The sequence below is a fragment of the Nilaparvata lugens genome, chromosome 2 (genome assembly GCF_014356525.2).
Source record: "Nilaparvata lugens isolate BPH chromosome 2, ASM1435652v1, whole genome shotgun sequence".
In the NCBI taxonomy this organism is placed as follows: Eukaryota; Metazoa; Arthropoda; class Insecta; order Hemiptera; family Delphacidae; genus Nilaparvata; species Nilaparvata lugens.
In genome coordinates this window covers 57230343-57302431 of record NC_052505.1, presented here as the reverse complement: position 1 = coordinate 57302431, position 72089 = coordinate 57230343, and the positions used below count along the sequence as shown (strand labels likewise).

Below are 72089 nucleotides of genomic sequence, written 5' to 3'. Positions count from 1 at the left end.
TTTGAGAGATGATGCACACCGTAGTACTATGTATGAGCGAGGGGTAAGGAGTTCAGGTATCCGGATGTACAACTTATTGCCATCTCACATAAAAGAGAAGTCAGGTAAAGCTTTCAGATTTTTATTGAAAAAAGAGCTGCTATCCATATGTGCCTACTCAGTGGAGGAATACAAAGATTTTTACAAACCTCAAGATGGAGGTTTGAGAAGATAGAAAACATGTTACTGTTTGATTAATGACAAATTGACATATCCTTATACCCCTTTTACAGGTGGTCAGTGGATGAAATAATACTAATACTAATACTAATTGAATACCTTAAATCAATTTGGTTTAGATAGATAGATAGATAGATATATTTCTCGATCCATGAAACATCTATAGATGCATGAGATCACATCAAAATATTAGAACACATACATAATAGAGTACTAGTCAAATTATTATGCCTTTATGGTTTCAATGGTTTTTATAGCATTACAGGTCTATGCTGGATTCAGGCAGCTGAAAAAACTCATCAACATGATAGAAGGGGTTAGCGCAGAGCCACGTATGTAGAGTTTTTTTTGAACTCTATGGTTCTCATGTCTCTGAACTTGAGGGGTAATTTATTAAATAAACGTCTACCCATTATCAGATGGCTGGACCTTAGCCTTTCCAGACAGGCAAAAGGAATGTTGATGTCATGACTATGTCGAGTATTGATCCCATGAACGTTCGATCTAAATTGGAGCGTTTCTCTACACTTATGAGTGTGAACAAGGCTACTGAATATATACAGATCCACTACCGTAAGAATGCCAAGCTCAACAAAAAGTGGCTTACAGTGGGCTATTCTATCGGCTCTACTCATTATTCTGATAGCTCTCTTCTGCATTATTAATACCTCTCCAATCCTGGTAGCATTACCCCAGAACACCAGACCATACCACAGAACCGACTGGAACAGAGCAAAATATGAAGATTTTACATATTCAAAAGGCACATATGACATCAAACGCAGTAAGAGGAAGTTCACTCGAGACAACCTATCTAAAACCGTATCAATATGAGGAGCCCAAGACAGAGTTCTTACTTTTCTTTGATCTTAGAGTGTTGGAAAATCGTCTTGTACTTGAATGCCTTTTAGGACATGCAATGTCAAAATTATACATCAAAGTACTGAAAAACTTATAAAAAACCGCAGAAGATGGTAAACTATGACTGGAGCTCATATAATCCTCATCCAGACCCAATTCCAAATTCCAATCAATCCTGGATATGCAGTACTTGAAATTTTCAACATTACCAGCCGAAATACACCTGAAAGTTTTGACTGAGGCATCCCCCTTTGCACCTGGTTCCGAGGTCTCCACCATGTCATGCAGTTCAAATTTGACAGCATCATGATCTGAGTAGAGGAAAGGGAGTATGTCAGATCTAGCATCACCCAAACAAGCGTTGGAGAAAACATTGTCCAGGCATGCCAGGTTACGAGTGGGTTTTGAATTACAACAATAGAAATCAAACTGACGAAGCAAATTGACGAAATCCCTAGAAGTCTTTTGATTTCTCAAAATGTCAAAATGAGCATTCAAGTCACCTCCAAGAACAATCCTGTACTTACACCACCCAGAGAGAAAAAATCGTAGTATATCTTCCAGCTTTTCCAAAAACAGGCCAGGATCACTGTCAGGAGTGCGGTACAAAGAGACCACTATCAACTTATGTGACTGAACACGCACTGCACATGCCTCTATGTGCCTTTCAACAAAGTTACCATTGACACGAGGCGTACCACAAGGCTCCATTTTAGGCCCATTACTCTTCATATTATATATAAATGATATTCAATTCAATGTTCCTGTCACTGATAAAATTACTCTCTATGCCGATGATTGTACCTTGCTATTTAAGAGATCAGATATCATAGACTTGGAGATTGAGGCAAATAACATGGGAAATGAGGTTGTGCAGTTTTTTAATGATTCAGACCCCATTATAAATTCAAACAAAAGTCATGTCATCAGCTTTGATTATAAGTATCGTCCTTTTCACCCCACCATAACACTTGGTGAAACGAACATTGAAAGTTGTACTGTTGTGAACATGTTAGGTTTGTAGATGGATTTCAAGCTTAATTGGGGGGATCATGTGAAGAAGATATCATTGAGTAGGTCACTTTTTGCATTTAGAAATATTGTTAAACGAGTGCCTAAAACAACAGCAAAAAGTGTCTACTATGCACTGATTGAATCCCACATTGCTTATGGCATTGAATTATGGGGGAGTACCTCGAAGCAAAACATTCAAAGAATTTTTGTTTTGCAAAAGTCCGCAATAAGATACCTGGAGGGGCTCAAATTTCCACAGACATGTCGGGAGTCTTTCAGTAGCCTAAGTATTTTAACTGTTCCATCATTGTACATTTTCAAATCAATATTACATGTGAAGGATAGGTTGAATTCATTCCAAGTTAACTCAGATATTCATGGCTATAATACTAGGGGAAGGAATAACATTTCAGTTGAGAGACATAAGGCTGAGTGTATTTGAGAAAACACCTACTTATAGGGGACAAAAGTTTTTCGAGAAACTTCCGGCTGATTTGAGAAGTATTGTTGAAGAAAAACAACTCAAAACAAAACTATATTCTTTTCTCAGTGAGAAGGCTTTCTATGAGGTTGACGAATTCTTGTTAGAGTGAAAAAAATTATTATCTAAATTTTGCAAATTTAATGAATTGTTAAATGTTAGTAGAGTTTTATTTTAAGATTGATATTTTATGTTATTATGTTATTTATCTGTGACGTTTTTCAACTGTATTACATTGTTTTTGTTATACTATTGTTGAGAATAAAATATTATTATATTATTATTAAACTGTCCGAAAGTCCTCAGTTACTCTCACAGCTGCCATTTTATTATTTTAACTTACAATTTGTTTTCTAAATAATAGCTGCACGTACGGAAGTGGAACTTAGCACAATGATTTGTGACTATCGTGAGGTCCACGTCATAATGGCAGTATTTGATTAACTTTGATGTTGCTATATTTGTCTATCATTCCACAAAGTAGGTAGTACTATCCTTTTCTAGCTCGGCAACGTTGCCAAATCTATTTTTGACAATGTAGAAAAAAAATTAATCAAGACAGAGAATCGGTAAAGCTGTTCTCCTATCTTTATCCACTGCCATTATAGCGTGAACCTCACTATAGATAGATCTACAAAAGAATTATGACAATTTTTCGAATTCATAACACACAATGACGCCCGTTTAAAATTGTATTTATTCTGACCGACCTACAACTGAATAACGTGTGCAGGAAGTTGATAGACTAGTTAGAGAATAAAAAAATTCCCAGATCTACAAGTTTATTGCAGCTAAGGTTTATTGCATTTCGACATCACAATCACAATATTGTTTGGAATTCATCTTTGCCAAACACCGCCTATTATTTGAATTTATTCCAAGCTTCAATCCATATCTATCGTATAGTATATATGGCAATGATGAATGATATGCACAAGAAAGTATACTGAACTTGAATTGAAACGTTGAATGCTACAAACTGTTACACTACATTCTATAATGAACATTTTCCAACAGCCTTATGACAGTTCCTCATATAATACTTTATTCTAATTCAAATTACTAGAATATTATTGAATTATATGGAATATGAATTGATATGTACAAGGAGTATTCATCCAGTTAGGTGTATACTCAATGACAAAAATATACAAAATAAATGTTAATTACTCAAGAACTGTATCATATAAGATATACCTGATAGGTATGAAGAAACTCGTCAAAAATATGATCACAAGCTCAGAAAAGCTAAAATATCATTGAAAAATAATTTTTTAACAAAGCTAAAATGAGAACTCAAAAATCAGTTGAATGTCTAGGTCGGAAGGTTGTATATTATTTTATTTTGATTTCAAACTAACAAAAAAATGGAGAATTTTTTATAACTTTGTTAGTTCTGAACAGATTGATTTGAAACTTCATGGGTGTGTTAATTGTATGAAGGGAAACGTTCATGGATTTTTGTAGAATTTTCCAACGTTCCCTTCTCCCTCCTAATCCGAAAACTTATGCTAGTTCTGATGGTATATGCGAGAGGATTCAAAAGTCGCGCTTTTGAGTAGACCAATAGTGTTGTTCCGCGGGCGATTTAGTCCTATCCTGTTCCTTGCCGCGAAGCACAGAGGAAGCTCAGAATAGCGCGACTTTTGAATCTTGAAGTAGCATCAGCATAGCATATAGCATCAGAACTACCATATGTTTTTTTCAATTTAGGAGGGAGAAGGGGACGTGGAGAATTCTACAAAAAATCATGAACATTTCCCTTCATACAATTAACACACCCATGGAGTTTCAAATCAATCTGTTCAAAACTAACAAAGTTATGAAAATATATCTAATTTGTTGTTAGTTTGAAATCAAAATTAAATAATATCCAACCATCCGACCTGAACATTCAACAGATTTTTGGGTTCTCAATCTATTTTTGTTTAAAAATGATTATTCAATGATATTTTAGCTTTTCACAACTTGATATCATATTTTTGACGAGTTTCTTCATACCTAGTTTCACATACTTTTGTAAAACTCCTTCCCTGGGGGAGACAAGGTACCTGGTTACTTACAACACTTCCCGCCCCGCTGACGGCGTAATTGTAGAGCAAAAGATTTTAAAGTGGAATGACATGATGGCTAAAGAGTTGTTTCATCGATTCTCATCACATTCTCTTGGAAAACTCCTTCCCTGGGGGCGGCAAGGGATCTGGTTACCTACAGCTCTTCCCGACACTAAAAGCGTAATAATTATTGATCCCAAAATTTGAAAGTGGTATCACATGATAATTGAAGAGTGGTTTCATCGATTTCCATGAAATTTTCCTTGAATACACATACCCTGGAGGCGGCAAGATACCTGGTAACCAACAGCCCTTACCCCCGCTGATGGCGTGATTATCGAGCCCAAAATTTGGAAGTGGTATCATATGACAGCTGTGGACTTGTTCCATCGATTTCCGTCAAATTATTATAAAATACAAGTTCCCTGGGGGCGGCAAGTGACCTGGTTACCTACAACCCTTCTCCCCCGCTGATGGCGTGATTATCGAGCCCAAAAATTGAAATTGGTATCACATGATAGCTGAAGACTTGTTCCATCGATTTTTATCAAATTTTTCTTGAATACACTTTTCCTGGGGGCGGTAAGGCTCCTGGTTACCTACAACCCTTCCCCCCCGCTGACGGTGTGATTATAGAGCCCAAAAATTAAAAGTGGTATAATATGATAGCTGTAGACTTGTTACATCGATTTCCATCGGATTTTTCTTGAATACACATACCCTGGGGGCGGCAAGGGACCTGGTTACCTACAACCCTTCCCCCCCGCTGAAGGCGTGATTATCAAGCCCAAAGATTGAAAGTGGTATAATATGATAGCTGAGGACTTGTTCCATCGATTCTTATCAAATATTTCTAGAATACACTTTCCCTGGGGTCGACAAGGGACCTGGTTTAATACATTAACCTCCCCTCCCCCGGCCTATAATGTTTTTCCTCCGCCCGCAGCAGAATTATTGAGCCCAAAATTTAAAAATGATATGGGATGAAAGCCCAAAATTCGCTCTATCGAATGACACATTCATCTTCAAGATCGGTGATGTTCGCGGGCTAACCGTGAAGCTGGCCCGCCGAATTTGAAAACTTTCGAAGTCTCTCACGGTCGTATTTTTTGAGCCCAAAATTTGAAAATGGTATAGAATGGAAGCCCAAAATTCACTTTATCAAAAATGACACATTTATCTTCAAGATCAGTGATGGTCGCGGGCTAACCGTGAAGCTGGCCCGCCAATGTATAAACCCTTATAAACCCCATTTCCGGTTGAGCCCAAAAATTGAAACTTGAATATTCTGGAAGCCCAAAAAAGCACTAAATATTGGCATATGTTTCAAATTTTGGGCTCGATATGGTGGGGCCAGCTTCACGGCGGTAGTTTTTGGACATTCTTTCAGTGTAGTGCTTTCTGTAGTCAAAATTGATCGAGTCCACTTAGTTCTTGAATTCGCTACTAGGTAGCGCGGGAATCAAATACTTGAATCTGATGGATCTGAAGCAAGTCAATATGGCTTCACCACAGTATTTCCGGAGGAATCCTCCAGAGATTGCTCTTGTTCTCAAGTTTGTTGAGTTTCAATACGTTATTTGGGAGTAGGCAAGTATCTCGTTTCATTGTTATGCTTGCTGGAGACATCACAATAATTCTGCTATGGTTCCAATAATGTCTTATCAAATCCAGAAATAGCCTAACCTCAATTTAAATCATAATAGGCCTGGTTACAACAAGTTGATATTTTAATATTTAATTATACTAGTAGTTCTGTGAACAGCAGACCTCGCGCTCAGTAAGTTACATTGACCTGTTGTTATGTTTTCTCAAAAAAATAATAAACAATTTATCAATTAAAAATGTCTAGAAAAAATCCTAAGTAAACATAGAGCTTTCTGTCTTATCGTACCGTGTCATGTGATCCCGGAATGTGAGTGTGAGCGCTGTTATGTATACGTCAACGCGAATTCTAAAAAGGAACATACCTTCAAATTTCATGAAAATCTAATGCTGCGTTTCGCTGTGAATGCGCAACATAAATATAAACATAGTTTTATAAGCATATTAACATAAAGAGAAATGCAAAACCGTCGACTTGAATCTTAGATCTCACTTCGCTCGGTCAATAAATCAGCTGTTGATTGGATTAGGCTATTGATTGCATGCTATGACGCATGAAATTGATAACTCAAAGTAACATAGTATTTTCTCTAGACATTTCTCTGATTCCAATTCGGACTGCCCAGTTGGCAATATGTCTTGTTGGAAATTAGCTTCTGGTGATATAGTTAATCATCTTTGCTAATCACTTTTTCTAATCAACTGTTTTAAACAATATTGTTTACAACAGTTGATGATAAGCATACTTATATGATAAGCATTGGGTCGATATGCCAACCCAATCAGCTATTGGCCGTTTTCACACCGATATCTCGCCGACATCACAGGACACGACAGGACAGAATTTACTCTGATGGACAGTAGAGGAGACTGTAGTTTATAACTGCAAGGAGGCGCGTGGTCTACTGTACACAGAACTACTAAACAATTTTCATGGACTAAAAACAATATTTGTAACATTATAATTTGATGGGTGCATTCACTATTTGTAACATTTATAGGATTCACGACCTGTTTTTGAAAATCTTTGAAAACATGTTCAACAATTTAAAAGTGATGACCCATGCAAACTTGCAATCAGTTATAACATCAAAGCCCGGTTGCACAAAAGTCTGTTTAATTTTAATCATGAATATCATTCATGATAACCAATCAGATAGAAGGCTATTTTGGAAAGGAGGCTTATTTGATTGGTTCTCTTGGAATTTATCACGGTTTAAATTTACAGGTACCCATCCAGACTTATCAGGTACTCGATTGATCCAACTAATCGAACTGGCATAGAAGAATCTTATCTCAATTTCTACATTAAACACTTTCGATAATGGAGAAGATCCACCAGTTTCTGACAGGAACACTGTAAAATAGTTGTTGTGCAGCATTTTAGTGTTAGAACTAGCAGTTGATTATTTAATTATAATCTAAAATCTAAATGATTTTTGAAAGTGAAAGAAAATTATTCTAAGTGAGTGTTAGTGTATTTTTCTATTAAAAAGAATCTCCAAAGATTAGATTTGATTAAAAATATCTTTTATTCGATTTTTTTTATTAAACGGGCGATAGCGAGTTCTCCCTTTTGACTTACTGGAGGCCAAAGTCGTTGTCTGTCTGTTTGTATATTCTACAATAACTTTAGAGAGAATTGATCAATCAGTTTCAAATTTTGAACACGTATTCTTCGAACCTTTTTACAAATCAAGTTCGTTGGACAACAAAATTGAGTCACTCATTTTTCCTTTTCTCAGGAGATGAAAAAATCATTAAAAGTTCATAAGAAATTAATTGTTATGAATTATCATTTAGTCAGCTGAAGGATTCATTGCATGCAATCACTACAGTTTTTCCATTCAATCATTCATAACATCAGCTGAGGGCCTGAGGGTATTTGGGAGCTATCACACGCGCTGACACATGATTTCAGCCGGTTAATATACAACATAATTTACATTATCACAGCAACAAAATGATAAGGGTTGGATCAGGACCTCCTAAATACCTATTCAGGAGGTCCTGGTTTTGATTATCATTGTGCGGTTCTCGCCATTTATTTTCTCTTGGAACTCTGTATTGAAACGCTTAGAGGCGTATAATTGCTAAAGAAAAGATTTGATTATGGATGAGTAAGAAGAACAATCAACAGAATATTGAAATTAATAGTACAAATAATAAAATAAAATCAACCTCAATACTCTGTCAATTTAATCCTCAAGCACATCAATTTAGCAGCGTTTATAATAGAAGGATATGATGTCTAACTATTTGATCTCTCTGAATTATCTATTTGTCACCGCCGGATAGGTTATGTATACTCAAGAATTAACTATAAAATTAGTAATCATGATGTAAATTCAAAATACAAGAAAATTAGGTTTTACAATTACTACTATGCTGGATTCTGATGATAAGATGTTGATGTATATTCTATTCGTAAATACCTTTTTATAAGTGGGAGGCCTCCTACACTTTTTTTATATCGGACTTTCACTTATCTTGCACAAAACACATGAAGCTCTTGAAGTATTCTATACTTGTGATGAATTGGTTCCTATTTCAGTAGCTATTTTCGATCGGATTTGTTGACAATTTTCCATGGCCATATCAAAGATTGTGAATCCAAAATCAACTAGATACCATAAGATTCAACTAGATTTGACGAGATTCAATGAGATGCAATGACCGCTGTAGAATACGCTCCCATTCAAGGTTAATAATGTTTGCGGATGATACTACAGCTTTAGTAACAGATAAAAATCAAACAAATCTAGCAAATAATATAAAAAATGACCTTGATACCATGTCCTGCTGGCCCAAAGCAAATGGACTCTCCCTCAATTATAATAAGACTTTTTTAATGGAGCTTAGCTACAGATCAACAGACAACAGAATTCCTCTCTCATTAACTGACAGCAAACTGAAACCAGCGAAATCAATAAAATTCTTGGGAGTTACAATAGATGAGCATTTGACTTGGAAGGAACACATACAGAGTCTCACCTCCAAGTTGAACCGTGCATACTTTATGATTCTAAAATTGTCTCATTCGGTGGACAGAAACACCCTCATCACAGTATATTATGCCTATGTCTATTCCCATCTATGCTATGGAAATATCTTCTGGGGTAATTCAACAGACAGTTCTAAGGTATTTTTAATGCAAAAAAAGATTATTTTAGAGTGATTTTCGGGTTGAGACAAAGAGACTCATGCAAGTCTGTTTTTCAAAATTCTCAAATTCTCACCTTGCCTGCAATCTACATTCATCAGTTATTTATTTTCATCAAGAGTAATATCAATGAATTTCAATTTTGCACAGAGAGGCATAATTACTCCACAAGCAATCAGCATTTGCTGTTGTATCCAGTCCATAGACATGCGATATATGAGAAGAATCCCTCTTATTCAGGATTAAGATTATATAATAGATTACCTGAGACCATTCGAAAAATCGAATCTCTAAAGCTCTTCAAGAAATCTGTGAAAAGAATCTTAGTTGATAAAGCGTACTACTAAGTCGTAAAGCGTGGCAGAATTCAATTAACCATAAACTCTGCACTCAAGTGGGAGTATTCCCAATATTATGATGTAATGTGATGAAATAATAAATAAATAAATGAATAAAAGAAAAGAAACTTTCAACCACTATTATAAAAAAGATGAGCTCAAAAATACAGAATCTCTACTTTTTGAAACATGATACCTTAATAAATTTGGCAAGAGAAACAAAAATATAATTCATAGACAAAGAATTCAAATTAGTTGAAGTGAAGCTTCCAAAATATTTCATTTTATTACTTTTAAAGGAACATGTCAACATGGATCAGACTTGATTATATTATATGAAATAGACTAGCCAGAACAGGAATACATATCAATTTCTATTTTATTTACAAAAATTGAGACAACTTAAAGCTTGAATTTTATATGAAACTCTTTCAAACATTGGATTAGGTTATTAATGATCTGAAAAATAGTTTTAAGAATGCTAGGATAGAATTAAATTCAATTTTCAGACATGAAAATTTCAAAGAAGAAAACAACTTATGAAGTAATTTAAAGAAATAAATCATAACCTGTACAGCGGATTTCGGATGTTATAAATTATACATTTCCAGGAAAAACTTAAAAAAGAAATTCAGATAGGCCTACTCAACAACTGAAATTAAATTATGGTGACTGAATTTTCCACCATGATTACTTTGCTTTAAATCAATTTACAAAAAAAAATCATCTACATGGAAAAACTAGAAATAAAAAGAAATAAAAATAAAAATAGATATCACAACTTGTGATGTTGGAAAATCTTTGCTCTGAGCGACTACATCTTCAGCAGAACCAAATTTTAGCAGAAGCTAAATAAAAGGACAAAATTCAAGGGTTAATTAAACGATCCTTCTCCAAGAAATGCTCAAGCAAAAGTGTTCAGACCAAACGAAAAAGGATTCAACAAAATGTAGAAATGACGTAAGCAAAACGGTATAATCTGAAAGACAAGGAGAGTAGAGAGAAAGGAATAGAAAGACTGCATGGCACTGACAAGGACAGAGCAAAGAGAAAGAAAGCAAAGAATCAATTTAACAAGCCAGCGTTTGCAAGTTTCTAGATAGTTAGTGAAAAACAACTGATAAAAGTAATCATGTAAGAAAACGTCTCAGTATCGGAATAATTGTGTATCAATTTGTTGTTTAATTTAGTGAACTAAATTTCTCAAGTGGGCTATTATTTAATTATTGGATCTTTTCCTTTATGTGCCAAGAAATGTACTCTGGCCAATTTCTACTTTGGTATAGTTCTATTAGTTCTAATTTTCGCTACTAGGCTGCGTTACTATCACACTTCCATCGTTTAGCGGGCAATGAAAATTCAATTTGAAATCTGTAAAATGTATATAAATTGGAAGGAAACTTGAAAGGTGTTTATCAGGGCATCAGGGGTGATTTCTACTATGATACCATTGATACAAGTACGAGTCTGAAGTCGAATTTCAAAGTTTTCTATTCATAAAATCCCGAAATTCATGAAATACAGACATTGCTATCAATCAAAGTATCAACAACATAAATGCTAATCCATCTCATTAATGAAGCAAGGGTGTAATATTAACAAAATAAATACATTCAATTTTTTTGAAAAAAATCATGCCAGTTGTGAAAATATTTGATAGTTGATAATACATGTAAAGTGTGACTTACCAATATATTCCACAATCCATATTTTGCGGGTTCCACTCAGTATGATGTCTTTTGGAGTGTAGGCCTATGTCTGTCACTAAATGCACTTTCAAACAAATAAATATAACTGACTTTTACCAATATATATTCCACAATCCATATTTCAGGGGCTCCACTCAGTATGATGTCTTTTGGTGTGAAGGCCTATTCACTAAATGCACTTTTAAACCTATAAATATAACTGACTTTTAATCTTAATTAAACCTATATACTCAAATTCGAAAAACTATGGTACATCACCTTAAATCACTAAAATGCACTTTTCAACCTATAAATCTAACTGACATCTAATCTAAATTCAACCTATATACTCGAATATGAATGTTTAATGAGGGGGCCATTGCATACTGATGTGATTCAAAATTAGCTGAAAAAGATCATGGCCAGCAAACTTTCTTTGTCACATGAATTCTCCTAGGTACGATTCCAGCATATTACGATTCGTACCGCATTGAATCTTATTACGATGCTTCGTTAGCAGCCAAGTACTCTCTTTCCCCTGTGTGTGTGCTCCAGTCTGCGGGTTCACAAAATGTAAGCTGTGATTCACAGTTTCGTGGCTGTATTGTTCTGGAAGCCCTTGAATACCACGATAGGCTCTCCACTCATCACTAATTATTGTGGATCCTGCCCTCACGTGTTGTTGTATTATCAGTAGAAATGTTTGCGCACTTCTATCTGCCACCGGAACTAGGAAGCACTCCCCTGTCTCACGACACAGCCCCCCAAACACCCACTGCTGAGGCAACAAACGTCCAACATGATTTTTTCTTCTAGAAAAAAGACTTCCGTCAATTTCAACTGTAGACCCAGGACCACCTATTTGGAGAGGATTCCGCATAAGGTTAACAGTAAAAACCTCTCTCATAAGAATTCTTCATTCAACCCTCGTGTTGTGGTTAATGTCCAGTTGATCCTCCTAGAACTTTACAAGCACTGGTCATCTCTTTCGACCACCAATAGATAAAAAATACAATTTTTCTGAAGTTCATTTTGGTGCCTTCCAAAAAAGTTCCTTTTCTGATTTATTTTTGTTCTTGACACCTGTCTTTTGTTCATGTCCATCGATCGCGCTGTCCGAGTCTCAACTTCATGTCATGAAGACCACGTTGACATTTTCTTTGAGGATGCAGAACGCCCTTCTCTTAAAGAAAATTTACTGCATGTTCCTCACTCGGAATTCTCTCTACTAGATTAATGAAGTTCATATTCACAGAAGAATGGAACTAAATTACTTAACTGAAAAATAGATTGTACACAGCACACAGCACTCACGAAAAAAGCACACTTAAAAACTCACGAAACTTTCAAAGCTTGTTCAAACACCCGTTTCTATTGCAATAGAAATACCGTATCCACTCGCTAGTGCTACTCGATGGCAACTGGCAACTGACTGTATTCACCCTTCCGGAGACTCATGAGTACTAACACATACATAAGCTTCCTTGTCATTTTGGTGTCGTTAAGGGATGGCAGTGGGAGAGGGTAATTGACCTGGCAAAAGGTGGTGGTCCATTGTATTCCAGTTGGGAAGGTAACGGATTCATAGTTATTTTTAAAGTTTGTTCCACGTAAATCATTATGTCTTCTAAGCTTAGTGAAGGAGACAATCGCAACCCTCATTTTGGAATTCTCAATAACCCTAATTTTGAATTTTTCAATATTGTAGAATGAATAGTGAAGCAAAGCATGATATATGGATGGATATGGCATAGACGACCAGCTCATAGAAAAACTTTTCCTATACTGATAGATTTTCGGATTAAATTCTTTTTAAAATGCTCTTCCTTATAAAGTTAACAGTTGATCTATACAACAGTATTATTAATACACATTATTATTAATATTCTTTTTATTTCTCGATCTGTATCTTGATAAGGTAGAATATAATTACAATAGGCGTGGACTAACTTACCCATAGATTGACCCATTTTTTGCCCACATTTTTAACACTAGAGAATGTCATAAAAGTATACGAAACTAGTTGTGTTTTATAGAATAATAAAAAGGGTACTTGAGTGAGTTCCATGTTATGATGGGAGTATTTGGTTAGAATTCTCATAAACTTAAAGTGCATGTATTGACTGTCGACTCAAGCAGTACCTACCCCCTCCTCACTCTTCCCCTTGTTGTGACGTTCTTCCAGAGTTCCAGTCAGTTGACGTTCAGATGTCATCGGTTACGTGTTGATTGCTCGCTCAATTGCTCTTTCAGGTAAAACCGCATTTCAAATATTGTTTTGAAAGTTACAATTTCATTCTTTAAAGTAAACTCTCGGTCCCCCATCGTAAACGCACTTAACATTTGGTCCAAAACCGGGACAGATCGATCAGCTAATAAAAGTGTTACAGTAGTGAAAAGTTTTGTTTCACATCATGAATGCTCAGACTTCACATTTTCAGAGTTCATTTCTTTTGTATTACGTTTTCGGGACTTATCTCATTTGAAAGATCTATTTTTCCTACAAATAAATACGTTTATTTCATGTGATTATCTCTGTGCGTTCAGAAGTTATTGAATTTCGAAATGTCTATTTTTCAAAAGGACGCCAACAAAATGGCGTATCGCATTCATTGTCACAACTCCAAATCAAATTAATCACATGTATTTACAATCCCCTCCACATGTATCCATCAGTTCAGTGTTGTACCAGTATACAACCAAGAGGAAGCTCTTTGGCTATGTCTTCGAGTCCAGCAACGCTCCAAGTCTCCGCATCCAGCAACGTTTCAAGCTGCATCTTCACGTCACAAGCAAGGTGTTCTGTATCCTTCTGATGATTCGCAGTGCTCCTTCCGATCATTGTGTCTTCTTCTCCTCACCCATCGCTTACTGCCATCACTTACTGATTCAGAGTGTTCTCAACCTCATACTCAATTCACATTGCTTCATTGTTTGTAAACATTAAAGCTGTGACATGGCTACTGCTGAAGATAGTTTCATGGATAGCCTCGCTAATAATTCCGTTAGTGAAATTCAAAAGGTACAAAGTAACCATCTCCTACCAACACAAGTTGCTAATAAACAAGCATTCATTAATCATTCAAAAATTGACACTAACTTTGCAAAATGTCCAGACTGAAATATCTGACTTCTTGAGTATTCAAATTCAAAAGGACTTCTCCTATTTTGAAAATCTTTGTGATCAACTCTTTGAATTATCAATAATTCATGACATTGAAGATGAAACTTCAAACAAAATTTCTTTGAATTACAATGAACTCTATTCAAAATTTGTCAATCTAGGCCTATCCAAACCAAAGAATCAAGCTTGCTCTCCTATCAAGTCTAACATTCAACTACCTAGAATCCAGTTAATTAAATTCTCAGGTAACGTATCCAAATGGAGTGAATTTTACAATAATTTCAAGGCCCTAATCCATGACAATGAAGCTTTGTCTGGAATTGAAAAATTTCAATATTTGCGTAATAGTTTATCTGAATCAGCTCTCCATATGGTCAATGGAATCCCTCTCTCAGATGATGGTTATAAGTTAGCCTTTCAGCAATTGAAAGCTCGCTATTCTAATCCTTGTATCCTGTGTAATTATTTAATTGATCAAATTCTTGATTGCCATTCAATGACTAAAGCTGATTATAATTCAATAAGAAATTTTGTTGATGTGAATTCTTCCGCAATTGAATCATTGAAAAGTCAAGGTGATTGGCTTCCATTGGAGTCCATCGTCTGACAATTTCTCATTATGTGGTGACTCCGTTTAGTGAAAAACCAACTAAACGTTCAATATTATCTTATATTGCGAAATTGTTTGATCCACTAGGATTACTTGCTCCCATTATATTTACATTCAAGTATTTTTTTAAATTGATTTGGGTGGCCAATTTAAGTTGGGATGACCCATTAAATGATAATTTGCTTCGTCAATGGAACAGTATCTGTAATTTAATGTTACTCCTCACAAATGTTCAAGTGCCTCGCCACATTGATACCACCTTCATAAATATTTCTCTACTTGGATTTTGTGATGCGTCAGAAAAGGTGAATGTATCTACCTTCACATAGCATCCAATGATCGATTCATTTCCATGGATCTGGTAATGGCAAAAACAAGGATATCTCCTGTCAAAGTGAACACCATTCCTAGACTAGAACTATGTGGGGATCTGCTTCTTGCAAAATTACATAAGAATGTATTATCTGCTTTTGGAAAGTGCATCTCTCGTTTATATTTGTACACTGATGCAAAACTAGTATTGACTTGGTTGAAAACTCCTGCACATAAACTAAAAATTTTTGTAAGTAATCGAGTTATACAAATACTTGACTTATCTTCACCAGAAAATTGGTCACATGTCACAACAGATCATAACCCAGCAGATTTGGCCTCTAAAGGACTTGCCTCAAAGGATATAATTGGAAATAAAATTTGGTGGAATGGACATCCGTCCTTTCATGTTGTTCCTGAAAGTTTGCCAATTTCAAAGGTTGATTTGGTGGAAGACAAAAGTGAACTGAAATCACAGGCTTCAGTCCTTACCACTGTGTTGAGAGAGAAATCTTTATACTTGAATGTGTAGAAAAACACTCCAATTTTCATAAAGTTGTTCGCATTTTCGCCTACTGTCTACGTTTTATTGATAATTGTAAAACAAAACGTCAAAAACAGGTTATAATCTTCGAAGCCATAGAGCAAAGCCGGTCAAAAATATTCTGTCACCACCTTCTGTCATCGAATGTCGTCTCTCATTATCAGTCATAGTGAAGGAAACTCAACAATTCTATTTCCATGGAGTTATCTCACTATTGTCACAGAATAAGCCACCTCCTCCGAATTTGTCTTCGCTAACACCGTTTCTCAACGAAAATGGTTTTATCCGGGTGGGCGGTAGACTCAGAAAGTCTAACCTCAAGTACAGTAGTAAACATCCTATGTTACTTCCAAAATGTTGTCATTTGAGTACAATTATTTGTCGCCAAATTCATACTGAAAATTTGCATGTTGGTCCATGTACCACTCAGTCGTTGATAGCGAAAAAATTCTGGATCATTTCAGTGCGCAATCTTGTAAGAAGTTGCATTAATCATTGTGTAAAATGCACTCGTATGCGAGCGACACCTCGTCAGCCTATTATGGCAGATCTTCCTGAATTTCGAGTAAATCAGTTTGCTGCCTTCACGCATGTTGGAGTTGATATGGCTGGTCCATTCACCACTAAATCCAGTCCACTCAGAAATGCTAAGCAGTATAAGGGCTACTTAGCTCTTTTCATTTGTCTGACCGTTAAAGTTGTACACTTGGAGTATGTTTCTGAACTCACAACTGCAGCTTTCCTCGCCACTTTTGACAGATTTGTCTCAAGAAAAGGTCTTCCTTCTGATATGTATTCCGATAATGTTCTCAATTTTGTTGGAGCCTCCCGTCACTTATGTGAAGTTTCCAATTTTTTACAAGAAAATCTAAATGAAATCAATGATTATTTCATACAAAGAGAAATTATATGGCACTTCTCACCACCAGGTAGTCCTACATTTGGTAGAATGTGGGAGAGTAATATTAAATCAGCAAAAACACTGATAAAAAACCAAATTGGAGAAACACCCCTCACCATGGAAGAGTACTCAACTATTTTCGCACAAGTTGAGGCTATATTGAATAGCTGTCCAATTCTGGATTTGTCACCAGATCCTTCTGAAAATGCGTTGTATCTGACACCAGGTCATTTTATATCTGCTCGTCCATTACTCCAAGCTCCTGAATTCCCTCTTGATGAAAAGATTTCAATCAATCAACGTTGGAGTCATCTAAAACAGATTGTGCAACAATTTTGGAAAAAGTGGTCAACAGAATACCTCCACACGATGATCCAAAGAAACAAGTGGAAGAAGTTCACAGAAGAAATCAAACCAGGACAACTAGTGCTGATTCAAAATATGAATACGCCTCCCTCTGTCTGGCCACTGGCCAAAGTTGAAAATGTACATCCCGGCATTGATAAGGTGATAAGAGTAGTATCGCTCCGCACCTCAACTGGAATTATCAAACGAGCTGTTAATCGTCTGATAATACTCCCCATTGAATAATCTTCTTTCTTCAAGTGTATAATTAAATCTTTTTTTTTGAATGTGTTTTCTTCGAAGATACTCATCTTTATAGAATGTTTTACTCACCTTTTTCTATATAAACTTTAGTCTTTTCTTCACTTCGTTTGTGCTACATATCATTCATATTCTACAAACTCTTTATCTTAAAATGAACCTTGTTCATTTTATGTGGGCGGTATGGTTAGAATTCTCATAAACTTTAAGTGCGTGTATTGACTGTCGACTCAAGCAGTACCTACCTCCTCCTCACTCTTCCACCATGTTGTGACGTTCTTCCAGAGTTCCAGTCAGTTGATGTTCAGATGTCATCGGTTACGTGTTGATTGCTCGCTCAATCACTCTTTCAGGTAAAACCGCATTTCAAATAATATTGTTTTGAAAGTTACAATTTCATTCTTTAAAGTAAACTCTCGGTCCCCCATCGTAAACGCACTTAACATTTGGTCCAAAACCGGGACAGATCGATCAGCTAATAAAAGTGTTACAGTAGTGAAAAGTTTTGTTTCACATCATGAATGCTCAGACTTCACATTTTCAGAGTTCATTTCTTTTGTATTACGTTTTCGGGACTTATCTCATTTGAAAGATCTATTTTTCCTACAAATAAATACGTTTATTTCATGTGATTATCTCTGTGCGTTCAGAAGTTATTGAATTTCGAAATGTCTATTTTTCAAAAGGACGCCAACAAAATGGCATATCGCATTCATTGTCACAACTCCAAATCAAATTAATCACATGTATTTACAATCCCCTCCACATGTATCCATCAGTTCAGTGTTGTACCAGTATACAACCAAGAGGAAGCTCTTTGGCTATGTCTTCGAGTCCAGCAACGCTCCAAGTCTCCGCATCCAGCAACGTTTCAAGCTGCATCTTCACGTCACAAGCAAGGTGTTCTGTATCCTTCTGATGATTCGCAGTGCTCCTTCCGATCATTGTGTCTTCTTCTCCTCACCCATCGCTTACTGCCATCACTTACTGATTCAGAGTGTTCTCAACCTCATACTCAATTCACATTGCTTCATTGTTTGTAAACATTAAAGCTGTGACATGGCTACTGCTGAAGATAGTTTCATGGATAGCCTCGCTAATAATTCCGTTAGTGAAATTCAAAAGGTACAAAGTAACCATCTCCTACCAACACAAGTTGCTAATAAACAAGCATTCATTAATCATTCAAAAATTGACACTAACTTTGCAAAATGTCCAGACTGAAATATCTGACTTCTTGAGTATTCAAATTCAAAAGGACTTCTCCTATTTTGAAAATCTTTGTGATCAACTCTTTGAATTATCAATAATTCATGACATTGAAGATGAAACTTCAAACAAAATTTCTTTGAATTACAATGAACTCTATTCAAAATTTGTCAATCTAGGCCTATCCAAACCAAAGAATCAAGCTTGCTCTCCTATCAAGTCTAACATTCAACTACCTAGAATCCAGTTAATTAAATTCTCAGGTACGTATCCAAATGGAGTGAATTTTACAATAATTTCAAGGCCCTAATCCATGACAATGAAGCTTTGTCTGGAATTGAAAAATTTCAATATTTGCGTAATAGTTTATCTGAATCAGCTCTCCATATGGTCAATGGAATCCCTCTCTCAGATGATGGTTATAAGTTAGCCTTTCAGCAATTGAAAGCTCGCTATTCTAATCCTTGTATCCTGTGTAATTATTTAATTGATCAAATTCTTGATTGCCATTCAATGACTAAAGCTGATTATAATTCAATAAGAAATTTTGTTGATGTGAATTCTTCCGCAATTGAATCATTGAAAAGTCAAGGTGATTGGCTTCCATTGGAGTCCATCGTCTGACAATTTCTCATTATGTGGTGACTCCGTTTAGTGAAAAACCAACTAAACGTTCAATATTATCTTATATTGCGAAATTGTTTGATCCACTAGGATTACTTGCTCCCATTATATTTACATTCAAGTATTTTTTTAAATTGATTTGGGTGGCCAATTTAAGTTGGGATGACCCATTAAATGATAATTTGCTTCGTCAATGGAACAGTATCTGTAATTTAATGTTACTCCTTACAAATGTTCAAGTGCCTCGCCACATTGATACCACCTTCATAAATATTTCTCTACTTGGATTTTGTGATGCGTCAGAAAAGGTGAATGTATCTACCTTCACATAGCATCCAATGATCGATTCATTTCCATGGATCTGGTAATGGCAAAAACAAGGATATCTCCTGTCAAAGTGAACACCATTCCTAGACTAGAACTATGTGGGGATCTGCATCTTGCAAAATTACATAAAAATGTATTATCTGCTTTTGGAAAGTGCATCTCTCGTTTATATTTGTACACTGATGCAAAACTAGTATTGACTTGGTTGAAAACTCCTGCACATAAACTAAAAATTTTTGTAAGTAATCGAGTTATACAAATACTTGACTTATCTTCACCAGAAAATTGGTCACATGTCACAACAGATCATAACCCAGCAGATTTGGCCTCTAAAGGACTTGCCTCAAAGGATATAATTGGAAATAAAATTTGGTGGAATGGACATCCGTCCTTTCATGTTGTTCCTGAAAGTTTGCCAATTTCAAAGGTTGATTTGGTGGAAGACAAAAGTGAACTGAAATCACAGGCTTCAGTCCTTACCACTGTGTTGAGAGAGAAATCTTTATACTTGAATGTGTAGAAAAACACTCCAATTTTCATAAAGTTGTTCGCATTTTCGCCTACTGTCTACGTTTTATTGATAATTGTAAAACAAAACGTCAAAAACAGGTTATAATCTTCGAAGCCATAGAGCAAAGCCGGTCAAAAATATTCTGTCACCACCTTCTGTCATCGAATGTCGTCTCTCATTATCAGTCATAGTGAAGGAAACTCAACAATTCTATTTCCATGGAGTTATCTCACTATTGTCACAGAATAAGCCACCTCCTCCGAATTTGTCTTCGCTAACACCGTTTCTCAACGAAAATGGTTTTATCCGGGTGGGCGGTAGACTCAGAAAGTCTAACCTCAAGTACAGTAGTAAACATCCTATGTTACTTCCAAAATGTTGTCATTTGAGTACAATTATTTGTCGCCAAATTCATACTGAAAATTTGCATGTTGGTCCATGTACCACTCAGTCGTTGATAGCGAAAAAATTCTGGATCATTTCAGTGCGCAATCTTGTAAGAAGTTGCATTAATCATTGTGTAAAATGCACTCGTATGCGAGCGACACCTCGTCAGCCTATTATGGCAGATCTTCCTGAATTTCGAGTAAATCAGTTTGCTGCCTTCACGCATGTTGGAGTTGATATGGCTGGTCCATTCACCACTAAATCCAGTCCACTCAGAAATGCTAAGCAGTATAAGGGCTACTTAGCTCTTTTCATTTGTCTGACCGTTAAAGTTGTACACTTGGAGTATGTTTCTGAACTCACAACTGCAGCTTTCCTCGCCACTTTTGACAGATTTGTCTCAAGAAAAGGTCTTCCTTCTGATATGTATTCCGATAATGTTCTCAATTTTGTTGGAGCCTCCCGTCACTTATGTGAAGTTTCCAATTTTTTACAAGAAAATCTAAATGAAATCAATGATTATTTCATACAAAGAGAAATTATATGGCACTTCTCACCACCAGGTAGTCCTACATTTGGTAGAATGTGGGAGAGTAATATTAAATCAGCAAAAACACTGATAAAAAACCAAATTGGAGAAACACCCCTCACCATGGAAGAGTACTCAACTATTTTCGCACAAGTTGAGGCTATATTGAATAGCTGTCCAATTCTGGATTTGTCACCAGATCCTTCTGAAAATGCGTTGTATCTGACACCAGGTCATTTTATATCTGCTCGTCCATTACTCCAAGCTCCTGAATTCCCTCTTGATGAAAAGATTTCAATCAATCAACGTTGGAGTCATCTAAAACAGATTGTGCAACAATTTTGGAAAAAGTGGTCAACAGAATACCTCCACACGATGATCCAAAGAAACAAGTGGAAGAAGTTCACAGAAGAAATCAAACCAGGACAACTAGTGCTGATTCAAAATATGAATACGCCTCCCTCTGTCTGGCCACTGGCCAAAGTTGAAAATGTACATCCCGGCATTGATAAGGTGATAAGAGTAGTATCGCTCCGCACCTCAACTGGAATTATCAAACGAGCTGTTAATCGTCTGATAATACTCCCCATTGAATAATCTTCTTTCTTCAAGTGTATAATTAAATCTTTTTTTTTTGAATGTGTTTTCTTCGAAGATACTCATCTTTATAGAATGTTTTACTCACCTTTTTCTATATAAACTTTAGTCTTTTCTTCACTTCGTTTGTGCTACATATCATTCATATTCTACAAACTCTTTATCTTAAAATGAACCTTGTTCATTTTATGTGGGCGGTATGGTTAGAATTCTCATAAACTTTAAGTGCGTGTATTGACTGTCGACTCAAGCAGTACCTACCTCCTCCTCACCCTTCCACCATGTTGTGACGTTCTTCCAGAGTTCCAGTCAGTTGATGTTCAGATGTCATCGGTTACGTGTTGATTGCTCGCTCAATCACTCTTTCAGGTAAAACCGCATTTCAAATAATATTGTTTTGAAAGTTACAATTTCTTTCTTTAAAGTAAACTCTCGGTCCTCCGTCATTAACCCGCTTAACAGTATTGATTAACATTGGTGTTGCAATCCTTGTCTATCATTCGAGAAAACATATAGCGCCATCCCTTTTTACATTTTCAACGTTGCTAGATCGTTTTTAACAATATAGAAATATATGCCGGTATCAGCAATACTCTATAGATGGCAGTGGCAAGGCAGAGAATCGGCAATGCTGTTCTCCTATCTTTCTCCACTGTCATTCTCACTTTAGAAATTTCTAAAATTGAATTTCTCATCTATAGTTTGTAAGGGTCAGATTTTGTCCCTTACAAGGATTTTACGTTTTGATGGATATATATTTTTTTCTCTCTTCTCCTTTTTGTACATAGTTTTGCAACGAGTTGAATAAAGGTTTATTTATTGAAAAGGGGCTTATTCATTACCTGCCTGACAAGTGTTCCGAGTAGATGATTCAAGATAAGATGGGAGTCAAGAGCGATAAGGAGTGATTGTTGCCAGTTGGTTTTTCGGTTTGTCATGAAGGATCAATTTTTTGAGCTACATACTGGTTCATGTTACTGTACCTCAATTCAATCTCAATTTTTGTAGAATTCAGATTTTCCTCCAGGATCCGGTGTTTGAACATTTCTAGAACAAATAACAGTTCAAAGTAAACAATCTTTACAAATTAGAAAATGAGGATTTTATTTCCTGAATTAATCTGCTAGCAAATTTATTTAATAACCTAAAAATGTATTTAAATATGCATGACTCTCCCTCTCCTGAAAGGAAAGTCCAAGATAACACAAGAGCGTTTTTTTCACGTGAAAATTATGTCCTCACAGTTTTACATTATAACGTCATATTCTGGTGGAAAAGTTGAGAAAATCACATTTTTTCACGTGAAAAAAAGTGTAAATGTTCCAACTTTTCACGTGAAAAGTACGTGAAACTGAAACTTGAAAATAACGTTTTTTTGTTTCTACATTTTCACGTTATACTGAACATGTATACTGAACTCTCAGAAAAGAACATGAATAAAACGGTTTTTTCTACATTTCTTGTCCCACATTTGGTCATTTCTTTCGCATGAAAATTTCCAAAAATTCACATGAAAATAACGTTTTTAAAATACATTTCTACAATATTTTATTGTGAGAAGATGGAGAAGGATTACCTTAATTATTCTGAATGAATAACCTTTTCAATTCTTCATTTTCACATTAAAAAACTGTAAATCTTATGAAACTTTTGAATAACCACAATATAATGTGGAGTAAATTCTCTACCCTAACTTTACAATAATTTTACACAAAACTGAATGAAAATTAAATTCAACTATGAAGTCCTATTCAGACAAATGGATTTTTCCTAGTAAGTAGTGATATATTATGCAATCTAACAGCTGGACACTATAATGACAAAAAGAAAGCTCATTTTCATTTGTAATCATTCAACAGCTGACAAATTTCAAAAATGTTTCATGTAAGCTTATTTTTCAGCTGTTGGACTTTGTATCAGCCATTTGCTTGTATTAGCTTTGCATCACCAATGGGAAAAAACCATAAATGTCTGGATGGCCAATAGGGAGATTTTTGCTTTAATAAAATGGTGAAACAACAATAATTTATATTAAAATTGAATTTATTTCCAAAACATCACAGTCTTCAACCCTTCAATAAGTTGGAGACTGTTGTAGATATAATACTGTAACTTTCAGGATGAGTTATTGGTCGAATACTCCACCTTTTGACATACAACTGAATTTCAACTCCTCATAAGGGGGTGACTTGGGGGTTGTAAATCAAAGATTTTGAATGTAAATACCCATTGTGTATTATCTTAAAAGCCTTCTCAAAACGAGAAAGATGAAATCAATATAAATCTTCTATGATACTTTTATCCAAAATGGCAGCTAATTGAAGTTTTGGTTTTTAAAGAAATAATTGATAAAATTCAATCAGCCGCCATTTTGGATAAAAGTATCATAGATTTTTATTGATGTCATCTTTCTAGTTTTGAAAAGGCCTTTATAATGATGTATCACACAATGGGTGTTTACATTAAAAATATTTGAGTTATAACCCCTCATTTCTTTACAAACTGTAACTTCAATCAGCCACCGTTTTGGATTCAAGTTTCATAGTACCTGTTAATTGATGTTATGTTTCTTGTTTTAAAAAGCCCTTTAAAATAATGTACCACACAATAGGCGTTTACATTAAAAATATTCCAGTTGAAACTCTTGAGTCACCATATTATACATTCTGAACCTAGTCAACCCCTTATGAAGAGGGTTGAAATTCAGTTGTACCATACGTCAAGAGTTAGAGTATTTGACCAGTAACATATCCTGAAAGCTACAGTATTATATCTACAACAGTCTCTAATTTATTGAAAGGTTCCCATACATATGACTCACCCGGTATGATTACTAACTTATAATGATTAGCACAAGCCTAGAGCTCATGTGGACATCACCCATAGAAAAAAATTGTTTGACTTTATATTCTGTTTTAAATTAATCAAAATTGAGACTTACTTAGATTTCTCTTTGCTGGTAAACCAAGTTTTTGGAGACTTCAGCCAGTATTTGATTACTGTACTGCTTCTATGTATTTTTCTTTTGTGTTGGAAAATTTCATCACCACAGCTCCTATCAGAGATGAAACAAAAGTTTACTTATAATTAAACATATTTCAAATAATATTTTTTGACTGGAAAATTGGAAAAACACACATGTTGCAAACACACCAATAGTTTTTCTAAATTGGAATAAGATATAAAGCTGTTAATATAAATAAATGAATCAATTGCTTGCTGGAAAAAGCTTAAATAAAGCCTGCCGGTCCAGAAAACAACTGAATGAATTTTAATCTATCAATCCACAGTCATATATTATTGATATTAAGTTCATTATAATAACATGAGTGTAGATTAGTTTGTGGTGACTTCAATTAGGCCTACTTAGGTTAGGCTAAATAAAAAGTTTTGCTACACATTAAAATTTATATGTACCAGCATATAACCCTGGAATGTGTCTGCCTAGAATAATAATCATCTTATTTCCAGCAATGATAAGTTCAAGAGGCTTTTCTCTTATTATTATTAGGTTATGTAATGCATGGTCTATAATAGTCTTTCGAAAAGATTATTATTTAAATATATAGGTATTTAGACCTATAATAAATTTATTCTTTCATTTTACGGTACATCAATGAAAACAAAATCACTCGACTTACCTATATTTCCTGGATAAAATCACAAAAATTACAAACTACAAAACACAAACAACCTCAAAAAACCGTTGGTCCATTGCAAATGCAAAGTGCATTGACCATACATCGTGCAGCACTCTGGTCTAAAGCCAAAATTGATAAACCCAAAATGTTGATATAATATTATCAATACATCGATAAATGATAATTATCGACTACTAATAATTATTATACAGTATTCTCAAACATCATTCACATCTTTGTTTGGAAATGTGTTATTCAAATTATATAGTTTAAATAAGTAAAAGTAGAATACAATCCTGATTTCTACATTTTTGAATGCAATAAAATCAGTTTTCCCCGGGAAAAAAGTTAGAATTAGTTTGATATATCAATTGTTAAGACTTTGATATTTCCATTTCACAGTATCAATATTATTGATAATATATCAATATTTTCATTCGATACCATAGTAATGGTGGCAATTTCAAAATTATTGACAATATTACTGTTATTAAAACATTTGATTTTAATTTCAGGTGGAGATTATTGATTTTTTATGGGGGACATTTGTGCTTGACACTGAAATAATGTTGGAAACGATAAGATAGTAGGCTGTTATTATTTGAATTGAAACCCCAAACATTTCAAAGTCTGTGTGAGTAATTCCGGATACTGCATGATTTTCCTCATAAACTGTGATCCAATTTGAAAAAGAGTTATAACTTTTCCAATTTTGAATGGAATCATTTTAAATTCTAGGACAAGGTTGATAATATGAACAGAAACACTCATGAATTTTTTTAGAATTTTTCAAGATGAACCAAATTTTTTTTAAAATTTTAAACGTCAGTAGCATGTTAACGGCACGTCTGACAGGATTTTCACATGGAACAAACAGTGCTGGAAATTCACTTCTAAACCCGAATCAGTCATCAAAAATACATTGTTCCGGGAAAATTGAAAGTCTGCCAAAATAATTCAAAGTTTTCAACTGCATTTAAAATTACTGCAAAAGGTCTATAAATCGTTAACGGTGCATTGTAGACGATTTTTGCAAGAGACAAAAAGTGCTGGAAATTCACTTCTACACCCGAATCAGTAATCAAAAATACATTGTTTCAGGAAATTGAAAATCTGCCAAAATTATTCAAAGATTTAAACTGCATTTAAAATTACCGCAAAAGGTCTATATATTGTTAAAACGGTGCATTGTAGACGATTTTTGCAGGAGACAAAAAGTGCTGGAAATTCACTTCTACACCCGAATCATTCATTAAAAATACATTGTTCCGGGAAAATTGAAAATCTGCCAAAATTATTACAGTACCAAGTTTTTAACTGCATTTAAAATTACCTCAAAAGGTCTATATATTGTTAACGGTGCCCTGTAGACGGATTTTGCAAGAGGCAAAAAGTGCTGGAAATTCATTTCTATACCCGAATTGATTAACAGAAAGCTCAATGTGAGACTTTTTTGGAGAATTCAAAAAATTCTCCATCAAAAATTTAATTGGCATGAAATTTCTTTTATCTCTATAACGGTGTGTTGTAAACGATTTTGCAACAGATAAAAAGGGGTTAAAATTCGATTTTTCATCCGAACTGTTGGTCAGAAAGCCTAAATTGAGAGTTGAAAAAATGTTTTTCACTTTTAACATTTTCACTCTTTATTCACGTGAAGAAACGTGATTTTCACATCATGTGTTAACATGGGTAATATCATCCTGAGAGCTCAGAAACCTGTCCTTATTGATATTGATGAAGATTTTATATAATCAATAGAAGCTCATTGACTGTATTTACCATGATTTCTATTTGTTTGTATTCACTTCTAATGATACCCATTTACTTCTATTGATATCACTAAAAGTTCAGTGATAAAAATAGATTTTCGTTGACTGTATTTACCATTATTTCTATTGATATCCATGAGCACCTATGATAACACTGAACGTACAGTGATATCAATATAAGTTCATTGACTGTATTTACCGTGATGTGTATTGATATCCATGAACTCCTATTGATATCACTAAACTTGTAGTGATATCAATATAAGTTCATTGACTGTATTTACCGTGATTTCTATTGGTATCCATGGATTTCTATTGATATTCATGAGCTTCTATTGATATCACTAAACTTGCAGTGATGTCAATATAAGTTCATTGACTGTATGTACCGTGATTTCTATTGGTATCCATGAACTTCTATTGATATCACTAAACTTGTAGTGATATCAACATAAGTTCATTGACAGTATTTACCATGATTTCTATTGGTATCCTAGGATTTATATTGATATCCATGAGCACGTATTGATATCCATGAGCACGTATTGATATCCATGAGCACGTATTGATATCCATGAGCATATATTGATATCAATAGAGTTTTTCTATCGATTTCTATGGATCTCTTCCACTAGGGATAGGAGTGCTGTTTCAGGATTCTCGATTCTATTAGAACCCTTGTTTTATTTATTTGTTATAATCTTGTATTATAGGCTATAACGTTTGTTAATTTATTTGAAGGTTACTATATATTGAAGCCCATAAGTAGAGGGTGATTGAATTACAACATATTCTTTTTAGTTCAGCTTATAATTAAATTTATACATTCAATTATTTCGAACTATTCCATATTGGCATTTCGAGTTTAAAGAGGTACATTGTTTGATTCAAATAATTGCTCCAGTTTCCTGGCTCTGCTAGGAATTGTGATTCATTGTAAGTTTCACTTATTGGGTGAATATTGATTACTGATTATTTTTAAGTTCCACTTATTGGGTGAATATTGATTTCTGATTTATTTCAATGTTTCATTTACTACGTGATAACTGAATTGTGGTTTATTTCAAGTTTCACTTATTGGGTGAATATTGATTCCTGATTTATTTCAAGTTCTACTTATTGGGTGGATATTGATTCCTGATTTATTTCAACGTTTCATTTACTACGTGATTACTGAATTGTGATTTATTTCAACGTTTCATTTATTAACTGAATACTGAATGGTGATTTAGTTCGTCGTTTTATTTATCAGAGGAATAGTCAACTTTATTCCAGTTTGATGTTTTGTTTATAGAGTGAAACACTGTTTGTAAAGTGAATATTCAATTGAGTGTTTCATTCTTTTCGATTTGATAAATTGAAGGTATAAGTAAAACATCGTTTAAGTGGATTTCATTTTGAGTTATAGAATGGGTCCCCATTTATAGTTTGGCATATCCATTTGGTTCTAACTGTGTTTGCAGTTTGATTCATTGCCAACATCTGAGTATCAATTGTATCTTGTTATGTGTAGCTTAACCACATTTTCGTTTCTACACAGGGTTTGTGAGATTTATTTATTTATTTGAGATCTTAAGTAGTTTTGTGATCAACTGACTTGATCTGAGTTTTGTTTGAATTCATTGATATTGAATTGAAGCTTTCTTGTACTTTTAGTTACAGTTTGCAAATGTATTATTTTATACCTCGCTTTGATTGTTATTATAAGGCTTTAAACACAATTTTGAAACAGTTTGTTTGCACTTAGACACTTGCCCACTGAATATTGTTCTTTTACCTCCTCTCCTTCTCTTGTTTCATTGTAGTCTAATAGACCCCTCCCATTCGAATTTATCCTCGCCTTGAACCACCACTACCCTCTCGTTTCGGTTGTGAACGAATAGACCGCTCCCATTCGAGGCTTCTTTTTCCTCTCGTTTCGGTTGTGCACGAATAGACTGCTCCCACTCGAGGTTTCCCTTTCCTTTCGTTTCGGTTGTGGACGAATAGACCACTCCCATTCAAGGCCTCCTTTTCCTCTCGTTTCAGTTGTGGACGAATAGACCGCTCCCATTCAAGGCCTCCTTTTCCTCTCGTTTCGGTTGTGGACGAATAGACCGCTCCCATTCGAGGTCTCCTTTTCATCTCATTTCGGTTGTGGATGAATAGACCGCTCCCATTCGAGGTCTCCTTTTTCTCTCGTTTTCGTTGTGGACGAATAGACCGCTTCCATTCGAGGCTTCATTTTCCTCTCGTTTCGGTTGTGGACGAATAGACCGCTTCCATTCGAGGCTTCATTTTCCTCTCGTTTCGGTTGTGGACAAATAGACGGTTCCCATTCGAGGCTTCCTTTTCCCTCTCATTTCGGTTGTGGACAAATAGACCGCTCTCATTTGAGGCTTCCTTTTCCCTCTCATTTCGGTTGTGGACAAATAGACCACTCCCATTCGAGGCTTCCTTTTCACATCAATGCAAATACACTGTTACCAACACAGACCTAAATTTAATTACTTATTTATTTATTTATGGAGACAACAGGTTACCCCTAATGTGTCTCATTCACAAATACAACAATACATGATTATTATACAATGAAAAAGACAATGAACAAATTAACTTACAATTGCAATATTGTTAAAAGAAAAAATACTATAGAAATACAAGAGAAGGAAAAAAACAGATGTATACAATAAAATAATTATAAAACGGAATATAGAAATGAAAATGTTCTAAAATTAAAATAAAAATGTTACAAAGAATGGATAAAACTAACAAATGAATGTCAGAGGACTGGTACCTGCCAATGAAGCAACAGAATGAGTAAGAAGTATAAGTACATAGTGCAATAGATACAGCACACCCATATACAGCAACAAATGATTGACAACATGACTGAGCAAGGATATCTCACAATAGACTGTTTAATATTCTATAAAATTTTTCACACGAGAACCAGAAGATGTCCAGTTGCCCAGAGAAACAGTTGAAAAGTATTTGAATTCTGTTGACCAGAGAATTATAGTGACTCACAGTTCTGGACCGGGGCACAAAAAAAGAGAAAGTGGAGTGACGTGATATGGTAGATATAAATATTTACATATGAAAGCAAATATGGGGAATCTATTTTATTATTCAATAAGCTATGAAGGAGAATTGAAGACTTAACATCTCGTCTTGTTTTTAATGATTTCATTTGGAACATATTTCTCAGAGTGTCAGAGGGAAAGTCAAACGGACAATTGAAATTGAATTTCCTGAAGTAAATGTACCTTGAAAATTTATTTTGTAAACGCTCCAAAAGTAGCACTCGATCACCACAATAAGGGTTCCAAATTTCAGATGCATACTCAAGAATACTTCGGACAAGAGATTTATACAGAAATATTATGGGTGAGACATCATTGAAAGGTGAACATGTTCTCAGGATAAAACCCATCTGCTGATTGGCCCTACTACACAAAAGGTCTATATGTTTATTGAATGTAAAATCAGAGCTGTAAATCACACCCAGGTCCTTAAAAGACTCTACCTCCTTCAACGGTATACCATCAATACTATAGATGCATCTGTGTGAAGCTACCTGCCAGGTAAATGATAAAGTTTTGCATTTAGCTATATTTATTCTAAGGCCATTATTCATACACCATACACTTAGTTTATCAACATCCATTTGAAGTCTAAGGCAGTCATCAGGGCTCAAAATCGCTTTGTACAGCTTCACATCATCTGCATACATCAGACAGGATGAACCATCAAAGACAGCAGGGAGATTGTTAATGAAGAGAAGGAAGAGAAGTGGTGCAAGGTTAGATCCCTGAGGCACCCCAGATGTACAGTTGAAAGTTCTAGACTTGAAATTATGCACTCCAACATACTGCACTCTTGAATTCAAATAGCTCTCAACAAGATTTGCCAGGCTTGTAAAGAAACCAATCGACTTTAGTTTTTTAACTAATATTCTGTGATTGATTGAATCGAATGCCTTTGAGAGATCAGTATAAACAGCATCAACCCGCCCCCATCATCAAGAACTCTGGATACCTCATTGCTGAACTCCATTAGATTAGTCACTGTAGAACGGCCTGACAGAAATCCATGTTGCTCGTCTGCGATTACTCCCTTCACCTGCCTGTATAAAACTGCATGCAAAATTCTTTCAAAAACTTTGGAAAAGCAATTTAAATTTGATATGGGCCTATAATTACTTATATCAGTTCTCTTACCTGACTTGAAGATAGGAGTAATTCTAGCGACTTTCCATTTAGAAGAGAATTGGCCAGTCCTAATCAATAAATTGAAAATGAATTGCAATGGACTAAGGAGTACCTCTGCACAACCCTTCACAATAAAAGTAGGTATCAAGTCAGGGCCCTCGGAACAGCTAGATCTAAGGCTTTTAATAGCAGACAGGATCTTGTCAGAGGACACAGAATCAATACCAATACCTAATCCCAAGCTCCCAGACATCTCCAGCTCATTCTCATGCATATCAGGGGCGGCGTGTGTATCAACCTCATACACTGACTCAAAATATTTCATGAACCCATCTACATCAGCAGAACCGCAGTAGGACTCCCCATTCAGCAACATCGTCAACTCCACAAATGATGTTTTTCTTTTGGAATTTACATAATTCCAAAAGTTTTTCATACTTCCATTCTGAGTAGATCTTTGCCCACACCTTCTTCTACTAGAATTCCCAGTGTCGCTCTGGGCAAGCTACACTCAGTCGGCGTCTGGGGTGGGCCGCAGCAGGGGACGGGAGTCTTGGTGGGGCGTCCACCAACCACCCTCGTTCGAGTCGGGGGTTAAAACAGGGTCTTGAGCACCTTGAAGAAATGTTTCCCTCTTTTAGGTAAGAGGGGCCGTGCTTGCACACTGCCTCACAGGGGTGGGCGTGGAGTGAGAGGTATAGGAATGATCTGGTGTCCACTGTAAGGAGGGTCTCTGTCACGGGAGTAACGTACCCGATTGCCACTAGATGTCCTCCTGCTATTAGGATCCGAAATAGCAGGGTTTGAGAGCCTTGGAACTGATTGCTGAAGTCGGTCACCAAGTCCCTAATCTCAGGCACTGGGTGTTTTCCTGGGGTCAGGATCGTGCCATGGAGTCAAAGGAAAGGCCTCCCCTGGCTTTTCTCAAGGTCTGCCTGCTATTTGAAAGTGAATCAGTGAGTTACGGGAGCCAGCGCACCGGGCTTTGCCTCTGGTCACCGCTTCCCAAATCTCGGGCACCGGGTGTCTTCCTGGGGTCAGGAACGTGCCGCGGAGTCGAGGGAAAGGCCTCCCCTGGCCTTTCTTGAGGTCCGCCTGCTATTCAAAGATGAATCAGCAAGCTACAGAAGCCTGCGCACTGGACTACGCCTCTGGTCACCGGGTCCCGGGCACCGGGTGTCTTCCTAGGGTCAGGATCGTGCGCGGAGTCAGAGGAAAGGCTTTCCCTAGCCTTCCTCGAGGTCCTCCTGCTATTCGAAAGTGAATCAGCAAACTACAGGGACCTGCGCGCCGAGCTTCACCTCTGACCACCAAGTCCCAATTCTTGGGCTCCGGGTGTCTTCCTGGGGTCAGGATCGCGCGCGGAGCCGAAGGAAAGGCCTCCCCTGGCCTTTCTCGAGGTCCTCCTGCTATTCGGAAGCGAATCAGCAATCTACAGGAGCCCGCACGCCTGGCTCCACCTCTGATCACCAAGTCCCGATTCTCGGGCACCAGGTGTCCCCCTGGGGTCAGGATCGAGCGCGGAATCGAAGGAAAGGTTTTCCCCAGCCTTCCTCGAGGTCCTCCTGCTATTCGAGGTTCTCGCGATGATGTACCAGGATACAGTCAGGTTTTAGCCAAAACCTGGTGTGTCGCTGCTGGTTGAAACAGGCAGGTTGCTGCCCAAACTTGTTGAAAAGGTCAAACAACACTCGTCCAAGTGAGTGCTGAACCGCGGAGCTTCCAGTGTCTTTGATTAACCACCATTAACCTCAGACACAACTCCTAGTCGTCGAAGGATTCGGAGTACACTCAAAGCACGAGATGTACTATGATGCTAGCTGCGCGCTGCTTCCTTCACTCTCTCTGTCGACCTCTCGCACTGGACACCTGCACTAGACTGCTTGCCTACTAGCCTTTCACGAGCCTCCCTCATTGGCTGAGAGGGAGGGGAGTAAGGATGCGCAGCACTGCTGAGCGGTAGCACTGCGGCTGGGCTGCTCGTTGACCTCTGTGATTTCATCAGAGATAACCAAGCGTCTTAAAACAAGCCCTAAACTCAATTCCCCTCACTAGTTACGATATACATTGTTACACCATCTAAGCCTGACTGAATCGATGTCAAATAGTTCTCATGAGACTTAGATATTCTAGCCTTCAATGATGTTCGTAAACTTTTGAAAAGGTTATCATGATAAGTAGACACTCTCCTCTTTCGTGTACATCTATTCTTAATCCTCAAATCAGAAATTATATCAGGAGTAAACCAAGGAGGGTATTTATCATTTTTTTTCTCCAATACGATCCTTGGAATACACTCATCCAAATATTTGAAGAGTAGACTATAGAACTCGTCCACTGCAGAGTCAACATCAGTAAAGCCAAACACAGAGTCCCAGAATCAGTCTCGCAGCTTACAATAAAGTTGAAAGTAATCCCCTTTAGAATAATTATACCGGGATTCAAATGGATCACCTGGAGATTCATTTGCCTCCGGAACAGAATACGAAGCATCAACACACAATGCCGGGTGATGGACATCTTCAGGAAGCAAGGGATCATCGCTTTGGAAGACTTTGGCAGGAAAGTTATAAAGGACCAGGTCCAAAGTCCTACCCAGTTCGTTTTTTACCGGATTTAGAGAAAGATGATCTTAGAATGACATAAAATTGTGAAGCATTCTTGCCTTATTTGTCCCCACAGAAAGATCATAATCATTTGAGCAGATTTCAGGCAGATTAAAGTCTCCAATAACCAAGAAATTACCGTTGATTAGGCCATTGAGTGATTCAAGGTGGTCACAATAATTGAGAAAGACATTTGTTGAAATTGTCTGCGATAGATAAACAGCATTAATGAAGAAGTGAGTGAAATTGTATCTTATTTTTCTTCCGACAGAATCATAATTATTAATTATGTCACTTATTGTGAGCTCCTCACAGAGCTCAGATTGCAACGATCTCTGAACCACAACAAGTACTCCTCCTCCCCTCCGAAGACCATCACCACTACCCCTATCACTTCGATAAACAGCATATCATTCATCAAATTGGTCCATTCATAATTACTTCTTGTTATTCAGTTCAAGTCAGTGGTATTTATAGATTAGAGTTGAGTCCCATTCTTGATTAGCATGTTGCCATTATCTTAGTCTGCTGGTTGTGGTTGAAAAGCCTCTCCCAATTCCTGCTTTACTGATTCCCCGAATAAGATCTCATTCCTCAAAATAGCCACATTTCTGTGGCCAGAGTTTGACAATGATGAGCACTTTGACCAAGAACAAGTTTTGTTACTTTGGTCCCCAAATAAGAGCTGAGTTAACTCCATACACTCATAAACAGACACATATAACTCACCAGATCAATTAGTTCCATAGACCTCTGGAGTGTATCCCAACAACCTGAACTATCCGGCACGTGGTTGAAACAGGTTGTCCTGTCACAAGCTGTGCTAACCAATCAACCATGAATAATCGAATTACACAAGGGAAATTCCACCCTTACATTTTTGGCACCCAAACAGGGACTCAACAATTGGTTGTTGAGCTCAGTGATAACAGTGTTCTTATAACAACATTTGCTTATTGACTTTGAGTGTTGTAATGAGTGATTCTGACATTTTTCTTCTCTTAACAATGCTTGCTCAGTGACTCCCAGTTTCGAGTCTACTGATAATTGTGGTTTTCTTTTCTTGTAAGGATTATTGATTAACTGGCAAGTTGAGTGGTAGTAGTGTTTGCTTGAAACAAATAGTAGAGTATTTTTTTTGTGGTCCTTTCTGACTTCCATTCGAGTTGTGGCAAGATGGATTTCGGTTTGGTTGGGATCTGGTGGGTGCTCTTACTTCTGTTGGGTTTATGGTTCCTGTGGCAAGGTGTACATGACAAGCAAGGTGGTGGCAACCCCAAAAAGGATAAACAAGAAAAATCAGGTGATGGACACCAGGTATCAAGTGTACAACCCAAGCCAGCAGTACAAACCCCAGTTACGACAGCCTTAACAGTCACTACTACCAGTACCATCCCCACATGTGTTACCACAACTCCGGTAATGCAAACAGGAACAACAACAACTCATAGTAGTGTAACTGGTGCTATCAAGAGGACTGCATCAGACACTGCTCCAGAGTCAACATCGAGGATGCTGGAGGTCTGGAAAACATGGGTTGATGGACTGAGCAAGGAACAGATTATGGTGGAACTGGGGAAGTATGTATGTCCAACAACAGGGAACTATCAACAACTCAAAAACGACCTACTTCAGTTGGCCAAGGAAGGCATTGCAAGGAGTCCATTGCATGGTTTATCACCAGCAGAAGGAGCTGTAGCTGTTCAGAATGTGGGCAGATTCACCAACCAGGAGGCGAATGTCATTAAGGAAATTCTGGGTTTACCCTCATATGTGGACTTTCAAGAAGTCACACGAGCTCTCAGTGCCTTGAGGTATTTTGCCAAGGATCCAGAACCTTCATTGGATACTCAGGAACAACAAATCCCGACTTTACAACAGATCAAGCCAGTCTCCTTCCAGGATGCAGATGGTGATTGTGAGACAGTACAGTGTGATTACTCAAGTCCTCACGAACAGTTCATGCCCTCCATGCAAGTTGGACAACAACACATTTTTAGTCCTGTAGAAGTGAAACAGGCCCACAGGGAATATCCTCGTGGCATATACAGGGCAGAACCAACTTTTGTTATCGGGAAAGATGAGGACAAGGCTTAAGTGTGCTCAACAGTTCGAAAATGGAACCTCTTGTTTGATTGGAAGCCAAGCAGTGAGGCCATCTCGTTCTTGAAGAGACTGGATGAGCTGGTAGAAACCTACAACATGCAACCAGGACACATTCTGCGAGCCTTACCCGAGATTCTCCGAGGAAATGCATTACTGTGGTATCAAAACACCAAGGATATGTGGTTCACGTTTGAGGAGTTCCTAAACGATTTTTGGCAGCAGTATTTCCCTCAGGGATACCACCGACAGTTGGATGATGAGGTCAGGAGACAAACTCAAGGAGAAGATGAAACCTTCAGGGGCTATAGAGTTGCTCTTAACAAGTTGATGTGAAGACGAGGGTGACTTAGCCAAATCAAGAAGATAGAAAGAATCTACCCCAATATGCACCCAAGCTATAAGCTGTTTGTGAGGAGGAAGGACTTCAGCAGCCTTGCCGAATTGTCAAGATTGGCCACTGAATATGAGATATATTTACATGAGAAACGGAATTATCAACCTCCACCCAGTCCAAGTCAGGCATTGATTGCCGAGACAGCCTATCATAGTAGGAAATCCCGACCAGTAATGCACACGTTTGTTTCAAGTGTTGAAGGGATCACAAGCACCAAGTCAACTGAGGAGACCAAGGACTCTGAGAGTAGTCTTAGGAACGACATACCAATAACAAGAAATAGCCAAGCAGCAACTTCAAAGGAGACAGTGAGTACCAAACCAAACTCGGAAAAGCAACCAACTAAAGAGTACGTGTGTTGGAACTGCAACAAGAAAGGACATCTGTATCGAAACTGCTGGACACCCAAGGGAATACGTTGCTACCACTGCAAGAAGCCAGGGGTAAAAACGAATGCCTGCTCCTGTAAGGATTCAGGAAACGTGCAGGGGACTCCGGAAAACAGAGGTCAACTGCGTCCTGGGGATGATACACACTGAGAACCTCTGAGAAATGGCAGACATGGCTGGAGAAAGTGAAGAACTTCTGCAAAGTAGACTACACAAAAACAAATACTGACCCCCGGCCGTATGTGAACCTGCAAATTGTGCCAAAATTTATTTATTTTTTCGAAACTATAACTTTTCCAAGATAAAATTTTATTAGAGTGCTGGATTAACGTTGTGATTTTCTCACATTATTGGAGTAATTTCATGATGTCATTCCGCACATTATGTAATTAAATTCTGATATTTCCTCTATTGTTTTCAAACGTTTTCCTAGAGTACTTAGAATTGTTGTAAACTCAAAATCATTATGAAAAATCAGTTGAACGTCCATTCTGTTGCTGAGTCTTCTACTTTGATCGAGGGAATTTTCCTGTATTCTGTCTTTGTTAGTTGTATTCCTTTCTCGTTCTATTGAGGGAAATTATTGTTGTCCCCACCACGTCCTTTGTAATTTTCTTTTGGCTACATTGCCAGCCCTGATACCTATTTTTGATCCTGATTCGGTCAACTTGGAGACCTGAACTGGAGACCGCTTTAATCTTCTGTAGAGTACAGACATGTTTTCTGAGCTTAATTATTGATTGACCTGATTCAATAATGTCTTTTCCAGAAAGTTTTTTATTCTCTCTCGGAGACTAAAATTATTATATTGGGAATCATTCATCCCATCAGTTTTGAAATCACTAATCCTTTTATTGAATTATTATTGGCATAATTTCCATTATAATTCCATTATAATTTCCATAAATTATAATGATTGATTTCCATTCAGAGCGGTTGAGTGCTGCACTTTATTATTATTGTAGGCTATGGATTAGTGACAGTCGAAAACCCATTTAAGGGTGAGTAATGAATATTTTATAGTATTGTTGTATTGTCTTTATGTTAATAATTTTGATATTACAGGTAACAACCCCTGATTTAACAATTCTTCATTATCAATTATTGTATGATCGAGATTTTACTCAATTTTGCCGTCTTACATCTGAGATGTATGGTGATATCCTAATGTACAAGAAAGCTATACTAAATTGAGTATATTCCTATTTTTTATTGATACAGTCATTTATATCTCTGGAATTTTGTAGTCGTGAGTAAAGTTTGAAATACTCACTGGTTGTACATCAACTATAACTCTGTAATTGTTTGTTCATCATTCTTTTAACTAGTAATTTCTTTTCATAATCCCATTCATTATAGATTTCAAATTCTACAATTAAAACCTATAACATTCCTCTAATTTTTATATTTATGTAAATTGTATGTATTGTATTCATTAGATGATTTCTTGAGAAATCATTCATTGAATACAAAATTTTATATGTTATTTATTCTAGCATTACTAAGTAGTTGTGACTTGTGTTGCAGGTTTTTTTTTTTGTGTGTGTGTGTGTATTCTTTAATACTCATTCAAGGATCATGCTGTAAATATGCCTTGCTGTCAAATGAGGGCTTACGAATTCGCCGACTGAGATGGCCGGTGATATCGGACATCTGACCTTGCCGTGTGGTGCTGAAAGATGATCTTCGATCTGACGCCACTAGCCCAATGCCTGGAAGCCATCACCCTTCATCCTCACCCATCACCCTTTGGACACCGGACTCGAGGACGACAGATCTTAGATAAGTACTTGATACCCCCCACTACAATATCAGATGTGCCCCCGTAAATTTGGTCTCTTAAAGACATGAGTATTTGGTTTCATAAAGACGTATTATATTTGGTCTCTTAAAGACATATTATATTTGGTCTCTTAAAGACGTATTATACTTGGTCTCTTAAAGACATGTGTATTCGGTCTCTTGAAGACAGATTGATTATTCGATTATCCATGTAAAGATGTATTTTGTAATATTCTCTATTTTATTCTCATTATTATAAGAGCAGTCAGTCAACCGCATATCTATGTTTTTAATTCCAAGACCCTCAAACCACTAGAATTAGGATTACATTATTGATCAGATAAAAATCCGCAGATCTCAGGATCTAGCACTATTTCAACAACTAAGCCTTCTCCAACAAAATCATTTGTCACCAGGAGATTGGCTTAAAATATATGGAAAGGAGTTAAGTGCTCTAGTGGACACCGGAGCAGTGATTTCTCTAATGGATGCTGATACTGCTACTTATTTAGAGAAACATGGAGTTTGTCCTCAGGAAACAAGAATCAGGATATCGATGGCAGATAAGGGCCGCACTGAAATAAGGAATCAATATACTTTTAATTGTGAATTCAAGGAAGATTGTCATGGAATTACTCTGGCCCTCCTCTCCAAGTTATCAGCACCTATTATCCTTGGAATGGATATTATACCCCGTCTCCAACTCATAAATATGGGTATAGGGGTTTATCAAAATGTTAGCACAGTGGAAGAAGGTAAAGAGCTTACCAGGGAACAACAAAAGCAGCTGAAAGACTTTCTCAGAAAGGAGCTACCCAAGTTTCAGGCATGTTCAGGTAGAACCCACTTAGCAGAACATTGCATAAAATTGAAGAAAAAGGAACCGATAGAACAGAGGTACTACCCTAGGAATTCTGCAATGCAAAGCATCATTGATGAAGAAGTGGATCGGATGTTGGAAGAAGAAGTGATTCAACCATCAAGCAGCCCCTGGAGTTCTCCTGTAGTACTTGCCAGGAAGCCTTCTGGGAAGTACCGATTCTGTATAGATATGAGGCAACTAAATGATGCCAGTGAAAAGGATGCTTATCCTCTGCCACGAATGAATGCCATCCTGGAGAAGCTGCAAGAAGCAAAGTATATATCCTCCATGGTTCTGAAGCAAGGATATTGGCAAGTTCCTCTTCACCCCGACAGTCAACCCTTGACAGCATTCACAGTGCCGGGTAAAGGACTCTATGAGTTTACAGTACTCCCTTTTGCACTACACAGTGCACCTGCAACGTTCCAAAGATTGTTGGATAATATCATTGGCCCAAAACTTGAGCCCAAAGTATTTGCTTATCTTGACAACCTGATTGTGTTTAGTAAGACCTTTGAGGAACATCCAGTCTTACTAAAGGATGTTTTTGAGCGATTGCATGTAGCAGGACTACAACTCAACCCCGAAACATGCAAGTTTGGTAAGCGGGAATTGAAGTACCGGGGCCATGTGGTTGATGAGGATGGGATGAGAACTGATGAGGAAAAAGTCAGGGCAATCCGTGACTATCCTCGACCAACAACATTGAGGAAACTATGTAGCTTCTTAGGTCTTGCTTCATGGTATAGAAGGTTTTGTAGTGGTTTTGCCAAGATAACTGCCCCACTCACCAAACTATTAAGGAAGAATGTGCGATATGAGTTGACTGAGGAACAAGAGGTGGCTTTTGAGAAGTTGAAGGCAGAATTAGCCTCAGCTTCTGCCCAGTCCTGCCCAAACTTTGACAAAACTTTTGAGTTGAAAGTGAATGCCTCCTAGGATGGACTTGGGGCAGCTCTAACACAAAAGGTTGAGGGTAAACAACACGTGATAGCCTACGCCAGCCGATTGCTAACTGAAGGAGAGAAAAAGTTCAGTGCCACCGAACTAGAATGTCTAGCTTTGGTATGGGCGGTAAAGAAGTTTCGACCCTATTCAGAGGGATATCATTTTGTGGCAGTGACAGATCATGCAGCTCTCAAGTGGCTGGTTAGCCTTAAACAGCCATCAGGACGTTTAGCTCGATGAGCATTGGACAGTCAACAGTTTGATTTTGAAATCAAGTATAGGAAAGGGGCTCTGAACAAAGTGGCTGATGCCCTCTCGCGAAATCCAGTAGAGCCTGACTTTAATGAGTACTCAGCAGTGACAGCAATAGATCCTGTTCCTGAGCAATGTCATACATCAGAGTGGTATGAGCTGATGATGAGGAAGGTGAAAACTTGCCCTGGAAAATATGATTCCTTTGTAATTCAAGACGAGAAACTATATCGAAAAACGAATGTTTCAAAGGGACCTATACCCAATGACCCAATCCCATTGGCTCTCTGTATATGTGTGAGTGACCAAACCCGTGTGCTGGAGAAGTGTCATGATGCTCATCTGCTGGACATCTAGGTATACGTAAGACAATACATAGGCTTAAACAGAAATACTATTGGCCCAAGATGTTAAAAGATGCCAAGGCATATGTACAGAGATGTCTTGTGTGTCAAGCTCACAAAAGGGAATCAACCAGGCCTGCTGGTAGAATGTTTGTCTGTAAACCAACTGGGCCCTGGTATACAGTCACCGCAGATCTAATGGGACCTTTTTCACATTCCAAAAGAGGAAATATTCTCTTGCTAGTGTTGCAAGATGTCTACACCAAGTGGGTTGAATTGATTCCTCTCAGGTCAGCAACTGCCCTAAACGTTTCAAATGCCATGTGAGAACGAATTCTTCTTCAATATGGAGCACCAGAGGAAGTTATCACCGATAATGGCTCACAATTCACCGCAAAGCTCTGGCAAGATCTGTTAAGAGGCTGGGATGTGGAACATCGACTCACTGCACTCTATAGCCCCCAGGGTAATCCGGTGGAACATACCAATTGGACTCTCAAAATGATGATTTCTATGTACATAAAGGATGATCATCGGATGTGGGACCAATACCTGATGGAGTTGTACTATGCTTATAACACGGCCACCCATGATTCCACAGGATACATGCCAGCTATGTTGAATCTTGGACGTTTCCTCTGAACTCCAAGTACTATGGAATCCACTTCTTTGGAGTTGAGTAGGGAAGAGCCCCAAGGCCTGGATGTGAGTGTACTTGAACGGATGAAGAAATTTAAAGCCCTGATTGAACAATGCAATAAGAATCTTCAATGAGCATCTGAGAGTCAGGCGAGGTATTTCAATCTCAGGAGAAGGGAGGTGAACTTTAGAGTCGGTGACAAGGTGTGGTACCGTCAACATCCCTTGTCATATCTCTATAAGGCTGTTGAATCCTTTGCAGCCAAGTTTGCGGCAAAATATGATGGACCCTACCTTGTCACTGCTAGGATTGGCCCAAATTTATATTCACTTTCCAGGGATGGTAGGACCACAACCAGCAAGGCCCATGTTAAGGATTTGAAAAAGTATGTAGTGTAACTCTTTGTAATATAGTTTGTCCCTGCCCTTTTTTTAGAATGTATGCCGCAAGATCGCCCCTAACACTGAGTGAGGAGGACTTAGCCACCTTATCACCAAATAGGCTTATGAATGGGGAGGTTGGGGCCTATTCATGCCTCATAGAGAGGGAAAGTCATAGCATGGGGAACGTCAAGGTCCTTGCTTTGGACACTTATTTTTTTCCTAGTATCTCTTGCCGGGGGTATAAGGGAGTTCGGAGACTTTCAGAATCCTTCAACCTGGAGGATGTCACCCTCTTTATGATACCGGTCCACGAGGTGCTCTTCCTAAATGGCCACTGGTATCTCTTGGTCACTAACCTCAAGGAGGGTACTGTGGTGGCATATGACTCTATGCAGGGCCGGACCCATACAGACACCCTGAAAACATTAACTCTCTACCTCCATGAGATGTTTGAAGCAGCAGGCCTAAGGGAGACGTTTTGGAAGCTGCTGGAAAAAACCAGGGTCCCTAATCAGAGTGGGTTGACCGACTGTGGGGTCTACCTTTGTGAATTTGCACTTGCTCTTGCCACGGGATACCCCTTCAAGGCTTAGAAATTATCCCCTCTGCCTCTCACCAGAGGATAAGCCTAGAATTACAACAAGGGAGATTGGAGGCACTCGACCTTGAGGACCTCATAAGTGGGATAAACAACCTCTTACCACTGTCCTCACCTGTGACCCAGGGGGAAGACTTCGAGGTCCTAATAAATGAGGTAGGAGAGGAACATGACCTGAGTGACGAGTTTGAGATAATTCTGGCAGAAGACGATGATGACACCAGGTGTTTGGATGTGGTTGTTTGGGCACGACCTCAACGCAAGCGAAGAGGAGGTGAAAGGTGGTCCATGCATGTCTTACAAGAAGATGGGAGCCTCGAAAGGGTAAAATATAAGCCTTAAGAGTGAAGTTTTTTTTGCCCAAGTGAGGGTAGAGTGTAAGGGTCAGATTTTGTCCCTTACAAGGATTATGGATATTTATATGGATATATACAATATAGGATGGATATTTTTTTTTCTCTCTCTTCTCCTTTTTGTACATAGTTTTTCGACGAGTTGAATAAAGGTTTATTTATTGAAAAGGGGCTTATTCATTACCTGCCTGACAAGTGTTCCAAGTAGATGGTTCAAGATAAGACGGGAGTCAAGAGCGATAAGGAGTGATTGTTGCCAGTTGGTTTTTCGGTTTGTCATGAAGGATCATGTACTTTTCTATTTTGGGAAATGACTTCATTTTGTCGACCACGTGGAAGGGTTCAAAGACATCAATTTGGTTTACTATAAAAGAGCTCGACCCGGACAGCTCTTTCTCTTTCTGCTTCGAACTGTGTGACCAGTACAACGAGACTCTGGAAACCAGGTAAGTGGCTAGTATAAGAGTGCTGTTTTAGGATTCTCGATTCTATTGGAACCCTTGTTTTATTCATTTGTTATAATCTTGTATTTATAGGTTATAACGTCTGTTTATTCATTTGAAGGTTACTAGTTATTGAAGCCCATAAGTAGAGGGTGGTTGAATCACAACATATTCTTTTTTGTTCAGCTTATAATTGAATTTATACATTCAATTATTTCGAACTATTCCATATTAGCATTTCAAGTTTAAAGAGGCACATTGTTTGATTCAAATAATCACTCCAGTTCCCTGGCTCTGCTAGGAGTTTTGATTTATTTTAAGTTTCACTTATTGGGTGAATATTGATTTCTGATTTATTTCAACGTTTCATTTACTACGTGATTACTGAATTGTGGTTTATTTCAAGTTTCACTTATTGGGTGAATATTGATTCCTGACTTATTTTAAGTTTCACTTATTGGGTGAATATTGATCCCTGATTTATTTCAACGTTTCATTTACTACGTGATTACTGAATTGTGATTTATTTCAACGTTTCATTTATTAAGTGAATATTGAATGGTGATTCAGTTCGTTGTTTTATTTATCAGAGGAATAGTCAACTTTATTCCAGTTTTATGTTTTGTTTATAAAGTGAAACACCATTTGTAAAGTGAATATTCAATTGGGTGTTTCATTCTTTTCGATTTGATAAATTGACGGTATTAGTGGAACATCGTTTAAGTGGGTTTCATTTTGAGTTATAGAATGGGTCCCCATTTATAGTTTGGCATACCCATTTGGTTCTAACTGTGTTTGCAGTTTGATTAATTGCCAACATCTGAGTATTAATTGTATCTTGTTATGTGTAGCTTAACTACATTTTCGTTTCTACACAGGGTTTGTAAGATTTATTTATATGAGATCTTAAGTAGTTTTGTGATCAACTGACTTGATCTGAGTTTTGTTTGGATTCATTGATATTGAATTGAAGCTTTCTTGTACTTTTAGTTACAGTTTGCAAACGTATTATTTTATACCTTGCTTTGATTGTTATTATTGGGCTTTAAACCCATTTTTGAAACAGTTTGTTTGCACTTAGACACTTGCACACTGAATTGTTCTTTTACCTCCTCTCCTTCTCTTGTTTCATTGTAGTCTAATAGACCCCTCCCATTCGAATTTATCCTCGCCTTGCACCACCACTTCCCTCTCGTTTTGGTTGTGGGCGAATAGACCGCTCCCATTTGAGGCTTCTTTTTCCTCTCGTTTCGGTTGTGGACGAATAGACCGCTCCCATTCGAGGTCTCATTTTCCTCTCATTTCGGTTGTGGACGGATAGACTGCTCTCACTCGAGATTTCCTTTCCTCTCGTTTCGGTTGTGGACGAATAGACCACTCCCATTTAAGGCCTCCTTTTCCTCTCGTTTCGGTTGTGGACAGACAGACCGTTCCCATTTGAGGCTTCCTTTTCCTCTCGTTTCGGTTGTGGACGAATAGACCGCTCCCACTCGAGGTTTCCTTTTCCTCTCGTTTTGGTTGTGGACGAATAGACCACTCCCATTCGAGGCTTCCTTTTCCTCTTGTTTCGTTTATGGACGAACAGACCACTCCCATTCGAGGCTTCCTTTTCCTCTCATTTCGGTTGTGGACGAATAGACCGCTCTCATTTGAGGCTTCCTTCCCCTCTCGTTTCGGTTGTGGACGAATAGACCACTCCCATTCGAGGCTTCCTTTTCCTCTACTTGTTCCGTTTGTGGACGAATAGACCGCTCCCATTCGAAGCTTCCTTTTCCTCTCAATATAGTCCATGCAAATCTGCTAGGTTACAGCATAAAGAGCGAGTATTATTTCTCAACATCAGTTCACTTGGCTGTTCAAAACTGTAGCCTGGATAACCGATATTATCTAATCTTGAGTTTGTTGACATCGTATCTAGCGATAGCAATACAGCTGTTTGCTTGAGACCTATAAATTCTTTCCATTCCATGATTTTGATAACTATTCAAAAGATAATATCTTCTTACACTTTTGAAAGGGAAATTAGAAGATAGGTATGATTGGTATATACCGAAATAGAAGATAGGTATTGTGCCGTGCTATGAATTTGGAAAGTTAATTTGGAATTTAGAATTTAGAAGCACACACAAAAAAAACCTTATAGAAGGGATGCTTGATAAACATACTTAGCGCTAGAGAACAGGAATCCAGAAATGACGAAAGAGACAATGAAGTAGAGAGAAGATATCAAATATATTGTCGCCTCTTACAACTGTTAAATTCAACAGTTAATTAAACGAAAATTAAGTTGTATCTGTTCTGTATCTTTATAATTATTATGGAAGCTGCAAAGGAAAAATATTCCTTAAGTATCACATCACGGAATTCTACCTGGGAAAACTATTCCAAAATATGTGACATCAAAATGATATTTAGAAAGGCTAGGGTCCTTGAAACTTCGATTCTTCACAACTTTAAGATGAAAATAGCATTTAAAAAACATTTATGGACCTTGAAACATTTTATATGCTAGTTCAACTCTTAGAAGTTTATTATGATTATAGATAGATAGATAAATTACTTTTATTTACACTTTACAATAAAAGTGATGTGGGCGAAATTGAGGCAATAGAAGCCCCCTCTTCCATTAAACCCACGATGATGAGTAAAATAAAAATAATAATATACATTACAATTTGAAAGTAAATGATAATTAAAAATTTAAACTCAAACAACACTTTACAATAAATACTTTCTTCAATTAAAGATTATCTTTGTCTTTAAGAGACCAAATTTAATTATTTTTACGTCTTTAAGAGACCAAAATCTAAGGGACACATTGAATTCTGGTGGGGAAAGATCAAGTACTCATCTTGTAGTTGTCGTCGCGATGTCCGGAGTCCCTGGCGGAGATGGATGAAGGGTGAAGATGATTAGTCGTCCTCCAGGAATGTTCAGGCGTCGCGGCGACAGATCCAAAAGGGAGTTAGTCTTGTTCTCTCCTCATCAGCGTTCAATGACGTACGATTCCATCCATGGTTGGAAGAAGTCGCCGGCCCTTTTACAATGGAAATTCTCAGCCCGATACAGAAACCTGATGACAAATTTACAACAGAATTAGAAACATAATAATTACCAATATCTAATAGGATTGTATTCAATTGATGATCTAGGTAGATCATCAAATAAATACAATTCACCGCTTCCTATGAGGAAATAAATAATATTATTAACATACATAAATCGAACACTTATAAATCATATTCAATGACAATAATGAAAATACTCACCCAAAATGGGTATTGAAGATGCGTAGTATAGAGGGAATCAATCGTCATCCTAATTCATCCCATTAGTATATTCTATAAGGGGGACTTTACCTCTAAATATTATTCTTACATTAAATGTCCGATTTACTTGGACAATCAATTATTAAATTCTCCTGGAGAGAATGAGAATGTACCCCCAAACGAAAACATATTACTGGAAATTGTAAGAAATCTCAAGAAACAGTTAACACTCTGACAGCTGGGATTAGAATGATTGCTCTCCTAGTTTTCAGAGGCTTCCAGACTGATCAGTTTTCCCATAATTGCCTTGAAATATTTACCCGATCGCCTGTGAATTTCTCTTCGCCCACTCTCTTTCTCCTCAGTAAATAAGGAAGGTGATACGTTCAAGCAAGAAGGAAACTAGGAGAGAAAAGTTATTTCCCTTTTGCAAGTTTAGAACTATGGGATTGATTCAGCATACTTCTGGCGTCTAGAGCTGTCGTGAGAATTGATAATTCCAAGTGGGATCGTGGGAACCAAGGACTTTAATAAGATTCTGGTCATAATTATAACGATTTTAGAAATGCTGGCTAAGTTGCCAATGAACAAGAATAAATTTACTATCTTCATGGGAACTGAAAACTACTAACTTAAGATAGAATAAATTCCATTTAATAACTCAAAATTTTGGTACAGATTCTCCCCCCGTTAAAGGAAAGTTGGACGCCAATGAAAAAAACTACCAAAATTTTGAATAGGTGAGCGCGCCAATTGAAAGGGTGTGGGGAGAATCCACAGCATTCGGAGTCAGTCGAAACGAAGAAAAGCGCGGGCCCAGCGCAATCTAGCGTCGTTGACTGGTTTTCCGAGCAAACACTTACTACTACCGTACTACAAGTCATGAAGGTTGTGAGAGAGAGTGTGCGAGAGTAACTTACGTCGAACGCAGTCAGAGAAAATAGGATTGACTCTGTCTGGATCCTATTCTCTCTGAACGGAGCTAGCCGCTCGATGTCAACATTACACAAATTACGGTATCATAATATCAACAAAATTATCATGAAACCTTACTAGAACAATGAACTAGCCTACTCTGAGAATTATCGATATATCAAGCTTTTCATTCAATACTTAATCTAGTTACACATTAACACTACTAACCTATTTCTATATTGCCAATGAATACTATAGTACGTGAATAAAATACTACAACCTAACTGAATAATCCTACTTGAGTACACAATAATAAACTGATTATGCCTTATTCACAACGATATAGTTTAATTGATTATATATAAAAATTTGATATTATATAAGATTATACTCCAATTACGATTATTATAATAATTCTACTTATTTATCCTATTTTACCCATATCTTCCTAATATTCTTATTACTATAATCATGGCCATGAACTTATATTACTACCTAGGAAATTTCTCTCTTGTTTATAGTCGACTTTCAATTATTACAACTTCAAAGACATGATACAACAGTCACGAAATTCAGATGCGTCCACCTGATTTCTTATGTGTCTCCTGTATTAATGCTCTTATCTAATTTCAATTGTGATACATGTGCACGTCGTATGAATGTATTTCCATCCATGGAAAATAACTTTACAGATACAGGTGAAATCCATTCTTTTATTATGAATGGGCCAGACCATCTTTGTGCTAACTTTGCCGAAATTTTATCAGCAGCTCTACTTATTGGATTAGCTTTTAGGAAAACTCTATCATTAGTTTTGAAAGGGATTCTACTTCTTTGTAAGTCAAATCTTTCCTTCACTTTACTCTGCGATTTCAAGAGGTTTTCATGAGCTTGTTTCCACAATTTTCTCGTATTTTCACTGAATTTCTGGGGCAGTATTTCATCTATTACCCATATATTCGTGAGTGGGTGAGTTGGTTTATGCCTGAATATCAACTCATAAGGAGTATACTTACTACTTTCATGGAAGCTACAATTAAATGCTAGAGGTAACCAACTGAGTGGTACATCCCATTTTGTGTGGTCATGAGAAGAGAATGCAATAAGTGCAGATTTCAAATTCCTATGTACTCTTTCAACAGCGTTGGATTGAGGGTGGTATGGAGTACACGTGACATGTAAAATGCCTCTTTGAAAACAGAACTTATTGAATATATTAGATTTGAATTGTGGTCCATTGTCTGACACTATTATTTTAGGTACACCGAAATTAGTGAAAATCCTTTGTAGTTCATTGCAAACGGTATTAGCATTGGCTTCTCTGACTGCAATCAGCCAGCAATACTTACTAAAAGCGTCGAGACAGCTAAAAATCATGCAATTACCTTTAGAAGATCTTGGGAGTTTTCCTACAAAATCTATAAATAATTTCTCCATGGGGTAAGAAGCAACACTGGAAGCCATATAGCCATAATTAGCCTTCTGTGCTGGTTTAGATAATGCACATATTTTACAGTTCTTAATAAATACTCCTACATCTTTAGATATTCCTTTCCAAGTGAAAACCTGTTTAATTTTATTCAAAGTTTTTGTATATCCTAGATGAGCGCCAAACAAAGATTCGTGGTAATACTTGCAAACCATAGGTTTTAGAACTTGGGGAAGTACTATTTTTGGTTCAGTTGAATTTCGAACATTGCATACTAGAATTCCCTTTTTTATTTGATACGGAAAAATATCATTACCAGCACTCGCTGATTGCATTATCTCCTTCACAAATTCGTCCTGCTTCTGATAGGTTGAAATATCAGTGAAACTGAGTGGGAAATCTACTAAATTTATACTACATAAATTCTGTTCTATTACTTCGGGAGGAGAGTCTTCAAACATACGGCTTAAACAATCGGCGACCTTATTGTCAACGCCTTTCACATGCTCTGTAGTAAACTGAAAGGCAGATAACCTTAGAACCCATCTCCCTATCCTACCAAGTTGCTTTGGGTGGTTCAAGACAAATTGCAGTGCATTACAATCAGTTCTCAGAATGAATTTTGTATGTTCAAGGAAATATTTGAATTTCTCAACTCCATAAAGTGCAGCTAAAGTTTCCTTTTCATAGGTGGAATATTTTCGTTCTAATGGTGATAGGGTGCGTGATGCATAAGCGATTGGGGCAAAAGCTCCATCTTGCATCTGACCCAACACACATCCTATTGCAATTGAAGAAGCATCAGTGCTCAAAATAAACTTCTCATTGAAATCAGCCATTTTTAGAAGCGGAGGCTGTGACAGAATCTGTTTTAGTTTATCAAACGATTTTTGACATTCATCATTCCATATGAATTTCGCATTTTTCTTCCTCAAGGCATTCAATGGGGCTGAAATCTGTGCTAAGTTGGGGATAAACTTGGAGAAAAACTGCACCATTCCCAAGAATCGTTCAATTCCTTTTACTTTAGTTGGAACAGGAAAATTAACAATTGGTTTTGTTCTTTCTGGGTCGATCGAAATACTATTATGAGAAACCAAATGACCTAGGAAATTGATTTTGTTAGCAGCAAAGTTACATTTCTGAGGGTTCACTGTCAGGTTTGATCGTTTTAATCTACAGAAAACTTCATCTAATAATTTCCAATGATTTTCGAGAGTGTCAGTATATATAATCAAATCATCCAAATAAAAAAATAGTCCCTTGAAACGCAAGTCACCAAACAATTTCTGCATTAAGTTGGTCAAAACAGCTGATCCACAACTGATTCCATATGGCAAACGCTTGAATTGATACAAGTTAAATGGTGTTATGAACGCTGTTAGATGCTTCGATTTTTCAGTCAAATGGATTTGGTTATAAGCGCTAGTCAAATCAATGCACGAAAACCACTTAGCATTTGAAAAATAATGAAAACATTCGTGAAGATTTCCTAATGGAGCTGACTGTAACTCTATTACCTTATTGAGGCGACGATAATCAATGCACAATCGATAAGAATTTGGAGTTGGTTTGGGCACCAATAAACAAGGTGACGAGTACTGCGATGTTGAGGGCTCAATTATATCTTCATCTAGTAGCTGTTGAATCTTTTTTCTTAGATATTCTAACTTGATTGGATTCATAGAATACGGTTGAGATCTGACAACCTTGTTGGATGTTAATTTAATATCATATTTTATTAGATCGGTTGATCCAATTTTCTCAGTCAGAACATCTGCGTGTTTACTGATCAATTTCTCTAGACTACTCCTATCAAAATAACTCAAATGCGATAAGTCCATTGGGGCCAGTCTCTCCATGATATTATGAACTTGAATTTCGGAATTGTTAGAAAAATCTTTATTAATTAAAGGAAATTTCAAGTGAGGACTGAAGTCAAAGAAAAAGTTTCTTCTTATTAAATTCACAAGGATCTGAGAGTGCTCTATGAAGTCACATCCCAAAATTATTTCAACTGGCAAGTTATCAGCAATTAAAAATCGGAATTTCCATGAGAATATTTCTATTTTAATTTTCAAAATGCACGACGTATTCATAACTAATTTAGAAGAATTTGCAGTCGAACAAATAACTTGATCTTCAATGATCTCAATTTCTTTAAGTTTATTACTGCTAATTATTTCCTGAAGTGTGGAGGCTTTTATTATTGAAAACGCTGAACCAGAGTCAACTAGACATTGGAATGTAGTTTCACCATTATTGAAATTCGCTGGTACAAAGGGAAGAGCTTTGTTAGAATAAATCATCCCACACACTTTATTTTCAGATTTTCTTTGCAAATTTTGAATGAAACGTTTCTTAGAATTAGAAATTTTATTTTTCAATGATTTCAATTTTGATTGTTTTTCTACTTTATTTACTTTTGACACTAAGTTTTTTTTGTTGATGAGGCTAGGTTGAAGTTTAAATTCTTAGTGCAATTTCTTGCAATGTGATTGGGTCCATTGCATTTATAGCATACAAATCCCTGCCTGTGTCCTCTGTTGGGATAGTTATTTATGGGTCTCTTTTCAAATTGAGGTGTATTGTTATTATCCTATTAGTCCTATAGAAAGCATCTCTTTCGATGTCTGCAAAATGTAAATTTTGTGCCTGGATACAGATTTCATCTAATTGGGCTAGAGTTGTAGGTTTGTTCATGAAAATTAACCTTGACCTTTCGTGAGGACTCAGACCACTTAATATTGTAGATACGACTTCAGCTTCTGATTTTTCCAATCTCAATAGCAAAGCACTCTCTTTTATCGACACCACGTAAGCTGATATAGGCTCAACCGGCGCTTGCAGTCGATAAAATCGATCTTTGACTATTGTTGACATAAGTCTCTGTGGTACAAAATAGTTCAGAACCTCCTGGTGGAATTTATCAAAAGAGTGACTTGAATTGATCGCCATAGTGATTTTATCGCATAGAGGCCCAACTGTGAATGGCACTAATAGTTTTAGCATCTGGCCGTCATCTATTTGAGAAAATGACTGAATTTTTAGTGCAATAGTTAGAAACGATAACAAATCATGAATGTTCAGACCATCAGTAGGTTTCAAATTTTTAGTCAAAGATTCAATGGGGTTATGTATTTTTGAATACATTGAATGTTGTACCTGATTTTGATTTTGACTCAAAATTATATTATTGTCAGGGCCTGCAGCTGCATTCACCTCTCCAGTTGGCGAATTTATTATGTTCACAGAAGGTATATTCAATAGTTTACTTGTACCTGGTTGATTTGAAACTACAACATTTGATGTACTGGGAAATGAGAATGCACTAGGCGATTTCATATTAGCTGGAGAAGGAGGCCTACTCTTAACTTGTTTACTTTGCAAATCTACAGTACGAGCAATGATAGAAGGCAACATATTTATCATTTCATACAACAAGGTCAATGATTTTCCTTGTTTATCTGGTGTTATTGTTGGAAAGGCTTTCAAAGATTGTTCAATCACTGAAATGAAATGAAGAGTCTTCGATTCTAATTTCACAATTTCTTTTCTAGTCAGTTCCGACATTGATTCAAGTTCTTCCAATAAATATAGAATTCGAGAGCTAATTTCTTTTATTGTGCTATGAGATCTTAACGTTTCATAGGACACTTGTCTACGTTCAGTGAGGTCAGCGATCTTTTGTCTAAACAAAGTTCTCAGACAATCAACTGTCTGACTTTGCATTTCCGATCTATCTAAACCTAGGATTTCCAATTCGAACAGAAGTTCATCTTTTACTAATACATCTGGGTTAATTTTATGAGACAAAAATGAATTAATTACACGGTTACTTGTAAATGCCGTTTTCACTATCTCCAGTGTAACCGCCATGTTATCCTATTATAATCAAATCTACTAATTATTAATACTTATTACTTCTACACAATTGAAAAGCTTGATAATTCAATATCACTAAAATTTTTCCTACTTTAGATAAATTAATGGAACCTGATAGTCTGGAAACCGCTACTCATTAAATCACTTAAAAATTTCATTAATTTAATAATATTCCATCAGAATTCAATTTTCCCATTTCAAATTTAAATTTCCAATTCCAACACAAAAATAGGACCAGAAAATTCACTAATTAACCGTACGTTCTGCTACCAATTTTATAGTGTCTTTTGAGAACCTAAATTCTCAGACAACTATAATTAAGTTTGGAAATCATGCTAGACCCCGATGGTGGAGGGGTTAGTGAAATTTCTAGTACTATTCTAGTGGTGAGGAATTCGAAATAAAAATCATTTGACGATTGATTGCCTCTATATTAAATATTTAAACTCAAACAACACTTTACAATAAATACTTTCTTCAATTAAAGATTATCTTTGTCTTTAAGAGACCAAATTTAATTATTTTTACGTCTTTAAGAGACCAAAATCTAAGGGACACATTGAATTCTGGTGGGGAAAGATCAAGTACTCATCTTGTAGTTGTCGTCGCGATGTCCGGAGTCCCTGGCGGAGATGGATGAAGGGTGAAGATGATCAGTCGTCCTCCAGGAATGTTCAGGCGTCGCGGCGACAGATCCAAAAGGGAGTTAGTCTTGTTCTCTCCTCATCAGCGTTCAATGACGTACGATTCCATCCATGGTTGGAAGAAGTCGCCGGCCCTTTTACAATGGAAATTCTCAGCCCGATACAGAAACCTGATGACAAATTTACAACAGAATTAGAAACATAATAATTACCAATATCTAATAGGATTGTATTCAATTGATGATCTAGGTAGATCATCAAATAAATACAATTCACCGCTTCCTATGAGGAAATAAATAATATTATTAACATACATAAATCGAACACTTATAAATCATATTCAATGACAATAATGAAAATACTCACCCAAAATGGGTATTGAAGATGCGTAGTATAGAGGGAATCAATCGTCATCCTAATTCATCCCATTATTATATTCTATAAGGGGGACTTTACTTCTAAATATTATTCTTACATTAAATGTCCGATTTACTTGGACAATCAATTATTAAATTCTCCTGGAGAGAATGAGAATGTACCCCCAAACGAAAACATATTACTGTAAATTGTAAGAAATCTCAAGAAACAGTTAACACTCTGACAGCTGGGATTAGAATGATTGCTCTCCTAGTTTTCAGAGGCTTCTACACAATTGAAAAGCTTGATAATTCAATATCACTAAAATTTTTCCTACTTTAGATAAATAAATGGAACCTGATAGTCTGGAAACCGCTACTCATTAAATCACTTAAAAATTTCATTAATTTAATAATATTCCATCAGAATTCAATTTTCCCATTTCAAATTTAAATTTCCAATTCCAACACAAAAATAGGACCAGAAAATTCACTAATTAACCGTACGTTCTGCTACCAATTTTATAGTGTCTTTTGAGAACCTAAATTCTCAGACAACTATAATTAAGTTTGGAAATCATGCTAGACCCCGATGGTGGAGGGGTTAGTGAAATTTCTAGTACTATTCTAGTGGTGAGGAATTCGAAATAAAAATCATTTGACGATTGATTGCCTCTATATTAAATATTTAAACTCAAACAACACTTTACAATAAATACTTTCTTCAATTAAAGATTATCTTTGTCTTTAAGAGACCAAATTTAATTATTTTTACGTCTTTAAGAGACCAAAATCTAAGGGACACATTGAATTCTGGTGGGGAAAGATCAAGTACTCATCTTGTAGTTGTCGTCGCGATGTCCGGAGTCCCTGGCGGAGATGGATGAAGGGTGAAGATGATCAGTCGTCCTCCAGGAATGTTCAGGCGTCGCGGCGACAGATCCAAAAGGGAGTTAGTCTTGTTCTCTCCTCATCAGCGTTCAATGACGTACGATTCCATCCATGGTTGGAAGAAGTCGCCGGCCCTTTTACAATGGAAATTCTCAGCCCGATACAGAAACCTGATGACAAATTTACAACAGAATTAGAAACATAATAATTACCAATATCTAATAGGATTGTATTCAATTGATGATCTAGGTAGATCATCAAATAAATACAATTCACCGCTTCCTATGAGGAATTCTGTTAACTTGGTAAAAGATAAATATCTAATTTTTCTACATATGTATTTAATAATTATGAACATCCCATTTAAGGTTTTCATCAATTATGATTTCTAAGTACTTAGTATTATTGACTTTTTTAATGGTGGGACAATCACAATTACCCAAGTTTAACTTGCACTTGGAATGGAGTCTCAATCTTGATTCTCGTTAGGCTTCCCTACTCTATTTGCAGAGAAAGTTATGTAATTAGTTTTTTCAATATTTAAACTTAAGGGATTCTTATCTAACCACTTCTTAATTAGAAGCATATTATTTTCAGCTATGGTATGAACTTCATTCCATGAATAACCGTGAAAAATAGCTGCAGTATCATCTGCAAAGGATATCACAGTTGAGTTTAGAAATCTTAAATTTAAAAAGTCATTTACATAGAGTACCTTGAGGAAGACCATAAGAAGTTAAGTTAGTTACACTAGATTTATGGTTAGGGACTGGGTTCTATTACTCAGATAGCTTTTGAACAATTTAAGGGAGACTCCTCTGGAACCATAGGACTCCAGTTTATCAAACAAAGTATTATGAGGTATTGTATCAAAAGCTTTGCGTATATCCAGGAAGACCGCAATAGTTTTCTTATTGGAGTTTATTTTATCAGATAAAGTATTGATGAATTTTATTAGAGCGTCAGATGTACTTTTACCATTTTGGAAACCGAATTGGTTCTTGTTGATTATTTTGTTAAGATTCAAGAAAGAAACAACTCTTGACTTTATTAGTTTCTCCATTATTTTAGCAAGGTTGCTGATAAGACTAATCGGTCTATAATTACAGGAATTAGTCAGGTCACCTTGTTTGAATAGAGGTTTTATTTTGGCTGATTTGAGGTGCTCGGGAAAATATCCCTCCTCAAAGTATCTATTAAAAATGGAAGCGAGAGGTTGAGATATAAAATTGGCTATTTTCTTCATCGTTATATTACCTAGACTATCAATACCAGGACTGCAGTTTTTCTTTAGATTTTTAATAGTTGCCTCAACTTCAACTGGGCACGTTGGTCTCATGAAAAACGTGTTATCGATCTGTATTGCAGGAAATCGATCACCAGTATTATCAGGGATATTGATAGTTTGAGCTTGTAATTTATCCACATTTGTGAAATAATTGTTGAGGGATTGAGCATCAAGTTTAGTACTCTTGTCCTTGATACTGTCCTCACCTATGACTTCGTTTATGCACTTCCACAACTTCATGCTGTTTTTATTACAATTTTCAATTTTCCTTTTATAGTACACTTCCTTTGCATGATTTATGATCTTATTCAAACCATTACGATAAGCCTTATATTCATTCTTTAAGATATTGTTATTAGGATCTCTTCTGAGTCTAGAATGCATTTTGTCCCGCGTGATTATTGATCTTATGATGCCTTCAGATATCCAGGGCTTCAGGGGACGAGGTCTGTTAGGTATCTCTTTCACCTTCTTGCATTGATTGATGAGACTGGTCAAACGATCAACAAATTTATCCATAATAGTGTCAATGCTTCCATTCACGGTATAGATTTCTCCCCAATCTTCATTCATTATGCATTCCAATTGTGTATGATAGTTGGTTCTAGTTAATGTGTTTATCAATATGTTTCTATTATCCTTATTGATAGGAACCTTCACCAAGTTCAGTACAACCGCGTAGTGGTCAGTTATGGTTGTCCTAAATATAGCTCCTTAATGGACATAGAATGGTTGCCTGAATTTTTATAAAAAATGTGGTCAATGCAAGAATTTGTTGTGGTTGTTACTTTGGTATCACCAGTTATGTAAGACTTATAGCCAACACTATTGAAAATATGCAGATAATCTTGAACAGGAACACTAGTTGGATGTGTATTTATATTCATGTCTCCCGCCACACAAACATTTATTCCATTAGGAATTTTACTGATTTCATTACTCAGACTATTAAGAAAATTATCAATATTTTGATTACTTGGTGATCTATAAACCCCAATCACCTTCACAATAAAATCATCAATTATTCTTAAGTCAGCACTAACTACATTGGCATCAGTAATATCGAGTGAAACTTCATTGAATCTTATACAATCTTTTATGTACATGCATAATCCATCACATTTATTCTGTTTAGTGTACTTATTATTTTATTGCCGTATATCCAGGAATGTTGAAAATGAACGGAATATCTGCAGTCAACCAGGTCTCCGTTAATATTATAATGTGAATATCAGTTTTCAAATCATTTAGGCAGCAAATGAACTGATCGAAATTAGCATTCAAACTACGTATATTCATAAGTTAAGTGATTGGACGACACGACTGAGTTTTTAAAAATTGAATCTTTATTAACACTACAACTACAGAAAATACCGAATTAAAGAATTTCGGGAGCCGAGTGCTCTCGTCAAGAGTTTGAGTAGAACTAACTGAAAATAATTAATTGAGACATAAAGAAGACAATGCATAGTCAGCTATATTCTATAACAATGGGGTTGTAATACTACTACTATAGGTATTTAACTCTTTCTTCAGCAATAAGGGCTTCCGTTATTTCATCAACATATGGATTTTTCGATACACCAAAAGTTATTTCCATAGGAGTTAGTTTTAAAGTTGAATTTATTGTGTTATTGAATGCGATAAATGCACGTTTCATATTATCTTCGGGTTTGTTGTCTGTATTTTCCATTTGTATAGCATTAAGGAGTTCAATGAGTGTCGAGTGTGCTCGTTCCAATAAACCCTGGGAATCTGGATGTCCCGGTGTTATATAATAAGGTTCTATCTTATATAAACGCAAAAAATCTCGAAGTCCAGCATTGTCGAATTCACGACCATTATCCATTTGGATTGTCTTAGGACATGGAAATAGAGAAAAGTAATCATTCAAACAAGACTGTATTTCAAGTTGGTTCAAACTTGTTAGTGGATATGCCATGAGTTTTTTCGAAAAGCAATCTATTATCGTGAGGAATTTTATTCTACTGTATTGAAACGTGTCAATCTGTAATTTTTCGAAAGGTTTGTCAGGAGTTGGGGTAATTTTGTATTCAACTTGAACAGGTCTTCTATCATATTTCACTTTAGCACATACTGAACATTTATTTATGTATTCCGTAATGTCTTTAAGCATGGTAGGCCAATAGTATTCTCTTCGAATGTGGTTATAGCTTTCATTAATTCCACGGTGATACGTTTTTCCTACATGATAATTGGTTACAACTCCTTTTTGTCCCTCTGAATCAGTTATATACAAATTCAGTTTCTTATATCTCCTAAGTTTCACAGAATTAAAATTAGCAATGATACGATTCTTTAAATTTTCGAAAATTATTTCATAATTATTCTTTTTCCAATACACCTGTCCTGGAGCAAAGTATCCCATAAAGTGTGTTGGGTTTCAAGTATTGTATACACACATTATTTATTTCTTCAGGTGTGGATAAACTATGAAAATATAGAGTCAATCTGTTTTTTGTAAAAACTTTTCTGATAACAGGTTCTTTGTTGCCACGTTCTAAAATGATTTGATTTTGTTCAACATTGATTATTTTGTCATCTTCCGCAATGACTACTTGTTCGTTCGAGCTCTCCTGTGAATGTATTGTAACTAGACTACGATTATCAATTTCTTGTTCATTATCATTAGCATCATTATCATTAGTATCATTATCATTATTTACAATATTGTATCGATCGGAATTGTTAGTTTGTTCGGCAGATTTGCCTACATGTTGAAGAAAATCGTCAAGTGTGACGGTGTCTACTGAGGGAATGTCTGTGTTAGTGTTAGATCTAAGCAGTTCGTCCATGTCAAATTCGTCGGGGTCATCGAGATCATTGTTATTCTCGAGATCCTGAAAGTCATGATTGAAACCACGAAAACCACTTTCGAAACCTTTGAAAGGTTCGTCTTCATCATTTTCCATCATGTTAACGTCAAGTGGGCGTATTCTTGAAAGAGCGTCAGCTACTTGGTTCGATTTACCTTCCACATACTGGATTGAAAAATCAAATTCTTCTAGAAAGAGTTTCATACGAATCAATTTTGAATTCGGTTCTTTAATGCTGTGTAGCCATTGAAGAGGTTTGTGATCGGTTTCGATTATGAATTTTCTACCATAGAGGTATGGTCGAAAATGTTTGCATGACCAGACTATAGCTAATAATTCTTTCTCAATCGTAGAAAGATTTTCTTCATGACGATTAAGTGTACGAGAAGCATATGCAATGGGTAAAGTTTTACCATTGAATTTTTGTGATAACACTGAACCTATAGCATAATTGCTAGCATCACAAGTCAGAATAAATGTTTTTGTGAAGTCAGGTAGCTGTAAAATTGGATCGTTTTGTAATAGAAGTTTTAATGTTTCGAATGACTTTTGATATTCTGGATTGTTTGGATTGATTTTAACATCTTTTTTCAAGGCGTGTGTGAGAGGTTTTGCAATCTTAGCGTAATCTTTTATCATTTTTCGATAGTAGCCTGTCAATCCTAGAAATTGCTTAATTTCTTTTTCAGTTTTTGGGATTGGAAGTTCTTAATAGCTTCTAGCTTTGAAGGATCGGGTTGAATTCCGCGTTCAGAAATGATATGTCCTAAGTATAGTAATTCTCGTTTAAAAAACTCTGTTTTGTCCAGTTGGATTTTTAGATTATGATCTCTAAGTTGTTTGAAAACTGATTTTAGATGTTTCAAGTGTTCCTCGAGATTATCGGAAAACACGATTATGTCGTCCATGTATTGGGCATTCTGGAAAACAAAATGTTCATTGCACGTTGGAAAGTAGCTGGAGCGTTCTTTAATCCAAACGGCATTCTCAAAAATTCATAATGTCCGTTCTCAGTTGAAAAGGCAGTTTTCGGAATTGATTCCTTTTCCATTTGAATTTGATGGAATCCAGAAGCGAGATCTATCGCTGAAAAATAGGTAGCCCTTCCAATTTTCCCAAATAAGTCCTCAATATTTGGTAGAGGATATTTGTCTTCAATCGTTTTATCATTAATCTTCCTGTAATCTAAAACGACACGTATTTTACGTTTACCGGAGGCGTCTGGTTTTTTGGGCACTACCCAAATTGGACTGTTATATGGGGAGTTGGAATGTTGAATTATTTTATTCTGAAGAAGTTTGTCAATTTCTAATTCAACGTCCTTCCTGAACACTTGATGGTATCTATAATTTTTAGAATATACAGGGATTTCGTCAGTAGTGTTGATTTTAAATTTCAACAAATTAGTACTACTTGTCAATTCATCATGTTTACGTTTGATGATTTCAGGAAAATTCCGTATTAAATTTATGATATGTTTCCGCTCTTCGACATTCATATGGTCCGTCCGAAGAAGTTTGGGAATTTCTCTTATAATATCCGATTTGTTTGATACATCTGAGTTATCAATTTCATCATTGTCAAAAATAGTTTCTAATTCTTCTATCTCCATTGGCTCGGGGCTTATGGTCATGAGCTCATTGGAATACACTACGCACTTACATCTATTTTCTTCTATACTAACAATACTTTCTTCAACGTAATAACTTTCATGAGAAACAGCTTTAAGTAGTCCTGTCTTGAGATTAGGAATCGACCTAACTGGTACAGTAACAACATTAAATCCTGGTTTCAATTGAATTTGTTCATTAGAGTTAATCACTGATAACAACGGTTTCGAAATAGTACGATAATCTAACGTGTTGTTTGTATAATTTACATTGGCTTTGAGTTCTTTCAAAGTTTCGTGACCTAATAAGATATCGTATCTTGTCGAAAAGTCATACACGTACATTTTGATTTGTGAACTTCCTGGAAACACAGTATTTGAGTTCATAAAAATGTATTCATTTCCACCACTTTCACCGACTGGTGTTTTTACTACGAACTTTTCTTTATATCTGGTCACATTGGGTGGTATGGTAGAGGGGTTCACATAGTTCTTTGACGACCCAGTGTCAACCATCCATTTACGGTTAGCGTGGTCGACAAAATATGGGAGCGACTTATTTATGATATTCAATTCAAATTGTTTAGGGGTGTTTCCGCTGAGTGTGTTGGGCCTACCCCTAAAAAATGAGCCTGCATGTTGTTGAATGCTTCAGTAAGTGAAGTTAGCTGGTTTTGCATGCTTTGGATTTCATGTCCGAAAGGATGAGATGAGTTATCTGTGAAGTCATCTTGCAAATGATGCACTTCAAACGGAGATTTTGAGTTCAGTTTGAAACGATTAGAAGGATTTGTTTGAACTGTGCGCATGCTGACAGAGTTTTGTGAATCCCACTTACTGGGATTTCCCACTGGAATCCCACTTACTGTGGTTGTCTGAATTGAGGATTGTTTTGCACAGGCCTCGGTTGGTGAGGAAATTGAGCAAATTGATTTTGAGGAAAATTTTGTTGAAAGTTTCTGTTCTGGGGGAATGTTTGCTGTGATCCATTATTCTGTTGGAAGAAATTCGGTACTCGAGGTTGCGAGAAGTTGTTAGAAAAAGCTCTGTTGCTTGCTTGATAAGCATGAGTGAATGTGTTTGATTAAAAGCTCTTGAATCAATTTTATTGATAGTACTGATAGTTGATTTGAAGTTCAAGCTCCTTAGAATAATACTACAGTCATTAATAATCTTATGTCTAGCATCGTCAAGATCGTGAATTTGGAGGATTTGCAAATGAGAGCCCAAAGTTGGGTGTACTCCGTGAATCAATGTACGAGTAAGAGTTGCGTTGCATTAACTGCTGCATTAGATTAGTCAAAAGTTCACCTTGGATACCATCTAGTTTATATTTAGTCAACACAGTTGTGCGTTTTTCATCCAGGCGATTAATGAATTCGATCGGGTGATCATTTGAATAGGATTCCATGAAAGTAATTTCCGCAATTAGGTCTGGAACGGACCTGTTGTCAGCGAAGTTTGTTTTTAGAGCGGCTATCAGCTCTGTTACAGTTGTACAATTGTTATTAAAAACAAATGATTCTGCGGGTCATGAAAGACGGCTTACGACTGCCCTGAAAAGGAGCCAGTGATTTTCTGTTTTTTCGTCAATGTTTGCACTACAATAGGACATTAATAATTCATTACAAGTACGTACTAATAAAATGTGGTAGCTTATAGCAAGTACCATCATAGTGGGGTATGAATTTAAGAATGTCATGAGGAATTTGTTTCGAGATATTAGGCATTGTAGGGTTTGGTTGAGGAAGAGATATAACAAAATTACTCACAGTCGATTGAGGTTGGTGGGCGATGTTCCGGTTGTCGTCAGCGTCGGCGTCGGCGTCGGTGTCGTCTTCTCCTTCAGATGATATAAGGACAGCAGGAATCCTCCTGTAGGTGGCGAGATATCGGTCCCTCTGTGGAGTCCTCTCGTCTCCTGCGGTGGCCAGCGTGGGGTTGAACTAACTGCTATGCTGGATACGGTTACAGCGTGATGGTGATAACAGCTTGATGGTGGTTTTCCATTGATGAGTAATTGAAGTCGATTTCGTTTTTGTAGTTTGATTCGGTTTACACTTATTAACACTGGTGAAAGTTAACTTCTTGTTGAAGAAATTTTTGAAAGTTTGAGTTTACTCTGATAACACTTGACTTTATTTTCTCGTTGGAGAATAATTTTGTAGTTGAGTGGTAGATTTTGAAATTTTGAAGTCGAGTCACTTTCACTATGAGTTTCTCGTTGGAGAAAAATATATGGGTTGGTTCACGGATGAAGAGGTGAAACTCAAAGTTTTTTCGATGCACAAGATAAAAGATCTTGTATCCGAGTTTAATGAACGTGGATGGATACAACGATAAAACTTTCCGCGACGTAAGTTCGGGCGCCAGTTAAGTGATTGGACGACACGACTGAGTTTTTAAAAATTGAATCTTTATTAACACTACAACTACAGAAAATACCGAATTAAAGAATTTCGGGAGCCGAGTGCTCTCGTCAGAGTTTGAGTAGAACTAACTGAAAATAATTAATTGAGACATAAAGAAGACAATGCATAGTCAGCTATATTCTATAACAATGGGGTTGTAATACTACTACTATAGGTATTTAACAATAGACATAATATTGAAACACTCAGCATCTTCATTTCTGTCCTCGTGAAAGTGATAGTTCAAATAATCGTCGATTAGGCTACATCTGTTTCATTTTCTGTTTCTAAAATATTCAGAGCTTCTCCAGTGTCACTCATAACTTATATCATCAGGCCCACTTCTCTTTTCCTTGTTCCATTTAACAAGCCCCTCACTATCTATGAATTCAAGTTTCTTAATTAGTTTGTCCACAGCATCATCTACCAGACCGGTTGTTAAGTACCTGGAAGTTTCAGTGTGTCTAGACAAAGCAACAATCGCATGGGGCATGCTGTTATAGATTTAATTCTCCTTGTACTCAATTCTGATTAGAATAACATTTTTATGAGTTAGCCCTTGTGCTTCATGGATTGTGTGAAGTGCAACATCCTCTCTCCACTTTATAGTACCACCCACCATAAGTTTTTCCTCTTGGGTGAATGTTAATATCAAAGTGACGGGTTGTATCAGATGGTATTCCCCATTTCTGTAAGTAGGTAGAATTGAGATAGCTCTCTCATTGAGCGTCGTAATATTTTCATAGACAGTGAAAAGGACAAAACAAACATCGATAGGACATCTACGAGTAACCGTTTGTTTTGTAAAAGGATCGCAGAATTCTGAAATTTTATGCCATTTTGTGTCATAATTACTACTCTCAATATAGGGTATTTGATTTGCGTCACCAACTACAATTTTATTTCTGAGGCCTTACTCAAGTTAGCAATAAAACCGATGTTACCCGCATGCATAAGTAGAACTTCATCAATAAAAACTGTATCGTATGTTTTATTCTGATTATGATTTATTATATATGAGCCAACTGTCCTTTAATGTTTTCGACCATACTTCCAATGACAGTTTCACGGATTGCTTTAATACCTGCCAGTGTTTGAGTGAGTACTAGATCCTCGCCAGGCTCATGATGTGAGACTATAAAGTAAGATTTACCACAGCCGGGAACACCTTCATACCATTTTATTTTAGGAAGTTTACACTCATGAAGACTTATTCTATTCATAGTTTTTATTAATTCGCTATTCGGCATAAGTGTAGTATCACGTGTAACTAAAACACATCGTTCTTTAGTAGAGAATTTTAACATATCCTCTTGAAATTCTATGTAACTTCCACCCTGCTCCAAGCAATATCCCATTCGGTATTTAGAGTTTCTTTTGAATAGGAATCTTTTCAAATTATTATCATAGATGTTGTAAGGCTTTTCCTGGGGGAGTCACTCTCACCTCCAAGGATAAGTTGATACACGTATAAAGAATCAGATGTTGAATGTAAATAGTCCCACGTTACTGGCCAAATCATGTAGTACTGTATTTAAATGCCCCACGTTGGGTCGGCAAATTGTGTAAAGCGGTTTTTTACTCACCTCACATACGTAGAGTGAATCTTGCACTGAGTCACCAGTGTCGAGGTTATGAATTTTGAAATTGCATGCGTGGACGCTAAGTGTACACCAGACTGATTGATTCACTACAAGATTCAATACAACTGTCGGAATCGCGGGAGGCCTAAACACTCGCACACCCTTGATTCTTCTTTTGACAGATTGTATGCTGACAAAATTTTTTATAGACAGTGTAGCGGTTGCTAAACACTGAAGACGGATATCTTAGAATTATTATTACCTGTGATGAAAGAGCATACAAAATCATACAGGTCGAGCAAAAATCCCGATGTAGATAATTTACGGGACTGCGTCTCTAATAAGTTCCGAAGGATTAATATAGAGTATGAGGACCTGATATCGTTCGGAATATATTTCGAGAACAGAGTCTTGTCGGGTTTTGAGCTCTATTGTAGGAAATTATATGATCTCCAGCTGCATCTGCTGTACAGTGGACGAATTCGCTCCTAAGTCGAAGTTGGTAACAGATAAAAGCTGATATATGAGCAGGTAAGGACAGAGAATAAATACCTCGATCTGACCCCACACAATACATCCACTTAGACCTTTCCTAATATCCAGCTTAATTCAATTATTTCAATGATCGTATTCGATCGGTTCTTGATAATATAGAACGTATCAGACACAATAATGACAGGCTTAAGAAATAATTGAACTCAGAAGACGAATTAACAAAATTGAAATATATTATAATAAAATATATGATCTCACAGTGCAGATTCAGAATTTGATTTACAGATTGAAAGTGGTTTAACATTAACAAAATGATTAGCAATTTTCTTGTACTTGCATGACACCATGCATGATTCAACAGAATTTTTACAATTGATAAAGTTTAACAGTTTGTGAGAAAATGGTGAAAATAAATTACAAAATATTTTAAAAATGCTTGGGGCCGTGGTTCTGGCAGCGGAGGACAGTTAATCAACTACAAGTACTTACAAATTCTAAATCAAATAAATTCTAGGCTCTTAATGACTAATAAGCGCTTGTCGGCGTGGCCAATAATTTAACAAAGGAAAATTTATATTTTCCGCACTATAATACATTTCGAAGCATAGATTGGGGCCCCTTTAATTTTACAACTCATGTGAAATTCCTTGGCGGTCGTGGTTTTCTTCTTTGGATCAAAATCGTTTGATTGGCAGCGGGTCCAGGCTTCGGTCTCAGCACATGTGGAATTTTAATTTAATATTTCCTTCACCAAATTGATTGAGGGATAATTGAACTTTAAACTCTTGAATTATCGATTGATGAAAATAGATTTACGGATAAGAAATGGAATAGCCTAAAATAGAACGAAAGTTTTACAAATAGGTCTTGGTAACTTTAACGAGGTCTGAACGGTGAGGATCTCGAAAGGGAAGTGAAGTCTTCTTCTAAGCTTCTTGGCTAGAACTTTCTTTCTGAGAATCTCTGTGTAATAAATTTGCATGAAAATTTGCCATTGGTAGAACAATTGTGACGTAGACATGACGTCAGTGGCAAGCAATAGAAAATAATTCCTTTAATTACAATAATAACTCAATTTGTATAATTCTTGAAACTGCTTAATTCTCTAGATAGAGTTCCTCTATACAATATACATGTGCTAGCGTATATGATAAGGCAGGTTTGTTGTCTGATAACAGATTAACATATGTTGTTTTCAAACGATCACCTTTTTGGTGCTATTTCTATGCACTATGATTGGCTTAGACTTGCCAAAGAGATTCAATCACCATGTGGTTCAGTTGAAACAATAATTAATAATTTATATTCTTATACAATTTTTATTATGTTTGAGACTGTTATAATTAATTTCTGCTGTTTTTATCAATAATATAATGTTCATGCTATGACCTAGTTAGTTACAATAATACTTGACATTATAATATAATTTCTTAATAATAAATAATTTCAACAATGATACATACATTTTATTTTTTATTTGAAATTCTTGGTCCTTCATCGATAGTTTTTTCTTAATTTTAGAAATAATATTACAGCTTGCATGGAATCTGGCATGACATTTTACAATATGTTGAATCAGTCAGCTGTGTTTGAGCTGTTCTAAAACATCTGATCAATAGTAAACAAAGTGTAGCCTCAAAATTCAATGAGTAATTCATGAATGGTTCGTGCTCAATTTGCAGAATAATTATAATTTTATTAAATAATTCTTTAGAAAATATGCAGTACAGAACGGTACTCTTATCTGATATACAGTTACTGATAAGGAAGCTTTATCACTCGGTCGCTAACTATTCCTTTAGCAAATTCTTTCATTTTAAAAGGGTAATCACAGTTTTCTGGCTAGTTCTCTCCTTCTCATGAGGTTTATTTAAAACAATTCATCACACAAAAGCCCCCAGGATATTTCAAATAGGTAATTGGGAGACAAGTAGAAACAATGACTATTTGAAAAATCCGATATTGTGATGAATACACCATTTTATCTCCTTACTTCTACAAAAACTTCACACTTAACACTAAAAACAATATATTGTGCACTTTTGGCTACGAGAAAATAAATAATTGATTGTTCCTTCCATTGGATACAATCTAAATACAATAATTAATGAAGTCCCTTTGGATCCTTCATTAAAGCAACTTCACAACTTCCATTTATGGGTGGCTTATGAGCAGACCCACAACTATAACAAATATAACAAAATTTCAACATATTATCCTCTTAGGATTCAAATAATATTTGCAACAAATATAGATTTTCATCATTTTTCATGATTATTACAAGTTTCGACTCTTTGTTTTGGCTTTTACATAAATTGGGTGAGAATGTGATTAATTTCGGTGACTTGACAATTGTCTACCGCTTGATTCGAGCAATTCCTTTGTTATGCTTGGTATGTTGTGTACAAACATGGTTACACTTGAAGTGATTTTTGATTTTTATCAATGCTGGTTACAAATACTGTGTTTTCAAGATTATTTTCATTGATTTGAATTACAATTCATGATCTTTTAATGCAACAATAATAAATTTCATATTTGAAGGTAAGAATTCCGTTTTTTTTTGAGCTTTTTAGAGATACATTCATATAACATAGAACATGCACATTTCGTGCAATTTAACATAAATATATATATTTTTGGTTGCGTTTTTTACTTATACTTTCACATTAAATAATAGATTATAACAGTTAACGACGATATTGCTTTGATTCATTACAATTTATTCTGTGATCTCGCACACATTGGTTGGTGTGACGAAAAAATTATCGAACAGGCTTTGGTTCTGAATGGATTTCTTGATCGATTTTGTATTTCGAGGTTATATTTATGCATTTATTCGAATAATTTTTGTTCATTTTCTTTCCTCCTATTCAATACTGACTTCATCTGATTTATAATTTACAAATATTTTCTGTTGATAATACAATTTGTGTTTCTGTTTTTCAGTCGGGCAGATGGTACTAGACGATTGTTTCTGTGATGACAGTAGCATGAGGCGGATGGCTTGATCAGGTTGGTAATTTTTAGAGTTGTTCTGTAGTTTTATTTTCTTGACTTAGAGTTGATAATAATTTCTTCATTTGAAGTAGATTGATAGTATTTCCTTATTAGCTGAGATGCGGCGAAGTTAGGTTATCTTGATTGATTAGGCTGCAGTAGAAAGGTGCCAGTATGCAAAGATATGATTTGATGGGTAGGCTGTGATTATGACAAGTTTGATGATTTATGTATTCACAACATAGCTTCCAAATTAATTCAAAAATTATTCCTTAAGCCCCCATCTAAATTTGATTTCGGTATTTGTTTCAAGTTTCCATTCCAATTTGCAACTATCCGTTTTATCAAACTTGGCTTAAAACGAATGTGCTGACGAAGTAGGTAGATCTCTTCAGCCAATGTTGTCCTTCCTTGTTGACCGGTGACATGTAGTTTGATCTTTTTAAACCTTACATGCCGGTGGTGTCTGTGGGTTTTTTCAAATAATCTTTTTCTTTTCTGCATGGTGGTGTACAGTCGGCTTGATTTTAACCGGACATGACTGCGGTGGTTGTAGGTCCTTCTTAATACTGTCTTCCTTTTTCCTTGCATTTTGGTATAAGATTTGAGGTAGGATTTCAGCTTTATATGATGGCGGTGTAGGTAGATTCTTCTTGAGACCATTTTTCCTTTCTGCATGGCGGGGAGAAATTGGATATTCAATTTTAGTCTTACATGATGGCGGTGTAGATAGACTCTATTAATGCTTCTTCTTTTCTGTTGAACTGCTATTTTGCTTGTGTGTTGTTTTGTTTTATAGGTTTTCAGTTTTGGTTGTGATTTTGGTTTGTTGTAGTTTTCCGTTTTACTTCTATTGTTTTGTGAACTATCTTCATGAGTGCTGGGTTTATATGTTGCAGGTGCTGTCTTTGGTGGATGGGGGATACGTGCGGTCGGCGGTCTGGGCTGCTCTTCAACTCTGTGGGCAACGTCCTTGGACTCCTGGTGGTCTGCGCGCGGTGGTACGGGCTGTCCCTCTACCTGATGGATGTCGTCCTCAGCTTGGTGGGTGATGTCGTCCTCAGCTTGGCGGGTGATGTCGTCTGGCTTCTCTTGGCATTCTGTGGGGTGCGGTGTGATCTCAGTCTTGACATTCTCGGTAGGTTGGTCTCCCATACATGTGTCACGTTCGTTTGCCTGTTTTATGACCTCCTCTTCGAGTATGTTTGCTTTCGCATGCATGGGCTAAGTCTCTGGTCCAATATTGATTTTAATTGTCTGACATTCCTCCTCAATTTGCTGTGTTACCATCTTGCTTTCCTCTGCTGCCTTCAACTGTTGATCCAGTTTCTCAAAACCTTGTTCACTTGCTTTCCCCATCTGTTGGATTTCCTTCTTTAATTCTTCTCTTGCTTGTTTCTTGTCTTCCCTTAGTTCTTCTCTTGCTTGTTTGCTTTCCTTGACCATATTGTTTAGTGTTTCATTCATTTTCTTTATTTCTTCCAGGATGATGTTCATCTGTAGCGTGGAAAGGGTGGGTATGTAGCCTTCGGTCTGCGGTGGAAACTCTGTGGTATGAGCTACGGGCGTCTGGACTTCTGGAACGGTGGTACATGGGCGTTTCTCCCGCGCGACATTCTCCATCCTTGAAGTCGTCGATGTGGACTCCAGGATGCAGTGTGGTTCTTCCATAATTTATTGAATGATACAATGATGCGAGTGCAGTGAAACGGTTGCAAACATGTGCGGTTATTTGAATGATTCCAAATGAATGATCGAAAATTGAAATAGTGTGAAAATTCGTTCAATGAAGAAATACAAAAATGTGATTCAATAATATGTTCAGTGATGAAGTGAATCAAATTAGCAATATCGTTAACATAAAGTGATAATAACATAAAGGATACACAATGGATAATTATGCAGTAACGCAGGTACGCCTCTTATAATTTATTATTATTATTATTATAAATATTTTACTCTTATAAGTTCTTGCCGCAATTCTCTATAGGGCCAGTATTCTTCGCAAAATTTTATATAAAAGCAGCAGTGTTCTGCTTGAATTATTTCACAATATCCGTGACTTAATATTACTTCCCTCTTTATGCTTTAAAAAATTCCAAAAATGCAGTAAATAAATTCGTTCCTCCTTTCCGTAAATTTCTATAAACTGCTTTGGTGTAGACCTAATACTCTTAAAATAATATGACCTTTCTTATGGTATTTCTTATACCTATGACTTATAATATGACCAATTTTCAAATGACAACGAAAGGAAAATTCTGAGTTCGATTCTTTTTCTAAAAAATTCATCAATCAATAAATTTCTTTTTGTTCAAAAATTGTGTATGGCACGTCTTGCTATTTTATATCTCTTAGTGAACAGTTGATATTAAATTCAAAGAAATTCACAACCATGAAATTTTCAAAAATGTTCCCCTTGTCAGCGCTGTAGTATACTGAACAACTATATAATCCTCGTAGTCAATTATCCACCTCATCAATGCCCCACGTTCGGCGCCAAATTGTGTAAGGCTTTTCCTGGGGGAGTCACTCTCACCTCCAAGGATAAGTTGATACACGTATAAAGAATCAGATGTTGAATGTAAATAGTCCCACGTTACTGGCCAAATCATGTAGTACTGTATTTAAATGCCCCACGTTGGGTCGGCAAATTGTGTAAAGCGGTTTTTTACTCGCCTCACATACGTAGAGTGAATCTTGCACTGAGTCACCAGTGTCGAGGTTATGAATTTTGAAATTGCATGCGTGGACGCTAAGTGTACACCAGACTGATTGATTCACTACAAGATTCAATACAACTGTCAGAATCGCGGGAGGCCTAAACACTCGCACACCCTTGATTCTTCTTTTGACAGATTGTATGCTGACAAAATTTTTTATACACAGTGTAGCGGTTGCTAAACACTGAAGATGGATATCTTAGAATTATTATTACCTGTGATGAAAGAGCATACAAAATCATACAGGTCGAGCAAAAATCCCGATGTAGATAATTTACGGGACTGCGTCTCTAATAAGTTCCGAAGGACTAATATAGAGTATGAGGACCTGATATTGTTTGGAATATATTTCGAGAACAGAGTCTTGTCGGGTTTTGAGCTCTATTGTAGGAAATTATATGATCTCCAGCTGCATCTGCTGTACAGTGGACGAATTCGCTCCTAAGTCGAAGTTGGTAACAGATAAAAGCTGATATATGAGCAAATATATATGAGAATAAATACCTCGATCTGACCCCACACAATACATCCACTTAGACCTTTCCTAATATCCAGCTTAATTCAATTATTTCAATGATCATATTCGATCGGTTCTTGATAATATAGAACATATCAGACACAATAATTGACAGGCTTAAGATATAATCGAACTCAGAAGACGAATTAACAAATTTGAAATATATTATAATAAAATATATGATCTCACAGTGCAGATTCAGAATTTGATTTACAGATTGAAAGTGGTTTAACATTAACAAAATGATTAGCAATTTTCTTGTACTTGCATGACACCATGCATGATTCAACAGAATTTTTACAATTGATAAAGTTTAACAGTTTGTGAGAAAATGGTGAAAATAAATTACAAAATATTTTTAAAATGCTCGGGGTCGTGGTTCTGGCAGCGGAGGACAGTTAATCAACTACAAGTTCTTACAAATTCTAAATCAAATAAATTCTAGGCTCTTAATGACTAATAAGCGCTTGTCGGCGTGGCCAATAATTTAACGAAGAAAAATTTATATTTTCTGCACTGTAATACTTTTCAAAGCGTAGATTGGGGCCCCTTTAAATTTTACAACTCACGTGAAATTCCTTGGCGGTCGTGGTTTTCATCTTTAGATCAAAATCGTTTGATCGGCAGTGGGTCCAGGCTTCGGTCTCAGCACATGTGGAATTTTAATTTAATATTTCCTTCACCAAATTAATCAAGGGATAATTGAACTCTAAACTCTTGAATTATCGATTGATGAAAATAGATTTACGGATAACAAATAGAATAGCCTAAAATATTGGCTCACAAATAAAACATATAAAATCAAACGAAAGTTTTACAAATAGGTC

The 72089-nt window shown here is 36.4% G+C and overlaps 1 protein-coding gene and 1 long non-coding RNA gene across 2 annotated transcripts; both read right to left on the bottom strand.

Annotated features, from left to right (window-relative positions):
* Window positions 1-22641: 22641 nt before the first annotated feature.
* LOC111047335 lies at window positions 22642-25430 on the bottom strand. The gene is made up of 3 exons (XR_005570388.1): window positions 25346-25430; window positions 24646-24759; window positions 22642-22751 (listed from the first exon to the last, which is right to left on the bottom strand). It is a non-coding gene; the product is annotated as an uncharacterized LOC111047335 (long non-coding RNA).
* A 26152-nt stretch (window positions 25431-51582) lies between these two features.
* LOC120349650 lies at window positions 51583-54191 on the bottom strand. Its single transcript, XM_039420130.1, has 2 exons — window positions 53919-54191; window positions 51583-53722 (listed from the first exon to the last, which is right to left on the bottom strand). The coding sequence occupies exon 2, from the start codon at window positions 52900-52902 to the stop codon at window positions 51583-51585; it is 1320 nt and encodes a 439-aa protein (XP_039276064.1). The 5' UTR covers window positions 52903-53722; window positions 53919-54191.
* Between the last annotated feature and the right edge of the window lie 17898 nt (window positions 54192-72089).

Coding starts and splice junctions, on each gene's coding strand:
- LOC120349650 (XM_039420130.1), bottom strand. CDS start 52,902: ATGGCGGTTACACTGGAGATAGTGAAAACGGCATTTACAAGTAACCGT.